This window comes from Mauremys reevesii, linkage group 4 (assembly GCF_016161935.1).
Source record: "Mauremys reevesii isolate NIE-2019 linkage group 4, ASM1616193v1, whole genome shotgun sequence".
NCBI lineage: Eukaryota > Metazoa > Chordata > Testudines > Geoemydidae > Mauremys > Mauremys reevesii.
In genome coordinates, this window is record NC_052626.1 from 47,012,756 (window position 1) to 47,084,844 (window position 72,089).

Genomic DNA, 72,089 nt, shown 5'->3' on the forward strand with positions numbered 1-72,089 from the left:
CAAGAATGAAGAGCTGAAAACTCAAGTATGTGTACACTAGCACTTTGTCAGCAAAACTTTTGTCGGTCAGGGGTGTGACCCTGCATGCCTGCCTACGCATTGCCCCTGCACTGGGGTGTGCAGCTAGCTCTTCCATTGGGCTAGCTCAGTGGTTTTCAAAGTTCTTTTCCAGGGACCCAGTTGAAGAAAATTGTTGATACCAGCAACCCAATGGAGCTGGGGATAAGGAGTTTGGGGTGTGGAAGAGGTCAGGACTGGGGCAGAAGGTTGAGGTACAGGGGTGAGGGCTGTGGGGTGGAGCCGGGGATGAGGGGTTCAGGGTGTGGGAGGGGGCTCTGAGCTGGGGCAGGGGGTTGGAGTGCATGAGGAGGTCAGGGCTCTGGGCTGGGGGTGCAGGCTCTGGAGTGGGACCAGGAATGATGGGTTAGGGGTGCAGGAGTGGCGCCAGGGTGGGGCTCAGGCTGGGGCAGGAGGTTAGGATGTGGGAGGAGGGTCAGGGCTCTGGGCTGGGGGTGAAGGCTCTGGGGTGGGGCCGGAGATGAGGGGTTTGGAGTGCAGGAAGGCATTCCAGGTTTGGGAGGAGGCTCAGATGGGGGCGGGGATTGGAGCGTGGGGTTGAGGCTCGGACATAGCTCCGGCGGCTCCCAGTCAGTGGCGCAATGGGGTGCTAAGGCAGGCTTCCTGCCTGTCCTGGCACCGTGGAACGCACTGTGCCCAGAAGTGGCCAGAAGCAGGTCCGGCTCCTAGGCAAAGGCGTGCAAACACCACCACCCCAAGTTCCCGGCCAATGGGAGTGCGCAGCTGGTGCTCAGCGCAGGGAAAATGTGCGGAGCTCTAAGGCCCCCCCACTTAGAAGCCAGACCCACTTTTGGCAGCTTCCAGGGCACAGCGCAGTGTTGGAAAAGGTAGGCACTAGCCTGCCTTAGCTGGGCAGCACAGCCGGCGTGACTTTTAACGTTCCAGTCAGCGGTGCTGACCAGAGCAAGGCAACCCAGCGCCTTACATGCCAGTTTGAAAAACACTGATCTGGCTAATGCCTCTTGGGGAGGTGGATTACCTACACAGATGGGAGAAGTCCTCCCATCGGCATAGGTAGTGTCTACACTGACATGCTAAAGTGACATAGCTGCAGCAGTACAGCTATGCCACTGTAGCATTATGTGTAGACATACCCTAACAGCTAAATTCACATACTTGGAGTCTGTCAAGCAATTCTCCAGCAAAACTAGGTAAGGACAGAGTTAATATTTCTGACATTTCTAAGATTAAAAGACAAATAGACGCACACACAAAAAAGTTTTCTCTCATTTGATAAAAACTTTTCAGGCCTTTATGTACATCAAAAATGAGCAAAAAAAAGGGCATAAGTGCAGGTTTTTATAAAATCCTTTGCAGATCACCTATAGAACAGCTTTTTAAAAATTGTACAGTTATTGGAGTTTCAGCTGGACAATCATAATTGGGAGTCAAATGGAATTTCAATTTTAGTGCATAGCAGGAAAGCTCCCAGAGTCAAGTTAAAAGTGTACTAAAATAGTATGTATTCAGAACCTCACACTGGTGGCTTGAATGATAAAAATGCAGCTAATAAGCTGCTTCCTTTGACCAGCGAATAGAACTGGAAACGTGCAAACGTGATCTGCAAAGGCCAGGGGCGGCGTGGGGTGGGGAATTATTGGACTTATGCTCTTTACTTTTCTTTTGCTTCTTTATGATTTATAAAGAAGGCCTGAAAGAGTCTCTTTAAAGAAAAAAAAATCTTTTCCTGGTTGTTTTTTTTGTTTGTGTTTTAACATTAGAAATTCAGGTCAAATCTGTCTTGGAACATCAGTGATGACTGGAGAACTAGTGAAATGATGACATCATAAGAGCCAAAAGAGTGAAAGATGAGCCAACTGACAGTAGAAGAATAGTCAAATTGTTTTGTTGTTGTTGTTGTTGTTTTTGGTGTGTGTGTGTGAGAGAGAGAGAACACTTATATAATTTCATTGTCTAACTAGAATTTTGGAGAAAGAAAGCTGTAATGGTGTGTGCTCCCCAAACACCCTGAGAGAGTAGAATTAGGCCAGGAAGGCCCAATCAGCCAATTAAGCTGTAAATAGGGGAGATTTAGGCTGTGTGAAGGGCACTAACTAGAAGGTAGCTCACCTGTGAGGGAACAAGCAGTGATTCCATAAAACTAGGAGGCTAGCCACAGTGAAAGTCTACATGGAGGAAGCGTGCAGAAGTAGCCTCTCTCTCTGAGGAACCTCTGAGAAAGCATTTACCTATCAGGCCTGAGGGAGAAGGGTCTGAGTAGGAAGGCTAGAAAATGAAAAGCTTTGGGAAGCATGGGAGGAAGTATTCCAGGGAAGAGACAGAGTGGTAAGGTAGATGTAGCCATACACTTTAACTGCTTGCTGTAGGGCCCTGGACTGGAATCTAGAGTAGAGGGCAAGCCTGGATTCCCCTACCATCCACTGCAGAGTGGTATTGCTAGGGGCAGTGAATAGGAAGACTGAGGGCTTGTCTATACTACTTGCTGGATCGGCGGGCAGCGATCGATCCACCAGGGGTCGATCTATCATGTCTAGTATAGATGTGAGCAATTGACCGCTGAGTGCTCTCCTGTTGAGTCCGGTACTCCACCAGAACAAGAAGCGCAAGTGGAGTCAATGGGAGAGCGTCAGCTGTCGCCTTACCACAGTGAAGATACCGCAGTAAGTAGATCTAAGTATGTTGACTTCAGCTATGCTATTCACGTAGTTGAAGTTGTGTATCTTAGATTGACCCCGCGCAGTAGTGTAGACAAGCCCTGAGGGAGAAACATAAGGCATCAGGCATGAGGACATGCTGCTGGTGCAGAAAGACTTGAAAAGACTCCCCTGGTTCGGGAAATGACTGTGATCTGGCTGGAGGGCTATGAGTCATGAAGCAGCAGTACTGTGACTTTGTGAGTGGGAGGAGAGCTGTGTGTTGAAAGACCAGAAAGGGGGTGCTGAACTGGGTGAAGCTAATTGCCAAAAGGAGACTCCACCCAGTGGTGAGTAGAGCACACCCTGACAGAAGCCTTCGGTAGAGATTCCACGCCCACACCCCATCAATAAAGCTCACCTTTTAGATAACATGTGTGTCTGCTATTTGGCTCTGTAAGCTTTTCAAAGTTTGCTGATATATGACTCTGAGGGACCCATGAAATCCCTCCAGAATAGAAAAGGAAGAAGAGATCTGACACTACTATTATTTATAAGCTAAAAAGCAGGCAAATAGGCTATGAAACTTTCAGAATTTCTTTATATCTTCTAAAAAGGCAAAAAAGGGCATATCTGATTTTAAAAAAATCCTCTGCAGACTATGTTGAAGTGTAAACAAGAAACAATAAAATACTACTTCCACTAAACTCTGTTCATACCCCGATAGTGTCCCCCACCTATCCCTGACAGTTGCATATAAACTAGCTACAGTTTCTGATTCTTCATTGGTGACATATGTATCACAACAGGCTGAATCTGTAGTACAGAGCAGTGTTCTGTGCAGACCTGTACTTGTATCACTGGGATTTAGTGTTTAATTCTAGAAACACTGGAACATAATTTTGGGCGGGGGTGATGTCTTTTTAAAAATAATCCCATTTCTTAATAAAAAATGACTTATTGTAAACTTATATTTATTGCCTTTCAAATTTAAGTACTTGCACAGGGAAGCTGTTCTTTAAGTTGGCACTACAAGTCAAGAAAAACGAGTTTAAAAACAAGGAAATACATATATTGAATGCCTGTTCATCCAGATTCCTAAAAGGGCATTATTGATTTAAAAATTACTGGTACATTGTGAACAACTAGATTTCTCTACCTATTTTACCAATAACACTGTGTATTAAAATGTAAGAATTTTGTAATGCAATTTGTTTTTCACTATTTATGCTATAAACTTCTCTCATCTTAGACAATGAAAATCAATTGTCTGCCCCTTTTTCCTTATAGTCATTTTCACTTTCTGGTTACTAATATCTTTGACAGGAGACATCCATGTGATAAACTCTGTGATACATTGTCAAGCCATATAATACTAGCATTTATCAAGTGCCTTTGCCACCCTTGCATTCTGTTCATGCATTTATTTCAGCAGGACTACTTCTAACAGTCCAAATCTCTGAGATGCTTTGAACAGCCAACAACATGCCACGAAAATCCAGTCCTCTCAATGAGGTGCATGACAGGTAACATTTGGTCCTGAACATGCAGCAAGTTTAAGGTTCAATAGTTTATGGGCTATTGGAACAAGATATGGTTGCTTAATCCCATTAGACAACTAGGAATCTCACATGTCTACGGACATGTTTTCACAAGAACCAGTGTCAATTCTTAGAAATTTTCCCACTGTTGCTGACACTGGTTCAGCTCCATTGCCACTAGCAATATCAGGAGCCCTAGAGCAGATGAGATGACAAAGCCTTTAACATTGGCTTTGTCTAGAATAGGATTTGAAAGGTGTTTACAGGAGGCAGTTCACTAACCCATCTTCACATGGCAGTGTGCCTTTAACACTGTTAAACTGGTGGAGTTACAGCCTATACTAGGCTGTTAACATATTGGCTGACAAACACCTTCCAAAACATAGTCTGGACAAGGCCACTGTGTGTCAATTAGACCTGGGTTTAGCAGTGTTAGGAGATGTTAAAAACAGTGGTGGAAGCCAAGAAACTGTCTATACTAGGCCTCCTACTGTTCCTAGTACTTGATGAAGTGGTATTAACAATGGTGGGAGATGTTTAGAAACTTTTCCTAGTGCAGTCGGTGCTTAAGATTTTTAGGGTCCTTCTTTTTAGTCCAATTGGATCAAGAGGTAGCACACTTTAAAATCACATTATGATGTATTAAAAATTGCTTGCTTTCTAAGGCAATTGGACCCATGGAATTAAAATAGCTAGGCTTTATAGGAGGAGGATATGAAAAATAAGCTAGCAAAATCTTTAAAACTCTCTATTTTAAGATAGTGAATCCGTAAAACATGTGGCATTAAAAACTACACAATGGTATGTATAATGTAGTATAAAGGCTTTACTGGTTCTAATGAGTTATGCAAGTCATCCCAAACAAGAGCCATTAATACCATCCTGTCAACACACACTTTACTATATGTATTACAGAGAAACTACTGCAAAGGTAAATGTAAGCAATAAGTTTATAATATCCCCAGGGCTTCTAATGGAGAATTAAATAGAATCTTTCAAAAATGAAGATGCAGAATGGCAGAGGGGCAGTTCATATATCATTGAAAGACAAGTTTTCTTTTTAAAATGTGGCATCTGTCAAGCCTATGAAACACAACAATTATGAATAAGGCTTTTTGTACATCCAGATGTCGAGATGCCATTTATTAATAAGTCTAGCTTCACACACCTTTACTTGGCTACATTTGTAACATCATTATTGGCTATACTGTGATATTTTGCCATGGTAGGGGGTTGTGTGAAGCAGCTCCAGCAGGTGCTTGGTGAGGCAAGGTTCTTCAGGAAGCAAAATCTCGTTGGGTGCTCCCCATTCTGCAGGAGATAAACATGTGCTACATTGTTCCTTGGGTTGGTACAACTTGCTCCTCAATGGGCTGGGCTTGTTGTGTGGACTTGTGCAGATGGGTAATAGGGCCATGGTCCCAGTTTCTCTCCACTGTGGGGCAATTTACATCCCTTGGGGTGCTAAGATTATTCCTTGCACAGGGCTTGAACAGCAGGTGAAAATGTACATCCTCCCTGCACACATCTGCTAGTATTTGGTCCTATAGCTTAGCTGTAATGGAAATTTGTTTGCAACTTAAACTATGGTATTTGTTGTTGCAAATGCTACCTGTAAAATAAATAAGATAGAATGCAGCATGCTTTGGGGTCTGGATTGTTGTAGTGAAATTTTAGCAGGTGCACTTTTCTGTGTAGCTGATAGAATTCTTGGGTTTCAGATAAAAACTAATTGGACCTAGCAGAATCCAGATGTTGGATACATATTTTTATTGTCCTGCTGCACCATTTTGCAACAAGGTCTAGAATTTTTGATGTATAGGAGCTGCTGCATTTTTTTCTCTATGTAGATTATAAACTGGCATAAGCCAGGTTCTTCCACTCCTGTTGGACCAGACTGCATCAGATTTTTTTTTCAGTGAAAAGGGAATTTAGGGATTCAGAGGCAAAAATTACCAGGATCTGACTGGATCTAGGTGTTGAATCTGGGGTTGTTCACCTGTCATGTTCCAGCATGCATGGGAGCAGGATATCTTGGTGGAGCCTCAGGCAGCTACAGTTATCTATTTGGGCAGTTGGTGCCAAAAATTGGCAGGATCCCTCTGGAGCCAGGTGTGGATTGGGGGAGGGGGTTGGGGCAGTCCTGTGCCAGACTTGGGAAGGAATTTTCCTCCAGGGCAGATTGGCGGAGGCCCTGGAGGTCTTCCGCCTTCCTCTGCAGCATGGGGAACGGGTCACTTGCTGGAAGGTTCTCTGCACCTTGAGGTCTTTAAACCACGATTTGAGGACTTCAATAACTCAGACATAGGTTAGGGGTTTGTTACAAGAGTAGGTGGGTGAGATTCTGTGGCTTGCATTGTGCAGGAGGTCAGACTAGGTGATCATAATGGTCCCTTCTGACCTTAAAGTCTATGAGTCTAGAATTTTTTGGTGCAGGAGAGGCTAGACTTTTCTAAGGCCCTAAAATTGGGGGCTTTATGACCAACATTTTGCTGGGACCCAGCAAGCTCCAGTAACTAGATCCAGGTTTGTGCAGCCCTCCTACTTAAAGCTGCATTGAGGTCTCTGGATTGTTTCCCCTGTGTGTTTTTAATGGTCTAATTTGGGATCTTAGGGCCAAAAATGAACCGCACCCACCCAGCTTGTGCCCTGGGCAATCACTGGGAGGACACGCACCTTGCAGGCGGGGGCTCCTGCCGCGTTCTGCACGTTCAGCCTTCGTGCGCTTCGCAGGAACTGGCATGTTCCCAGCCCCTGTCCCCCAGGGATGGAGGCGGCGGCACGGCAGGGAGGAGGAGGCGGATGAGCCTGCGCGCTCCCGCCGGTACGTGTGCACGCTCCCGCCCGGCGGCTTGTCCTCTGTAGCATCCTGTTGGTGGAACATGGCATTTCCCATTCCCTCGCACGGCTCAAGGGCTAGCAGCAGCATGTGAGCAATGCATGGGGACGGGGAGGACCGCTCTGCAAATGGCAACGAGCTGGGGAGCCGAGCCGCCAATTGGCAATAGCAGTTGCGAATCGTTAGCCAGCATGAAAACGATTCTGATCAATGCAGATAACCCCGAGAGCAGCGAGAATGCCCAGGGCAGGAGTGAGGCGCAGCAAGTTGATCCGTCGAGATGCACAGGAGGAGGCACTTGCCCAGGGAAAGCAGGGGAGCCCAGTGCCAGAGCGCGCGCGCTGAATCTCACCTCCCGTAAGAGAGCTCCTCCTAAAGAACACAGAAGTGGCCAGAGACTAGTGGTACAGTACATAGTGCCCTGCATGAACTCCTACGGCTTGTGCATAGTAGACAATTTCCTGGGACACAAAATTGGAGACAAAGTCTTACAAGAAGTCAAAGCTCTGCACCTGAGTGACAAATTCCAGGATGGAGAGCTGGCAAGTCAGAAATCAGGCAGCACTAAGGCTATTCGCGGGGACAAGATATTGTGGGTGGAGGGCAATGAACAAGGATGTGAAAATATAGGCTATCTTCTGTCCAGAATGGATAAACTCATCATGTACGCAGATGGGAAACTTGGGAATTACAAAATTAGAGGAAGACATAAGGTTAGTAACTGCAGTGACGATGACTTGTTTTAAGGTACCCCCTTTTGCCCCCCGGTTTCTAGTCTGCGTTAAATGCACACAACATCTTACATTAAGATTTTTAGCAAAGCCTAGGCACGCTGAGTGGTAATGGACTTTGTTAAGCGAGTCTTTATTTGTCCCGCCTCATAAACTAATAACTTTTCATTAGAATACAATTTACAAACGAGTAGGGATTAAATACTTTCAGGTAACACATATGGTGGCATAGTTGATAACTGGAGGGGGATGTGAAAATCTTACAATGAAGTGGTCACCGTAGCTACAACATTGCTGGGTTGTTTCTTAAAAGTGAAAATTAAAGCTCTCCGTATCAGATTGACTTTATCACATGCTGTTACTTCCAGAAACTGTCAGAATCCCATGCACTTCATGCCACAACACACACACACACAAAAAAAAAAAAACCAAGGAAGCCTTTTCAGTAAATTGGGGAGAGTATAGACGAGGTTCTTAAACTTTTAACTTCCATTAAATTTTCCTACCCCCCAAAACTGAACTAGGTTGTTCCGATGTTGAAACTGGCATTTCTATTATTTCGGGGGACAATTTAAATGACAGTTTAAAGCAAGAAAAGAATGAGATCTTTAGTTTTAAACATCTCATTGAACCACATAAGAGCGTTTATCACAAGGAGTTACTTTTACAAACTGATTCGGGAATGAGGGAGTCTGTCTCCAGCTAAATAAGACTTGGGGCACGTTTGTTTTTTAAAGTAACTTTAAATCACCTAGTGGTAGTGTGTGTGTAAAGGTGTGTGGGTTGAGGGGCATCTCCCCCCTCCCGGAAAAATACTATAAACCCTTGCAAACTCTTCTGCCAGCCTGTATTATTAAGTTAAGATAATTGCCAGGAGCAGGTCGATTAGCACTTAATCTTTCAGCACCATTTGTTTACATTGCCTTGTAGTATGTGACTGTAGTAGCTGCGTACATGCTGAGGGAGAATTCCTCAATGGCGGAGACCACGCCCCCCCGGGGTTTGGGGTGGGGCCTGCTAAACCACAAAACACACCTCCTTTAGACTCGTGGAAATCCCCCCGCCCCCGTCATTCGATCCCCGCTGTGGAGCCTTTGAAGGGCTGAACTCCGCGTAACTCGTTGGGGGTTGGTCGTTCTGAAGGAGGCCACGCCCACTCCGCCCACTGATTGGCTAGGTAAGTCCTGAACCGGGTGGGAGTGGGGAGGGGGCGAGCGTGTCCCTGGGACTGGGCTCCACCCACGTGCCGATTGCTGCTGAGTAAGAACACATTCTGCACGTAGCAGACGTATTATCAGAAAGGGGCCATCTGCTGCTTTGGTAAATAAATCGAAAGGGGTTTGCACTTTGCAGGACTCATCAGCTCCAAAAAAGGGGGAGTGATTACGGCCGCTAAGGGGGAGTTCACACACGTGGATCACAGACAACCAGATACAAAAGAGCTCCAGAATCAGCAGCCTTCTGGTTAAGCACTTCTGTGTCGGCAAAGGTGCGGCTGGTAGGCGGGAAGAGGGGGAGTCAGTTCGAGGTAGTAAGTGCACTCACTGTGCATTTAATTGTCTAGTCTAGTAACCCAAAGGCTGGGTGGAACTGGAAATCTCCACCGAGGAGAGACGTTGCTGTAGCTAAACTTTCCCACGCTGTCCTCGTTACTAACCTTGCACTCGTTTGCTTCGTAAATTAAAAAGTTGTACCTGCTGGTTGACTCAAGTTACTAGCGCGATTGTTCATCTCCAGCTCTACTGAGCACCGGTTTGGTGCATATTTGACTTAACTCTGGGGGGAAAAAGACCTAATCAAGATGCCTCTGGGACCTATAATGAGATTAGATCTAGAGAAACTAGCTCTCGACTATATTGTGCCCTGTCTGCATGACATCGGCTTCTGCTACTTGGACAATTTCCTGGGCGAGGTGGTAGGGGACTGTGTGTTGGAGCGAGTGAAACAGATGCACTATAACGGGGAGCTGCAGGATGGTCAACTAGCCGGCCGCAGCAATGGCATCTCCAAAAGACATTTGAGAGGAGACCAGATTAAGTGGATCGGAGGCACCGAGGAAGGATGTGAGGCCATCAACTTTCTCTTGTCGTTGATAGACAGGCTGGTGATGTATTGTGGAAGTAGACTGGGCAAGTACTATGTCAAGGAAAGGTCCAAGGTAAGAGAGTGGTTAAATCGCTACTTGGGTTTGTAATTGACGCTGGCTTTGTGGTTGCTCCTAAATGTTCAGTTTAGTATTTGAGTGTTCTGGTTTTACCACTGAGTTATAAACTCCCGGCAATAGCACCTTAGCCTTCTAAACTCCCGAACTGTAGCTATTACTGCTCCCAGATTTTTCTTCCTACCCACCAATTTAAGCAACAAGTAGTTAACACTGTAGATTTGCCCTTTGGAGCACAATGTGTGCATTAGCTGCCAGATCTGAAAGTACAGTAAGTTGTTTATAAACCGTTTCTGTCATGCTTGATAAGGATCCATCCTGTACACCAGAGACGTAATACAGAACTGGCCAAGCTATAGAAGCATCTTCAAGTTTAGTTGTAAGGGGGGAGGGTGAATATGTATGTTAAACAAGAAAGTTTGTAAGTACACGACATACGCTGGTTTATCTGGTCAGATTTCTCTCTTACTTCTCCTGAGAGAGTCTGCTTGATCACTGTAGTATTAATGTTGATTGCTAGGCAGGCGCCTGGCGGCTCTTTATGTATAAAATGTAATAAATTTAATCCCTAATTTATGCACGTATGTACCAGTACAGGCCACAGCTGAGTAAATAAACAAATTTACAAAGCAATCATTTAGTCTAATTGTCCACTGAGGGGAGACCAGAGCCTGGGTCCCAGCATGGATGTTTTCTGCTACTTGACCCAAAGGAGAAGCTTTATTTGCTTACAACTCTGTCCACCAATGCCTGGCTTATAGTTATAAACACAACTGGAAGGGATGGTAAAGTGCAGCTGAACACTGACTAATTGATCACAACAGACTAGAGTACTCGAATATGGGCACTTTTTAACCCATCCCTGTTTGTCTCTAACTTTCAGAGGCGTTTTGAGGTAGATAGGGAAAAGCTATCTGAAGGCGGGGAGGGGGTGATCTACATTTACTTTGCACGTAGGCTGTTCAAATACATGTTTGATTTATTTGGCTGTTTAATACTATCAGATGGATGAAGTGTTTCACTCCAACTAGTTTCAATTCAGTGGTCACGTATCCACTGTTTCATAACTAAAGAGGGGATATTATGATTGATTGAACCATTAGTATCGTCATTATAGGTGTGAAGCATGAAAAGAAAGATCCAGTGCTTTAGTGTTAAGAGCAAGGAGGTATAGTCCCGTGAAAAGAAAGGCATAAACTGCCATTTCAAGTCTCAATTCCCAGTGGAGTTTGAACAGCGCACATGCAATTTAGTTCAGAGCGCGCTAACTTGGTTTCTCTTGAGTCTGTTTCACTATGGCAGTGATCCTGTATGGGATTACAATGCACAAAGTTGTTGTTAATTGTTGAAAACTTCCTTGCCTATTACCTGCAAATTATCTAAACTATACAACTCCTAATCGACTTTTTAAAAAACTTATTTCTTTTAGCATCTCTTTCTGTGGTAGGTGTATTGGAGGATTGATGATATGAAGTTGTAAGATTCTGAAAACATGAAGGAAGAGCTCAAAGTTTAGGACAGGTAGATATTCAGAGTTATCCCAGTCAGGATTTTCCCCAAGGTATTGGGTAAAGGAGGTTGGAGGATCGTAAGCAACTGATACCCACATATTTGTTAGGTATGCCGTGAAAAATTTTCAAAAATTCCCAGTAATTTCTCTCGGCATTATCTTAAACTAAATTAAAGGGGATGTATGTAAATAGGAGTGCTAAGGTTTCTCAGCAGGGGATGCTCAGTGGGAATAATTCATGAAGGCTACCCCCCTTTTGGGGTTTTAATCTGCAAAAATAGTTGAAACGCATCTTTTTTTGCTTAGTTTTATTAAATTGTCCCATCAAGTTGAAGAGTTAGATTTAGAGGGGACTTGGGGCTCTAAACAAGAGTAGACCCAAGTTAACTGAAGGGGGGGGGGCGAATGCTTGCTGAGAGAGAGGGGATGAGTGATGGAGCTCAGTGTCGGTTACTAATGCTGAAAGTGAGGCACTGCGTTGTTTGGCCTCTAGGGGGAAGAAAGGGGATTTTGTGCTAAAGCTAGAGCCAAGCCAAGCACGAAGGATAATTTTTACCCAATTGCACACAGCGAGACCCACACTGGATGTAACTTGTAGGGTCGGGGCAAGTTCTTCTGGGACTCACCTTCAGTAGTGGAAATTTTTTATAACCAATCTGTGGTGTTCCCACAGCCCTCAGTGTTTGTGAATCATAGTCGTTATTACTCTTTATGTAATAACTGACTTTCATATAGTATCCTCCAGAGAACTCAACCCACTTTACAAATAGATGCCAAAATATTTATATACATAGATCTTTTCAGCCATGAACATTTTTGAGTGGAAGGTGGCAGACTTTAAACAGTGCATAGAAAAACTACATAACTGTTCAGGACTGAAAGGGAGTAATGTTGTATCTGATTTAAAATGCAGGGAGAATTTCAATAGGAAATTAACAAGAACATGCAGGCTAACATCCCTGTTCTCAAAAAAAGGTGCTGTGGGATTTTTGAGGCTCACGGGTAGCCCTTGTTCAACATCTCCACTGAAATATGGTAGCTTCAGTAAGACGGTGCCCGCTTGCACTATACAGGGTTGTTGACTCAGAGGGAAAGATTTCCCCCTTTTGAATCACCATAATAACTATCACGGCTTCGTGCACTACATAGCTGTTTCTTGGAAGTGTCCCATCCAAAATCAGGCCCATCTTGCTTTGTCTTGTGAGATTTGGTGAACTCACCAACAATTTGGTGACAACAATTATTTTAAATCTAGATATATTTTGACTATGTACTATATTGCATCCTTATTAAAAGATGCTTTGAGTTTTTGGATGCTCAAAAATCTTTAGTAGACTGGGCATGAGTTTTTTGTTTTATATTTTTTATCAACAGTCTCAGCATTTTTCAGTTTGACATGTTATAATTACTCTTTTTTTAGGCAAACTGGCATTTTGTGGGAGTGGTAAGTCATGGGGGTGATGAGGGGAGGGGAGGAAGGGAGGGTCACAGAAGGTGTTTAACAATCCAGAACAATTTGTGGTGTTTTGTTTTGTTCCCCCTCATGTAAACCTTTAGCTATGGGATAAGTATTCTGATTGTGGAAAGACTGATAATTATTTAGAAATCTACTCCTTAAACTTTACGTTGGGAAAGTTATAGCATATTCAATTAAACATGAGCCTTGAGTATTGATGGAAAGGAATTGCTTAGACTATGAGTATGTGTACACTTAAACTGTTTCAACAGCACAGATCCTGTAGTGCTTCAGTGTAGATCGAGTGTAAGTCCTTCCATCAGCATAGGTAGGCCATTTCCCCAAGAGGTGGGTGACCTAGCATTGTCTACATCAGGGATTAGGCTGGTATAGCTATGTCTCTCGGGGTACAGATTTTTCACATCAGCTGATATAACTTCCATCAGTGCAGGAACGCCACCTCTCTGAATGAAGTTAACTATGCCAATGGAAGCCCTCTTGGTTTACACTTGGAACAACCCGTTCTTTTAGGGCTTGTCTACACTGGCACTTTACAGCACTCCAACTTTCTTGCTTGGGGTGTGAAAAAACACACCCCTGAGCACAGCAAGTTTTAGCACTGTAAAGTGCCAGTATAGACAGTGCACCAGCACTGGGAGCTACGCCCCTCATTGAGGTGGTGGGGTTTTTTTTTTGTTTAGTCCCAGCGCTGTGCTGCGACTACACAAGCCACGTTAAAGTGCTGCCGCGGCTATTCTGGTGTAATGTGCATAGTGTAGACGTACTTGTAGGGCCTGGTCAACACTTAAAACTTAGGTTGAGATTTTTTTAGATGAAAGATGTATTACTGCCGTTGCTTTTTTTGTTTCGGTTTTGTACAGGGAGCATTTTAAAACTGCAAAGCGATAGGTCTGTTGGGCATATCCTTTCACAATGAGCAGGTGTGCTGTTTGAACATTCCTTTGTGTACTCCCAAGCTCCATTCACCAACCAGTGCTAGTATAGAGAGATGCAACCTGCATTCCCTGTGCTGCAAGGGCAGTTATGCTCTTTGGTTCATCTGTTGGTGAAGAGCATGTGGTGATTCCACCTTGCCCTCTGGTTTTGCCAGGGAATGGCAGCTTTACAGTACAGCTGTGGCCCCATAAGAGTCCCACCAACAATGGCTCTCCAAGGAAGGCACTGAATCAGACCATCACCTGGCTGATCTGGCTATGACCCCTCCTCAGTTAGTTTCTGGCACTCTGCCAGAAGATTGCATACACCCCAAGAGAACAGGGGCTCTGGGCACCTTGCACCCATGCAATTATGGTGGAAGTTTTCATATCCCACTGAGAAGCACTTCATCAGAGACACCACCATTACTTGGTGTGAGTGTTGGAGGCTGTGACTGTCTCTGGAGGCCTGAACTCGCAGAGGCAAGTGAGTTCCACTGACTGTAGGAAATTTTGCAACCAGAAGTAATCACAAGGACTCAATTGTATTTCAGAAACCCAATGACGTTGTTTTATACAGAGAGCTCAGAACCCAACCACTTCCAGACAGGCCCCTGGATAAATGAAAGTGCACGGAAACATCTTTCGAAAATCTGGGCAGTTCATTTAGGTGTCTTAATGAGGTCATATTCTTTATAAAGGGTGGCAGTCACTGGGAAGCATATAGCAGAGAGGAGAGAACCACTAGCATTTTTGTCTGTGTCTGAGTAGACTCTCTTCCCACCCCTTCCAAACCTCTCCATCCATGTCGTCATCCAAGGGGGAATTCAAGGTACTAAAAGAACTTCAGTCAGTCCAAGTAGGCACCTTCATCCTCTCCAGCACCAACCTACGTGAGCCCATGCTACCTTTGCCCTACAGATGGGAAAGTATTTATTTAATCTCCAAGATTGGGTGGTGTGGCCACAGCTAGCAGGTGTTGGCTGCAAATCTGGGAGGATCGCTTCCAGAGCTCCCTGCCTGGCAGAGGCCCGAGAGTCCTAAGGGTAGGTTTACACTTACCTTCCGGGTCGACGCGGTGAGTTCGACTTCTCGGAGTTCGAACTATCGCGTCTGATCTAGATGCGCTAGTTCGAACTCCGGAAGCGCTGAGGTCGACTCCGGTACTCCACCACTGCAAACGGCGGTGGCGGAGTCGACGGGGGAGCTGCGGAGTTCGACCCCCGCCGCGTCTGGACAGGTGAGTAGGTCGAACTAGGGTACTTCGAATTCAACTACGCTATTCACGTAGCTGAATTTGCATACCCTAGTTCGACCCCCCTTCTTAGTATAGACCAGTCCTAAGGTGGCTTCTGAAACATGGCCTCCAATGTAATGATTTCTTGCTGAGATGCCTGCTGAACTCCCCCATCCCACTCCCCGCCCATCACAGGGATTTAAGGAATGCATGAATCTTCAGAAGCCCAGGTGGAGGATTTTCATCAATAGTCTTGTAATTCTGGGGGAGGAAATATAGTTTTTGTGTGTGTCCTTATATTAAAAAAAACAAACCTCCCAGCAATTTTCTTGTTTAACATTAAAATGCAAAGTGAAACCCCTCAGATTCTGGTTCTGGTTACAAACCTAAGGAGCAGTGTAACAGTAGGTTGATGATCAAATTGCAGAGGAACACAGGATGTAGAAATATAATCGTTTATTATATGTTACAAAGGATTTTTATGATAGTTGCGCAGGAGCATGCCTTGCAATTAGCTTACAATGGAAAGTCTGATGAATACTGCCATCCAGAAGAACTATGCATAATTTTTCTTTTTTTTTCCCTAATCAAATGCACATGTTCTGGCATAATGGTCAGGTTCAAATCTGCTCTTCTGGATGAGTGCCAGAATGCCCAGTGTTCAACAGAGTCCAGAGCCATTGGAATTGTAAATACAACAGACAAGTCATTTTATGATATCAGACTGAGGAATTCAGCTTTGGCAGAGATCCTAGAGCAGTTGCCTTGGATCACTGTCAGATGTGCTCTTTATATCTGTGTTTGTCAAGCAAGATTAGTTAGCCAGGTTAATTATACACAGGAATGGGGATATTTTTCTTGACAATCAAGCATTAAAACAATATAAACTTCGGTATATTTACTCTTATTTTTGTTCTGACTCATTCTGGTCAGTGACTTTTTTTTTAAAAACACTTCTTCATTGAAATGAGTATGCAAACAGTATCTCAGATTCCTGCTCCACCTAGCAGGACTTTGATGTTACCGAGAGAGGGCCTGATCCTACAAATAATTATGCATTTGAGTAACTTTACAACTTAGAGTTCCTTTGAATGCCCTTTAAATCTGCATTTAGGCATCTAAACAGTGGATCTTAGGGCTTGTCTACACTGCCACTTACAGTGCTGAAACTTTCCTCACTCGGGTGTGAAAAAACACCCCCCTGAGCAATGCAAGTTTCAGCGCTGTAAAGCACCAGTGTAGACAGTGCTGCCGCGCTCTCAACTCTGGTAGCTATTCCCCTCACAGAGGTGGTTTTTATAGTGCTGGGAAAGCTCTCGCCCAGCACTAGCGCCACGACTATACAGCTGACATTTAACATCTGCTGTGTAGACATACCCTCAGTGTCTAAAAGCCCAAGACTGAAAATGTGGCATACTATCAGATTCTAAATGTATGTACTATCCTAGTACAGACAGGACGATAGATGACAAGCTAATCCATTCAGGAATGGGAAATAGGGTGAACACTTGAAGTGTAAAGAACAGAGTTGTCAATATATCCTGAGGGGAACTCAGTGAGAGTGCACATGCATTAGAGTTTGCAGAATTGGGGCCAGAGGAAATACAATGTAAGAATTAGTTTATTTTATCCCATTGTAGCCTGGAATTCAACAATTTTGAAAAGCTGTATTACTCACTTTTCATTGATGGCAGATGGTGAGACATCTGAAATCCAGTCATGGGCCACTGGGCCACTTTCTGACTTTTCCATTGCCATGTTTCAAGCTAGGATTAGTCACATCAGTACAAGCCGTCCTGTATAGTGGTGCACTGATGTTCTGCTGGGCTGGGATAGTGGTGCACTGATGTTCTGCTGGGATGGAGTTTCAGGCATGGATACTTCAGGCTTGTGTAGTATCCATGCCTGAAACTCTATCGAAGAGTTGCTTTTTTGTGAAGGTGCATATAGCCTGCTAGCTGGCAGCATAGCTCCTGTGGAACCAGAGCAGTAGAGCTGTCGGCCTGAACGGCTACAGAAGTGAGAGGAATCTTTCCTGTGGATTTACGGGGTCTGTGGGATTGCATGGCAGCATGCCTCACCTCTTCTGCATCCCCAGATGCATCCATAATTTTCTGGAAACTCTGCAAGATTCGCCTTGTGGACTTTCCTGACCTCACACCATTCCACAGCTGTACATTTCTCCATGCAATGAGATAATTTTCCCTTAGCTGTTAATATTTTGAAGCAATACGTTTAATAACTCTCATATATGAATCTCCTTAGCATTCAGCTGCAATGAACTGAAAATGCATGGATGTTCATTACATTGAGGTAGGAGAGCACATATACTGCAAGGTAAACCTGTTTGCTGGCATAAGGAATTCCTTGTGCCTAATTAAGTTAACAATTTACTCTGGTGACATTTACTAAAGGAGTTGATTCCACAAGGTAATAAAGACATTTCCCTTCCCCACCCCCTTCAAATTTCATATGCATGGTGGTTTGCTGGTGCAGAGATTTTTATGCATGACATTATCACATCAACTCATCATAAGGGTTCACATTTTACATCACGCACAAGTGAAAATAATGATGGGGATTTCATCCTAAATTCTGGCAGAGGTTGAGGCCCTGATCCGGCAATCCTCCTGGGTGGATCAGTGTGCCTGTTCAGAGCCCCATTGATGCTAAGGGTTGCTCTTATGAATCCAGTTGCAGGATTGAGCTCTTACCCTGGTATAATCAGACATGATTACCAGTCTCTGGTTTGGTCTATACTTAAAAATTATGTTGGTATAGCTGTGTCAGTCAGGGATATGAAAAAACCATCCCCCTGACCGACATAGCTATTCTGACAAAACCCCCAGAGTAGGCGCAGCTATGCCGATGAAAGAGTGCTTCTGTCAACATAGCTAATGTCATTTAGGAAGTTGGTTTTCCTACACTGACAGGAAGAACTCCTGTCAATGTAGGCTGCATCTACACTTGGGGCGGGGGGGGGGGGAAGGGTGCTATGCTGGCATGGCTATGCAAACATGACTATGCAAGTATAGGTTCTGTAGTGTAGACATACCCTCGGCTGAGCAGCCAGAGCAGGGGTGTTGCAGGTCAGGGCTCTGGCAGAGCAATGGAGAAGTTCTGATGGGCAAAAATGGTGACTTTTTTCAGTTGTGTTAACTGAGCTACCTAACGTGACTGAAAAGCTTTGTTAGGATGCCAGTTATAACACTTGAGGCTGTGTTAGCTGGCGCTGCTGTAGCCTACATTCCCCCTTAGAACACAAGATGGCCAGCTGAACGTGGCTTCAAACATGCTAGCCTGCAGCCTCCCTTCTCAACCATGTTAAGCTAACTTGACTGAGTTGACACAATTGAAGAAAACACTTTTTACCCATCAAGAGAGGGCCTTTGTGGGGACTCTTCATAATGCCTGAGCACACAGACAAATTCTAGCCATAGTCATTCTTCACTTTGCTGTGAAATAAATTCCCCTTCAAATTGGGGGGGGGGGGGGGGGAGAGTGAGGAAGGAGAACGCCACACAATCCAAACATGGATACAGTGGTGATTATATTAAGTCAGTTTGCTAAGCAGATAAGGACATAATTGGTAGGCACTGATTTGTTACACACTTTTATAGGGGTTTTCTGAACAACAGACAGTAGACACTTTTTTTTAAGTATGTGTCCATGCTTTTTACTTGATTGAGTTTCCCTTCCCCACGCCATAATAGGCAGTGGTAAGTTGCCAGTTGAATGCTGCCTGGTGTGCTGTGACACTCACATTACAATAGGCAGCCTGTGAGAATAAACAACTTAGGCTATGGCTACACTTAAACTTCAAAGCGCTGCCGCGGCAGCGCGCTGGCGCGCCGCAGCGCTTAAGCGTGTAGTCCAGCGCCAGAGCAAAAAAAGCCCCCCCCGTCCCAGCGCCTCCAGCCCTGTGGGGAATAGGACAGCAGCGGCGGGCAGCGCTGGGGCTGCTACACTGGCGATTACACTGGCGCCGCGGCTTTGCCGCTTTGCAGCGCCAGAGGCACTCCACACACCCAGCGCGCTGCTGCGCTGCAGCGCTGTAGTAGCCTCAGTAAGGGAACTCTGCAAGTAACAGTTACCAGCTTTAGATTCCTGGAGAGAGGTGTATATACCAACAAGAGTGAGTGTCACAGACCTGGCTCGTATTTAGCATGACCATAATCCTTCTGTGATCAAGTGTAAGACTAAAACAGCAATGTTAGCAAGTCATTAGCAGGACAAGACTCTCTCTAAGCTTCAGTGAAAAAGTTTTAATGGATCAAAAGAGGAGCCTTGTTTTTAGAAAAGTATTGAAACTGCTTTCAGTACCTGTGCGCTCTAGGTGGTGGATGGCTCATTGCAAGCACATGCCTTAACAGGTTTCAGGGTGAATAATTGCTCTGTTACTACAGGATATGTTGTTGTATGATACCTTGGAAATGGTTTTGGTTGACACATAACATTGCTATGTGACTTTTAAATAAATGTGGAAGGGAGTAGGCCAGAAGTAGCTCATCTTTTCTATTAGACAGAAAAACAATGAAGGAAGGGAAAAGACGAAGGCAGCTCATGCAAACCAGACTACATCCTTCTGTCTAAATGAATCACAGCCATGGCATTTTGTCACCAAACCATCTCTGACTGTGTTCCCTCAAGCTATTTGGCAGAGCCCTAAGTCCCATTTCTCCTGCCTCCGTTCCCCCACTGTGTGTGTATTTTGGGGGGGAGGGAAGCTTTTCTTTGTAATAGTTTTCTCTCTCACTGTATTCTGATAAGATTATTAAACAAAGAAATGATGCCAGGCAAAACAATTATTAGAAGCTAATTAATGGCAAGCGATTTTGTCACTATGATTCAAAACCAAAATCTGAAACAGATTATACTGGACACCAAAGTGTCCCCATAAACCAGGTAAATGTTAAGCATTGTGAATGCTAGAGATGCCACCAAATCAGCGTCTAACTACGCTGTCCTCTTTAACTTTTACTTGGCCCAAATTACAGAAATATTGGCCTAATATATGCAAAGACCTTGCCACAGTTGTGAAAATAAAGATCTGCTCTGATACAAAACTCTGCATGCTTGAATTAGGAGTTTAATTAAGTCTTACAGTGAGCACAGAAATAGTTTTGCATGCTTCTTAGTAGCAAAAGGACCAAATTACATTTGTAACTTAGGGTGCGTCCATACTACCCGCCCGGGTCGGCGGGTAGCGATCGATTTCTCGGAGTTCGATATATCGCGTCTCATCTAGACGCGAAATATCGAACTCCGAACGCGCTCCCGTCGACTCCGGAACTCCACCACCGCGAGTCGACGGGGGAGCCGCGGACTTCGATCCCGCGCCGTCAGGACGGGTAAGTAGTTCGAAATAAGGTAGTTCGAGTTCAGCTACGCTATTCGCGTAGCTGAACTTGCATACCTTAGTTCGACCCCCCACCCCCCAAGTGTAGACCAGGCCTTATATACTGATTTGAAGGTCGTGTACTAGCCCTTTTCTGGGTTTTGTTTTAAAAACAGTCTGTTTTCATTCCTCTGTCCTGGAGTCAATAATGATTGTTGTATCAATTTTAAAATCTTGCTTATTGGATTGGATTGGTTTTGTTCGGATTTGAATGTTTCTGGGGAAAAAAATCAATAAAGAAATATTTTTAAAAGGTTCAGCCTAATTCAGCAAAGCACTTAAGCATATGCTCAAAGACTCTCTTTTTAAAATCAGTGGGACTGAAGCATGTTCTTAAGTACCTTGCTGAATAAGGATGGTTTTCTGGATTGGGGGCCTTAAATAAGTTATGAGGAAAATCTTGCACTGTTTCCCCAGCGCTCCCCCCAGTGTGTTTGTATCCACGACTTGTCCTGCTTAGGTTTTAAGCAGGGACCATCTGAGAGGGTGGGTGGGTGGGTGGATTTTTGTTTTGTACCTATGGACAGTGAGCCCTAATTTCTTCTGGGTGCCACTGCAATCCAAATAATTTCTCACTGTCTTTGCGTCAGGATGTGTACTTGACAGTGCCTTGTAGCATGCACATCTCACATTAAAATTAGTAATAGCATTTATTCCCCAGTAGTGCCCACAGTACGCTAGGCGCTGTCCAAACACAGCAGAAGATAGTCCCTCATCTGAATAGTTCACAATCTAAGGCTCTGAATGAGCTCCATGCGGGTGGACCCTTGCACCCACATACAGCCCCATTGACTTCATGTGGGAGCAGGGGTCTGCCCGAACAGACCACATTGCAGGACTGGAGCCAAGAAAACAAGCAGCTCATAGAGGTGAGGGGCTGGCAGGCGAGGGAGGGAACAATCAGAACACACACACTCACTCACTCACTCAATGGCTGCTCAACCTGGCTGGTGGTGTCTAATTTGTTGTAGGCATCCTGGTAGAAGTGGGTTTTGAGAAGGGATTTGAAGGAAGAGGAGGCAGTGGCTGCAGTTGAAGTGCTATAATGTGTCCTCACGCTAAGGCATGTAAATCACTTTCTGCCAGCTGGTGGATATAAATAGAACAGGCTCCCCTAGGCTATATTGAATTCTGTTCTTTCCAGTATTCACCAATATTTCCCTTTCCTTAATGGATTAACTTTTCATCTGTCTTCCTCTGTCTGCACCATGCCTGTGAAGCATATACATGGCTGCTGAACCAGGCCAACAGGAAAGGTCACTGAGTGGTTAAATATTTTACAGACTGTTTTTTCACAGGAGGAGGAAGAAGAGAATTAGCAATGCCAGTCCTGCTGGCCAGGTATATGAATATGAATGTCAAGGTTACACATTTAACATACTCTAAATTCATATTTAGGCTCCTGAGTTAAACAGGCAGTGTCAACTTAAGCCACACTTCTGATTTTTAAAAATCTACTAATTTAACACAAGAACTAGGACGACTGTAAATGATTAGAGCAATGGTTTTCAAACTTTTTTTGTATTGGTGATCCCTTTCACACAGTGACCTCCTCCCTTTTAAATTAAGAATGGGAGGGATTTAATTTAATGGGGGCTCAGGGCTGTCAGCCTTATGGGGCCATGAGCTCGTGACCCCCATGTAACCACTTTGTGATCCCCTGAGAGGTCACGACCCCCAGTTTGAGAACTCCTGGATTAGAGAAACATTTGTTCTGCTCTTTTTCTCAGTTTTTGTGCATTTGCTGACCCGTAGTTATTTGTCTGTTTCATTCTGAAAACCTCCCATAACCATAGTTACAGAAAGGTGTATTTGGAACCATTGTGTAAGAATCCAGAAGACAGTGCAATGGAGCAGAAACAGTTTGGCTAGCATGGGTGTCATGCCGCATTGGTACTTACCCTGCTGCTGTCCCACCTAGTAAATTACCAAGGCTTTTATTTTCTAGTGTAGATATGCAGCCAGAATTCATGGAGTAGCAGTCCTTGCTGTCGTATGGGAATCGGGCAACCTATGTTCAATTCTGGACTCTGAAGCTGGCTTGCAGTGTGAATTTGGGCAGCTGCTTAACTTTTCTGGGCCCTGGTTTCCCCACCTGTAAAATGAAAATGATAATGGGTTAACAGCCTTTATGAATCATGTTGATCTCCAGATACAAAATGCAAAACTACAAAGTATAGTTAATGTAGTGCTGCATGCTGAGGGTTTGTTTTTGCACTGGATTTTTTTTTTTTTTAAAGTCCTTGTACTTGTATAAAAATGTGTAGACAGGTGTTCATTGCAGGGTGGTGGTGGTTTGTTCGGTGGGGTTTTTTTGGTCTAGTCTAACCCTAGTGTGGAGGCAGTTATGCCAGTACAGTAGAACTTCAGAGTTACGAACTGACCAGTCAACCACACACCTTATTTGGAACCGGAAGTATACAATCAGGCAGCAGCAGAGACCAAAAAAAGAAGCAAATACAGTACAGTACTTAAATGGAAACTACTGAAGGAAAAAAAAGGGAAAACAGCATTTTTCCTCTTCATAGTGAAGTTTCAAAGCTATATTAAGTCAATGTTCAATTGTAAGAACAACCATAATGTTTTGTTCAGAGTTATGAGCATTTCAGAATTACAAAAAACCTCCATTCCTGAGGTGTTTAATTCAGAATTCTACTGCATAACAGTGCCTTATACTGAAATAGCTTATTTCCTGTACCATATGGGCATAAGCTGTACTGGTACAAGTGCATTTATACTGGTATAACTGTGTTTACGCTAGGAGGGATTGTACTGCTTTAACTCTAATAGTATCTACAGAAAAGGTCTTAGAGATGAAAGACTAAAATTCGTCCATTATTTAGAGCACAACATAAATTATTTCTGAGGGTAATTTATCACTGGTAACTTTAATGGGTTGTACCCATAAATGTCTGTTTATGCACAAATCAGTGTAGGCATGAATGTACTCTTAGCTAGTCGACTTTCAAAAATGTAGAATTAGCTTTATTCCAAATTTACAGCAGGGATAACTGGTCTCATCAATTAGCTTTAATTTAGTGGTACTGCTGTGATAAACATTTGTGTGCCATTCATCTGTGTTCATGCTGCTCAGTAGTGTTTGCATAGCTTCAGAAGCCAAGCTGGCCCTGAGAATTTTGGGATGAAACGCAGATGAGTTTTGGGGTTCCCTCCACATTTAATTGTATGATTTTAAATTCCACCAACTGCTCTGGCCCCATATACAGGGATCGTAACTGTGCTGCCAGAGACAGGGAAAATTCCACAGGTGCAGAAGCAGCATAGGATCAGTGCAAGTAGCCCTACATTGCCTTCACTCGGAAGCCCTGTCATAGGAGGCATGGTGGGGGCAAGAAAGAGGGGTGTCTGGGCAGAAAGGTCAGTAGCCATAGACTCAGTATTGTGAGGGTCTGGTCTGCAATATGACGCTGGGGCAGCTGTTGTAAGTTGGAGTAGCCGGAGCCCAGGGTCCCCTCTGCAGCACTGAATTGGGGTAATGCAAAGTTGGCTTATTTATGCATACAGTACACCACACTGAAAATCCTCCAGGCAGTATTACCATTTCCCACAGCGTCCATAAGTCAAAAAAGGATACAGGCTTGATCTTGCAGTCCTAACACAGGCAAAATTCCCATTTAAGTTTTGCTTCCATTAAATCTATGATGAAGCCCTATATTGATGTTCTCGAACAGAGACTAAAATATATGCAATTACTTTAATTGTTTTTGGGGAAGGCATTACTTAGTATATCAAAGTCTCTGTCAATATTTCTCTGGGTGATTAAAAACAAAATGGTAAAGATCTAAGTGGTGACAGGGAATTTAAGGATCTATGACATTATCCCCCATGATATATAAAACCACTTGATTAAAAACTTTAAGGAGATTTATTTTCTGCTTTCCATGTCTTTATTCCCCATTGACAACTGAACTTAAGGGGAGACTCTTTACAGTTTTCCTTAATGAGCTTGCATTTATGAACTTGTTTTTCTACAAGGTTGAGCTCTTGGTCATGGTCTCTCTTGTGGCTCATTACAGAGTAGTCTGTATTGAATGTTTGATGCTTTCTAGTTAGAATAGTTCATCCCAGCTTTTGTTTCTGGACAATAAAAAATGTAATAGTATGGGGGGTTGGATGATGGGCTGGGGGGGGTGGGGGAGGAGAGGAAGATAGAGGTTTAAAGTACAAGTAGAAATGTTCTAAAAATCTATTTAGACCGTAGTCTCTCTTTTGGTATCTAGCATTAAAAGAATATATATATATATATATATATATATAGGAAATGAAAGTGCGGGAAGGAAGGAGGGCTTTCAATAAGAATCAGAAATGAGAAGTGCGTTGACTGTATGTACTGTAAGTGTGTGTTTCCTTTCTTCAGCAGTCTCTCTGTGAAGTGTACTCGGGAGTAAAGTTTGTGTTTGATTGCCGATACCCTCACGCTCTGCACGTAGCACTGCCATTAAGCCATCATCTAGCTGGCCAGGAGCCAGAACTCAGTAGTTAAGGGGCGGGCTTCCTAAACCGAAACAGCTTTTATTGGTACAATGATGCACCAAGCCTGTTTACATCTGCTAATTGGAGACTAAATCTGAATATCCTGACTGAAAGTAATTAATTGGCTATAGCCTCATAAATTTCAGGTTTTATGGTGATAGCATGGTTGCTCTCAACATGCAGTAAGTTAATCCATTCTCAAACTGTACTGCCTGTGGGCACATAAAAAGAACACCAACTGAATAAAATTTCAGTATAAAGAGAAGTTAATTTAAAAAAAAAGCCACTTTTCAGTATTGTAGAACACAATGAGCGAGGGAGTCCATGAGCAGTGGGAAATCAGAGAAATGTTAATCATAGCAAATATAAACATATGTGGGTTAAGGAGCATGACAATGCCCTTCTTACATAAGTGAAGATTAATTCTTTTGATAATTAGAAGAGACAAGGGTGTTACTGTAAGCAGCATTATGACCTATTGTCATAATAATCCATACAACTTTGGTTTTATTTTTTTAGCTTTCAGCATTTTGCTTTCTCCTGAAAACGCAGAGTTGACAAATGGTACCTATCCTTTGCAGTTGGAGAGGACCACCAATATTAAGAGATGCCTCTTGGCCTCTATTCCACACCTCATCCTGATAACCAGCCAGAGCCTGAAAGGCATCCAGATTATTCTTATCTGGACAGTCTGCTTCCAAAAGCTCAATCATGTGAAGAACAGATTGTTCGCACTATAGGTCCTGGGGAACCATGATTTTGTTATGAGGTATTAAGAGCTCCCTAAGCCCCATCATAAGCTCATCCACCAAGGAGCTCTTTCTGTTTAAGGCAACATCAAGCTATGATGCAGCTTCCTGAAAAAGGATTCCACATGTCTTGAAAGTTCACCATGGACTTCTTGAGAAACCATCAGCACACCAGTCATTACAATTATTCAGCATGATGGTAGCCTACAAGTAGATGGTGCCTTGGGCAACACTTCATCTCTGCCCTTTGTCAAATTTTCTTCATCAACCACCAGAACTACCAGGAATAGTTTTTGGATCATCAGCTGATCCTTCTTTGGAGACCTTCTCTTCTTCTGTTCAGACCCTTAACTAACCCTGTGGCCATCAGAATAATGACAGATAGTAGTATATTGGGTTAGGGAGCACAGATCGGATACCATATAGTTCAGGGAAATGGGATTCTCTAAGAATCCCAACACGGTATCAGTTTCCTGGAACTGAGCAAACTAAAGAACCCAACACGCTGCCTGCTCCTGAACATTTTCTCATAAATGCATCTCTGTACATGTGGAAGCAACAACAAAGCTACAATGGTACAGCTGAACCATCAAGACAGAACACAAAGCAGAGGCAAGCAAAGCAAGAATTTTTTTTTTTTTTGTTTTGTTCCTGGAACATCCAGATCTGTTCCATAAGTATCCAAGGGAAAAGCAACTACCAGGCCAACTGGCTAAGCTGATGTGTCCTGGGAACAAAGGAAAGGGAGCTAAATCAATGGATTTTTGCACACTTAATTGAGAGATAGTTCCTGCCTAACAGGAAAGTAGTAAAATATTGCTACTGACACTGGCAATCCTAAACTTGGAGAATAGATTCATGGCCATTCCTCTGGATGGTCTAGCACAGTGGTTCTCGAACTTTTGTACTGGTGACTCCTTTCACCTAGCAAGCCTCTGAATGCGACCCCCCCCCCCCATAAATTAAAAACTCATTTTTATATATTTAACACCATTATAAATGCTGGAGGCAAAGCAGGGTTTAGGGTGGAGGCTGACAGCTCCTGACTCCCCATGTAATAGCCTTGTGATCCCCTTAGGGACCCCGACCCCCAGTTTGAGAACCCCTGGTCTAGAATATGCCTTCTCTTGTTCCTCAAGCTTACGCTTAATTTTGCAAGTAGTCAAAGTCTCCCTTTGAGCTAGTAGGTACCCTCGTAGTTTTGTCTTCCCCCTGTAGGTGAGAGAACTTGCTTTCTCATTCAGCACTGCCATTGAAAAGAATGGAGATTTTTGGGAGAGAAAAGTGAGCAGAATGTAACCTATTGAAACTGGCGGTTACCTTTCAAATGGACATGAGACAATTTGTTTAGGTTTTTAACATCATTCTTCTCTCCCTTCTGTTCCCTCCCATTTATTCTCCTGTAGATACCATTATGTTAGGCCAATATGGCTAGTCTATTCCTTGGTGTGCTGGTTTCATAAATTCAAACAAACTAATATTTAATAGCCATGTAAACCTTATACCGGACCATTATAAATTACACAATGGAAAACATTTCGGCACAATTGGGTACAAAAATAAAGTGCTTAAGAAATGTCCTATTGTGCCTACGTATCATACAAGACTTGATTGAGAATCAGTTTGCTTTGAGCATGAGATATCAGACTATTAATGCTCTTTTAATGTAGTGCATGCTTTGTATCATCTGTTTTTCTCCTTGATGCACAGAGTATTTGCAGACTACAAACTGTACTCAACCTGTTTTTTCAATGTGCACACAGACCTGGGCCTCTGATGTGAATCCTGGTGGTCCTTATTCTCCAAATGTGTGTTGTCCAATCCTTTTTAGTTAAGGATTGCAAACCACATATTAGACTCCACTTTTAGGCAACTTGGAAGTCATTTAAAAATATATCCTAAAGCTTGTGTGTCAGTAGAAGTAATGCAATTAATTATTAGTATTTTGGCCTTCCATCTCATGACTTATAAATGAGGATGCAATTATCATAAACTATTATTGCTTTGTGTTTATGTAGCACCTTTCATTTCACAGAACCTCAGCGTTCTTTCTAAACTTAACTAGCTCAACTGTCTCAAGGTTTAGACTGACCTCCTTCTGACAACAAAGATTTCTACACGATGCCAAGAGAGGATACTGAAGTGTAAGCTCCCCTGAGCCCCACCACCCCAGGCAAGGGGGGCAGAGCCCAAAGGCAGGGAGCCTGTAACCTGAGCCCCACCACCCAGGGCTGAAGCCCTCAGGCTGTGGCTTCGGCCCCGGGTGATGGGGCTTGGGCTGTGGCTTCAGCCCCAGGCCCCAGCAAGTCTAACACCAAACCTGGTGACCCCATTTTGGGGTCCCAACCCACAGTTTGAGAACCGCAGAGAGGGATCACCGTGCCCTCTCCTGGGATCAAGTATAGCATCTGTTTAATGACAAATAGCAACACTATACAATAGTCTGGTACAGGAAATGGAAAAAATACTGGAACCAGCAGATACCTATAGAAGTAATTTATGTAAGCAGATGGTAATTATCCAAGGCAGAATTTTATTGGGTCACTGGAAATAACAGCTGGCAAAAGGTTTGGGACCTATAGTGGTCCCAAATGTCAATACCTTGCATTTACATCTTATCTTAAAATATCACCTTTATAGTCCCTACCAGCATGACACTGAGGCATTGGCTCAATGCTAACATAGAGGGGAAAAATGCCACCTTCTAACCCACCATGACCACCCAGGAATTCCTTGAAGAACTTCTCTGCAAGTAGTGACTAACCCAACTCTACTTAGCTTGTGAAATCTGATAATTCCACAGTGTATTGTGAGGTGGCTGCAGGCCAGTAGTAAGAAAAATTAACCCGGGCTTTTCCCTGGTGGAAGCATTGAGGAGAGAGAGAATGAGGTGAGGGGGAATGGGGACTCTTTATACATCTCTAGCTTTTTGTTTACTTCCAGTCTTCATTTATATTTCCTTGCAGTCTTCTATGACTTGCAGAGTTCTTTCCCTGGTAAAGGCAAATCATATATTACAAATTGATTTATCATTATTTCCTTTTGTAAATATTGTTGTGCAACATATAATTGCTACGGATAATATTACTTCTCATTTAACTGGTGGTTAGGTATCCCAAGTGGGTTTAAACAAACATCTCAGATAATGACAGTGCAGAAACTAGGATTCTTGATTCCTTCATGGTTTCCAGGTTCCCTAGGTTTGCTACATAGAAGACTTGAGACAGACAGACAACCAATCACAAGCCCCCCTCTATGATCTAATTACAAACAGGTAGTAAATAACACTCCAGGATTTTAGGGCTTTAATTTGTAATTGTCAGCTAGTCAGCCTTTAACCAGCTAAGTAGTTTGTATGTACACTGATGTGAGGTTTTTAATCTGGAGTATTAGACCATAGTGTATTTTTGGCATCAACAAATTGCAGACTAATGAAAGCAAATTCAGCTGCTGATTCACTTTTATTAAAAGGAGGATATCAGCTGAGATTTACTGTTGAGTATTTGCAGTGGGAAGTTAAGCCTATTCGCACTGGTTGCAGCTGATTTCACTGCTATAAAATAACAGAACAGGGCACATTCATACTTCCTACTGCCTGATTGATTTATATTAAATCAGAATTGGCTGTTGGGGATAGACTTTCCCCCAGAGGAAAGTATTCTTAACACACCAACACAAATCCATAGGGAATAATTGTTGTTGCACTAGCTGCTCCCCTAAATAGGGAATAGTGATTTCGTTGATCAGATCCAGTCTCCATTTTTTGCAGCAAGCCCAAGTGCTAAACTGGCAAATACCAATGTTCACCAATTACCTAAATTAGGGCTAGGTCACTCAGCTCATCTCCTGTTTCTTGTTTGCTTTCCAATGAATCCAAAAGCAGTACTAACAGCTGGAAGCCCTGCTGAGGCCAGCTTGATCTATACTGGAGCTGCTCCAGCCAGTGCTCTGATAAAACTTGATATCATTTCAACAGGCTCTAGGAGGGCCGCAATGATTTCCCTTCATTGTTTAAGGCTTCATTCAAATATTACTAGTGCCAGGAAAAAGGATATTTCACTTCTGCTCTTCTGCCCCTGAGTCTGCTGCTGCTGGAAAGCTCCTATTTAACCTTTTATATAAACACGTTTAGTGCTTTTGGATGCTATGGTAATTGTTCTACTCATTCATCCCCAGGGACTCTATAAGTTGCAGCTGCAGACAATACAAAATAATAATAATTAATACCTCGAGACTTCTCTCTGAGTAAAAGCACATGTTTCTTATTAGAATGTAGTACGTGGGGAGGCCTGGGGAGGCCTGGGGAGATTCTGGCCTCAGTGTTACGATTAGATCCATATCCTCAAAGATATTTAGGCACCACTGATACTTTCAAAACCAACACTCAACTGCTGCCTAACCCTGCCTTCTCCTGCTGTCTAATTTGCCACCAGATGGCACTTGCAAAGCCACCTATGTTCTGACATTGCCCCACAGCTAATGAGCTTCCTGGAGCACTAGCTCAAGCAGAGGCCTTGAAGTGGGATTCTCAAACAGACATTCCTTTGTTTAATCTCACCAGTGGGGCTTGATCCTATTGGCCTGCTCAAAGACTAACTAAGACCTGATACCCATCAGCCCCTGCAGCAGGAGGGCTGACTGCAGACCACCAAGAGGTGTGGGCAGCATAGCTGCCACACAAGACTGCCCGCTGCACAGGTAACTGTAGGACAAGCATAGGGTGACCAGACAGCAAATGTGAGAAATCGAGAGGGGGGGGGTGAGGGGTAATAGGAGCCTATATAAGAAAGACCCAAAAATCAGGACTGTCCCTATAAAATCAGGATATCTGGTCACCCTAGAGGAGCATGAGAGAGGTCTCACGTGTGAGCATGTGAGAGACAGAGGGCTTGCTGAGATGGCAAGTTAGTATTCGGCATGCTGGAGTGTAAATCTACAGTGTGCGGGCCATGCACTAACTGTCCGTGTGGGCCCTCCTGCTGTGCACTAAAAGTTCCCTCATGCACATTGACCTATGTTAGAGGGCTTTCCCTCAACCCTCCCACTTCCCTAGTTCTTGTCACGCAGGCAGCAAAAGACCAGAAGTCTGAAGCGCAGACAATGCAATGTTTATTGGGGTTAGTTTCCAAGCAAGCATATTCCAAAGCCCTTCTTGCTAGACAGGATGCTGTCAAACTAAGTTTTCTTTAACCATCTTAGGATCTGTTTCTTTATCTGGTGGGAGGATTTGAGGACTGGCACTGGCACTAAGGTAAATTGAGTTTGAGACCCCTGGTATAGGGAGTCTGGGTACCTAGCTGTGGGCTGAGGATTCCACTAGGTAGCAGGGCACCTAGGGATTTTGCATTGAAACACTGAGCCGATCAGCCCCTAAGTAGACTCTGGGCCTTAGGCTGTCTACACACAGCAGCTGGGAGGTGTAGTTCACAACTCAGGAAGATGTGTACACATGCTAGCTCTGATTGAGTTAGCACACTAAACATAGCAGGGTGGTTGCGGCGGCCTGGGCAGCAGCTCTGGCTATCCACCCAAGTACAACTCTGTCTGAGATCCTGGAATGTTCATGCCATGATGGGGACATGCTCTTTTGGGGCACTAGGTTGAGCAGAGCTAGCGCATATATGTCTACCAGTGCTGGGGATACACCTCTCAGCTGCTGTGTAGATGTACCCTTAGTGACAACCTTTGACTTATTACACCACAAGAGCTCACTTTTTTCAAACCTCAATCACTCTGAATTTTTATTTGAACAATTCACTGCTATTCAAATGATGTCTGCCCATTGAAGAAAGCCTTCCTTGGCCACCCAGCACCACGATAATGTTGTGTAAACACCTTGTTTTCAAGCCAGGCATCTCAATCAGCCAAAGAGTATTGTTCCTGTGGTACAAAGGATTAGTATTGTCTTTCCTCTACTGCCAGAGCTCACAGTTATGGGTTCCCTCTACATTGCAAATACAACTGTCAGGGAAGCTGGTTCCAACCAGGTTTGTCCCTTAGCCTATTTCCAGTACTGCAGTGCAGAATGGACCTCAGTGGTGTTCCTCAGTCTGGTAATGAAATATCATTGAGGTTCAGCCTACATTGCAAGTTGGGTGCCAATTTGTAGCCAGGTTCCCTGAAATGACTATCGTATGAATAGAGCCTTAGAGACCTATCCTGCAAGGTGCTAGCACGTCCTAAGAGTGCCCATTGATATTCATGGGAATTAAGAGCATGCATCACCTCCTTGAGATTCTTACCTTACCTTGTAGGATTGGGCCTTAAAATTGCTATGTCCATAGGGGCTTGAACAGCAGAGCAGATTATAAATTGCATACCATAATGACTTGATATTGCCATTCTGGCAACCTTTACAGGAAAGGATAGGCAATGTGAAGGAAAGTAAATTATAGTAGCATTAAAAATAGAGAACGGTATGTGTGCAACTGTGTGTACAGTCATTTCTGCAGTTGGCACACCCTTGAGGGAACAGAGTCTAAGCTTAATGAACAGAGGTTCAGAGGGATCCATTGTGCTGGCTGGCTGATTGCCGCCATTGCTATTACCTATTCCATGCCTCCAGTGTTAACAATAGAGGAAAAGTTGTGGGCGGGGAAAGGCTAGTATGGCCATATCTTACTAGAGTTTAGTGCACTTAGGTTGTCACTATCAATTCAGACCAATAACTTAGACAAGTGAGGCGTGGTAACCTATTGATAATCCCTTGAGCATCCAGTCCCCTGTCTGCTAATATCATTCTGCTGGGATGAATTCATGTTCAGTGTGTACGTGCTGCAAAGACCAATCTTTTTTTAAAGTGCTAAATACATACTCCCCCTAGTCATCTTTAGTTCTGTCTTGTGGTTCAAAATGATTCATGTTTGTCTTTCTGTTGATTCTTCTCACCATTAAATGTGAAATTAACCAAACCGTGACTTAAATGGCCACATCAGCAAGTTTGAGGATGATCAAAGGAAGAATTGTGATTCTGAAAAATTTTGGTTACTTCTGTGGCTCAGCCCGTGTCAGCAAACATGTTCAAGCACAGCCTAAAGATTTGCATATCTCTGCACACTTCACTCCTGGGGAACCTGAATTTGCAATTGCAAGTGGTGGTTTTGGACATGAGATATGTGTGCAGGAAACTTGGATTGGAGGATGGGGACGCAGCAAAATTCAGCATAGTAGGATTGATGTCTGCTTTCACTATGACCAAGAACTTCTGATTAACAGTGACGATGCAACCTTAGAAACCCTAGCAAACCTTTATTGAGATACTCTCCCTTCCAACAAGCTGCTGTCGAAAGTTATGTAGCTTTTAAATAATAGTAACTTGGTTCCTTTATGTTTTAGCATATTACTCAAAATAAACTATTTCCCTCTCCAGTGTACTTGCTCTTATACACCAAAGGCATTACATGTATGGAATTGCCCATAGGCAGGATAATATGGGGAAAGAAATTTATGTGACCGGTCCTATTGTTAGTATCCACCGGAATCTTTGGATTGATGCTCTGAATAATTTAGTATTTAGAGTCAAATCAACTATCCAGGAAGGTTTTAAAAAACAAAGTGAGGGGGAATTTAGTTGATGGATATTTTTCTTTCATTTAGGCAATGGTAGCTTGCTACCCTGGGAACGGAACTGGGTATGTTCGTCACGTAGACAATCCAAATGGCGATGGGCGCTGTATCACCTGTATTTATTACCTGAATAAGGACTGGGACTCAAAGGTATGTGCGCCAAGGGTTCCAAAAGCAACCCCATATTTCTAGGCAAGGGAAGGCTGGCCCAGAAACAGTTTGTTGCTATCAGTTGTTGATTTGCATTTCATATTTTCATGAACTCTTGAACAGCTGATTTAAAAACTGCACTTTTCAGTTACATTTTGGGTTTTCTTGCTGTTTTTAGTAACCCCTTTGGAAGCTTGAAACTGAAATCGTTTCCTTGTCAGGTTTTTTTTCTTCCAGTTTGTTATAGAACAGCTCATGTGCTGGGCTGCTGGCATTTTAGTTTCTTTTGGAGAAAAAGGTAATGAAGCATTTAGAAAGAAACCACATCCACTCAAGATTAAGTGGAATCTGGGAGCAGTCTTAACAAAAAAAAAATGCCAGGTCAGTTTTGGGGTCTGTCCCTTTAAGTTGACCTGCAAAGGATCTATAAAAATTGGGTATGTGTCCTTTTTTGCTTCTTATGATTCATGAAGAGGGCGTGAAAGACATTTATTAATTTATGCTTGTTTTTCACCTTAGGGATATCAGGAATGTGAAGTCTGATCTTTCCTGGCTTTGCTAGAAAATTTCTTGCCAGAAATGTTCATGATCTCTCTCACCTTAATTTAAAGACCTGAGTATTGTGACTGCTTCCTGGTTAAACAAAGGCTGCTTTATGCCTCTCTGGAAACCTAAAAGTGCTATAAAGTGGATGTAAAAGCCCCATGGGAATATTCTTGTTCAGGGATTTTCCCTCCTCCCCATGCCCCCTGGCTAAAGGAGAACTGATGTAAATGCTCTACATGAGCCCTTCTCAACATAGGGGGCACATTGAATGTGTGTTGAGGACCAAGCCCCAGTGCTGCTCTGCCTTCAGTCAGGGCCTTGCATGGTCCTAGAATACTGAGAACACAAAGGTGGTTTAAAGCTATCTTTTGTCCCCAGCCCCAAGCACAGGAACGGATTAACTGAAGATTGGGTCCAGAAAGACTGCCTGCCTGCCTTCCTGTCAGTCAGGCATGCAGAACGTTTGGAGACTAGAAGTCTCATGGTAGCCCATCTTCCTTTTACTCTAGATTCCTGATCTGTTTTATTTTCCTGGCTGCCTTTGGCACTAGTAGAATCTGTCAAAGGTGAACTTTCCATGATGGTTTAGTATTTTAGGGGTGATCTGTTCAGGCTTATGGGCCTGCAGCTTCAGACTCCGTTTTGTGTGGCCTCTAGGAGTTACCCCAGTGGATTGGGGCCGTTTGTCATGTTTTCTGGCTCCAACTGTCTCATTAGAAGCCTGACCCTTTAATACATTAAAGTTGCAAGTTTTTGCTCAACTGGTCTGACCATGCTCCCATTGAATCCTATGGAAAAACTTTCATTGACTTCAGCTGAAAGCAAGATCAGACCCAGCAAAGGAAGCACTACCTGAGTGAGAGAAGTAGCTTTGTTTCTTTATGACTGTACCTCCAGGATCAGAGCCAAAATTGAAGCTCTTCTGCAGCACTGTCCCACCCTCTCTGTACTCCTGTCCTGTGGAAACCCCTCTGGAGAAGATGCTCGTGTGGTTTGCAGTGGGGCTAGTAGCAGGAAGGCAGGGAGCTTGGCTTTATTTTGTGACACTGTCCCCCGCTTAACCTCATGGATATCTGAGCATGCATTTCCTTCTACAGCCACTGTTAAGCCAATGGCAGCAGGGCTGGGGGAGGGCTAATGGGGCAGCACTGAGGCAGGGGGTGTCAAGGCAGATCATTTTCCCACAAATTTCCTAGATTCATGAGATTGGGAGGCCTTGCCCCCTGTGTAATCCCCTGGTCTTTAAATCCCTTCCATTTAAGGGGTCACAGCACACTTCATAAGGGGAGTCGGAGAGAGTTTTCCTGCCTCTTTGGCCACATCCCATGAGTTTCTTTGCCAAATGGGGTGAGCTGTCTCTCATTTCTGTTTCCGTGCACATTGTATCATTACAAGGCAATTAATTCAGCCCTGAGCAAGGGATTTATCAGACCTTAAATAATAAACAAGATAAGGGCTTGTAAAATCAAAGAATGTTTCTTCAGATTTCTGTTGTTAAAATGCTTTCAAACCTGTTCCCAGGTTATTTCCTGGTCAGATAATACTAAGGTCACCTTCTTAACATGCATTGGTCATGTAAAGCAGCTATCCCTTTAAGTGCCAACACATGCTTCCTCTACTAAATCCCAACAAGTGATTTAATATTAGAGAGATGCTGCCACTGAAAAATCCTGCATTATAGAAAAACACAATCCTGAACCTACAGCATGTTCTGAATAATACCCCCACATATTGAAAGGGAAAAAAAGTTAACCATCTACTTGACCTGTTGCACTTCCCTTAGTCTTGTATCCTGTGCACTTCCACTGATGCAGGTAAATTAGCGCAAACTTTGTCCCATAAGATCATCGGAAACCAGAGTGACAGAAGCCACACTACAAAGACCAGAAGGAGTGAGAAGAGTGGAGGATGTATATACAATTTTATATATAAAATGCAACTTTAGATTGCAGGATACACCTGCATATTAATGTCCAGTGCAGCATTCCACTGTCAGACCCAAAAGAGAACGCCTATGTGACTGCAATACCAGGGTTTTGAAATGCCATTTGACAGTCATGGAGTGAAGTCTGATCTCAAACCAGGAAGAATGAACAAACAATCTTTTTATGAGTCTTAATTAATTTTAGAAATGAGACTGTGAGCTCAAGTGGTTTCCATATGTTTGTGACAGAGCCTCTGAAGGGGGAAGTCCTGTCTCAAAAAAGCAGTTGCTGTTTCATCGTGGCTGACTTTCTTTAAACAGATGTTTGTGCTCAATCAATCTGAATTGTTTGCTAAAATCAAAGTGACTAACGTGAGGCAACACTTTCCAGTACTGCAATGTGCTGCTATTGCATTGCCCTCAACTTTTACTTCACATTTGTTGTGTGTTAGAGGAAAAAATTATCATTTTAAAATGTGTGTGGGGGGGGTGTATGTGAGGAAAAATAACCCTTCACTTTACTTTCAGCTGCATGGTGGAATTCTTCGAATATTCCCGGAAGGAAAGTCCTATGTAGCAGATGTTGAGCCCATTTTTGACAGGTTACTTTTTTTCTGGTCAGACCGAAGGAACCCACATGAAGTGCAACCTTCCTATGCAACCAGGTAAATAAGATGTTCAGCACTGACATGTAGCCAAAGATTAAAGAGCTTTGCTCTTTTCCAACACATATATAGTATATAAAAATATATAACCTTTATGTACGGGGGTATATCTGTATATATGCACACATGCATATGTACAGTATAACTACCTAATGTGAATGGAGTTTATCTGAGACTATTGAAGTTAATGTAAATTTCCTCACAAAAATGAGCAGCAGGATCAAGCCATATACGTGCATCACATATAGGGTGAAATTCCCCACTCCCTCTACCCCATTTGCTGCGGCCCATGTATGCTGTTGTGACAGCATACTGGGACTGTAAGCCCTTCAGCTGGTGAGGAGAGAATTCCTCAGTGGCAGGCTCTGCATAAAACAGCCATAGTGAATATGAGTGTGGGGGTCCTTGGAGTAGGCCTATATCATCTAGCATTACAGGAATTGTGGGTCCTGGTGCTAAGCATAGGCAGGCCAGGCCAGGCCAGGCCACCATAAGTTAGAGCAACCCCCAAGCTGGCTAAGTCATCCCAGGGATTGTTTCAGCACCTGGAGTACCTAGAATGGGAAGATCTTAGTGATTTCTGCCCTCCCTCTGCCAGATCTGTGCTAAGCTTCCCAGAGGTATAGCACAAATTATCCCCTGGACTTTACAGACACAGAGACACACAGAGATTCCCTGGTTTGTTTTATCGCCCAAAAGTCAAATTAGTTCTTTATTCGTCTGCCTCCAATTTTGCAATAGACAAACTAGTGTTTTGAGTTCTCTGTATGAGAATAAAAACCCAGTGTTCTTAGGTGTTTCAGTGTCTTCTTGGGAATCTAAGAAATAAATCATTTCCTTTTGTTCACAGATATGCCATGACTGTGTGGTATTTTGATGCTGAAGAAAGAGCAGAAGCCAAAAAAAAGTTTAGGAATTTAACTGGTATGACTTTTTTCATAAATCTTTACTGAAAATAATTCAAGGCATTTCTGTTTCACTATGGCTACCCAGCATGCACCATGCTGTGATGTCACAGCCACTACAGAACTACATGGGCCCACACAGCTGGCTTAACTCTGTAGTGTAGACAGGCCTATATCTCTGACGGCCAAAACGAGAAGTCAAGGATAGATCATTCCAACTGTCCTGTTCCATATACTCTCCCTGAACCTCAGATACTGGACACTGTAGGAGACGGGATACTACGCTAGATGGACCATTGGTCTGATCTAGTATGGCAGTTCTTATACAGATATATTACTTTCCCCAACTGAGTCTTCTGATTACTGCCATCACATTAGATGTTCAAAACACTTACTTACTATAACTTAACTGCATTTTCAATTGTTCATTGTAGATGCCGGGAAGACAGAAGCTGTTCTCCATGAAGACTGAACAGTGATCTGCTGGCATAGTGCTTTTATCACAACCGTTTCTGAACTCTTTGCAAATGATGAGATCCAAAGGCGACATGTCCATTTCCAGTGAAACATTAGACATTCTTCTTACCCACAGGAATGTGCTGATTTGTCTAACACCTGCATATTACATTGATGGTACTCTCAGTAGCCTCCTATCATGTCTGCATCTGGCAGAAGGAACCCTTGTTTTCTATTTGCCTTTAACTGAAGAAAGTAACCAAGATTTTAGTAAAAGAAGAATGTTACCAAAGCCTAATGCAAGTGGCTAAGCCAGCTGGCTTTTAGTAATGGTGGTAATAAAGATAACAAGTATTGGAACCAGTGGGGAAAAAACCTGAGTCTTATTTGCACTTTATGTAAATTTCTTAGCTCAATGGGAAGGAGATTTACAAATTAAAATCTGTTGCAGATGCCGATGGGCAATGCATGATATTGGAAATGTGAAATTAAACTAGGTATTTGTAGAGGTTCATCTTCTGTTATGCTTAACGTGGGGCCATTGATGAGCTGCTAATCACTTTTGTTGCACAGAGCATTGGCTTAACTCTCCTGTATTATTACTTTCTAAAAGGATAATCTTCCACGTTGCCATCAAACTGCCTGGATTTTGTTCACATTTCAATGGTCAAGTGGTAGCAATTCAGTTGCTTAGCTCTTTTACAGCCCCCGGACAGAGGGTGGGGAGGCAGATGCGCATCTGTTCACAATTTTGTGATTTTTTTTTTTGTTTTGATTTGAGATGGATCAATGTTCACTTCCATTTTCCATTTGTTTTTTTAAGCAGCTGGTTTCTCTGAAAGATTGGTAAGCTGGGAAGGTTGATGGCACACAAAAGGCTTTAGCCCTTAGAGCCAAGAATTTTTAATTCAGTCTCTATATAGCAACTTGTGTATGGTAGAAGTGTGAATTTGGAAGGTAAAGATATGTTTGGCAGCCTGACAAATGTATGATGAATAGCTGTCTCTAATTTAGCGTTTTGATTTCTCTCTCTGATGCCCATCGTGAGCTCGGACATTTGGTTAATTTTGTATGTTTGTGCACTTTGAATGAAAAAGTGATGCTGTCCCAATTGTTCCAAATTATTTTCCCTCCTGCATTTGAGCCACAAGATATACCAAAAAAAAAAAAAAAAAAAAAGATTAGGCTCAGATGAACAGGAACACATTTTCTTCACTTTTTTTTTTAATTTAAAAGCTAGATGAATAACTTTCAAGGTGTCCCCAAGCAGCTTAATCTTCCAAAACCAGTACGTAGTCAGCAGCTCAGTATAGATCTCACTGATGTTGAGACAATTGTCATGGTCACATTGAGTACGGAAATAAATCGTTCTTGTTTTAACAATTGTACACCTAATGTATAAACTTTCCCTCTTCATTAATATAGTTATACCAGGCTTGTTAATGTATGTCAGTACCTACTAACGTCTTCCAAGTGTATGCTTTCCTCTCTTTCCCATACTCCCATGCGTTAGGGGACCACAATGGTTTTGGGGGACCCTGCCACTTATGATTTTTCTTCCCCATTTTAACCAACCCATACTTGACTCAGTTTGTCACATGCCTGGCCAGAAGGGGAGCAATTGGCAGGACATCCATCATGGTGAAGCACATGGCTTCCACAGAACTTGACCCAGAGAATGAGTGATGATGCGAGTGCTAGGCACTGCCAAATTAGGAACTTTTGACATTGTCCCTAGCTAGGAGGCTTGAATAAAAGTGCAACAGCAACACAAGATGTACAAGCAGCAGCTTTTCTGGATGAGAAATGGCAAAAAGAATTGAGTATTTTGAGCCAATTGTGTTCTTTAAGAAAACAGAAGGACATCCTTATGCCCATTTTTTTGAAGTCTGACTTTAAGTAAACCAGTATTGGCCAACCCCTCTTCCTCTCAGATTTCTACTGGGGATCCAGGTGTGATCATGTGGTTTTAACTCCACTTGGCTCGACTTGTGTGTGTCTTCAGGGCACATATCCTGCTGTGAATGAGAGATCTGCATTTGAGGAGGGGAGATGAGACAATCATCCCTGATCCCTATAAATCCTACTAGGTTCCCTCACATAAGGCATGTAATTTGATACATTTCTTTTGTAAAGTAAAATTCTTCCACTACAGATGCATCTAAGTAGCACAGAATGGGCTTGAAGGAAACTTAATCAACTTGCAATTCTAATTCCAAAAGAGTCAAAAGTCTTAACTGAAAGCAATAGGTGACTCCTTGAAAGACGAATTTATGTAAATAGTTAAATGTTGAACTCTCTGAAAGACTGGCTGCAGGGGAATATGCTTTAATAGTTTGAGTGTCTGTGTGTAAAGTTGACACTTTCTACATTTTTAAAAACTTCTTTAAAGGAGTTTTTGAATTATTTGAGGGGCCAAGCATACTAAAAACTCATTAGAATCAGCAAAGAATCCTGTGGCACCTTATAGACTAACAGACGTTTTGCAGCATGAGCTTTCGTGGGTGAATACCCACTTCTTCGGATGCAAGAATACCCACTTCTTCGGATGTATTCACCCACGAAAGCTCATGCTGCAAAACGTCTGTTAGTCTATAAGGTGCCACAGGATACTTTGCTGATTCTACAGAACCAGACTAACACGGCTAACCCTCTGATACTTAAACTCATTGCTTCTGATAGATTTCAGAAACCCTAAACTTAATCAATGTAGCCCATTAGATAGTAATGTTAGTGCAAATCATATCAGCTGCCTACAACGAAGTAGTGTGTACAATTTTTTTTAAAGGGTCTGGATATTAAAGGTACTTTTGTTATCTCTGTTGCATAAGGCACCAGAAGTGTGCTTGTGGTGTGTGGAGAAATCGGTGCATTTATTATAAAGAAAATGTTTGCTAAATGTTTTCAGTTCAGCCTATATTCTCTTGGTCTAGGTAAGAGTGTTGATGGATTGATTTTTATTTATTTATTTTTTTAACCTGGAAGAGACAGGTCTTTCATCTCTCAATATGTAAAATTTAAACATCAAGAAACTGAGTATACAGAATTATAAAGTATTCTCCCTTTCCCTTGCCACAGATCAGATATCAGTGGAAAGATCTCTGTGGACGTTTCACACACTAATTTTAACAAGTCATTAATGAAGCCTTATTCTTGAAGCCTCTCTCGCTTTTTCTTGAGGGGGATGCTTGCAAACTGCTGCACAAGAACGAAGTTTTCTTTTAGCAGCTGTACCAATAATAAAATGCATGAATTGCTTCTCTAGATACGAACTAAAGGAGTTTCTTTCCAGCTTTGGGTTTCATGGCAAAGTGTTTAAAACATAGATAGCTAAGCAGCGTGTGCCATCTGGCTGTGAAAACAGACTTATTTCTCCAGTGTATTTAATTTTCAGTCTTCCCAAAGGCACCAACAGCTTGTTTACACACACAGGTAAATGTGTGCCTTCGTCACTCACATCTGCAGAACTGCTGTACACCAAATGCAAGCAATGTGAAAGGTTCTCTCCCCCGCCCCAAAGATTCCGAGGCTAGAAGGACCATTTTGATCTAGTCTGACCTCCTGTAGAACACACACCATGGAACTTCCCCAAAATATTTCCTAGAGAAGAGCTTCTAGGGGAAAAAAAATCCAATCTGGATTTTAAAATTGCCAGTGATGGAGAATCCATGGCTTTAAATAAATAAATAAAAATAATAAAATCAGTTGCCTTTCCCAATGTGACTTCATTTCATATTAGGCAGTGTTGGAAGATATGCAAGCTCCACTAAGCTATCGTTCCCAACAGGGCCTGCTGGTTGTGAAAGAGAGCTGGGAGAGGACAAACAACTTCTTTAAAAACAAAAACAGAAGGCCTTGATAATATAGAGGCTATTTGTATTCTTAAGCCTATACCTGACTTGTTAGCCTCTTGAGCAAAGTGGCCTCTCATTACTCTTTTTTTCCCTTCTAGGTTACCCTTGCTCCTGTGAGTAAATGACTTCTGCAGAAGTAGAGTTTGAAAAGATCATGAGCTTTTCATTTTTTAACCCCTTGTTTCTGTAAAGTATTTTATTCCATTTCTGTTGAATTTAAAATGTTTGAATATTTTTTGCAAATAGTTGGCTCGAACACCATTCGCATCTAAAGGAAAATGTATCTATTTGCAGGCAAATTAATTATTTTTACTTCAACTGTGATGTACTACCAGCTGGTCTCTTTGAGAGTGAGTTATGGGTAAACCTTCTCTTGTCAGGTTGTATGCTGGTCAACAATGCTGGCACTTTGGAGTCAATAGATACTGATTCATGTGGTGATATTTTACAATCCAGCACATTTTGTGTTCATGTTTATTAAAAAAAAATGTGGACTGAAACAAATAAAATGTTGCAGGAGTCAATAAACACTGGGTCATGTTAAACTCTGTGCTGAGCAAGTCTCTTCGGTCTTGTTTCTTATTGAGGAGGTATGAGATGTTGCATAGCTGAATCTATAGAGTTGAGAAACGTGATGACAGTGAACATATAATCAATAATCAGCACTTTTTCATAGATGGTGGCAGTAGTCCTTTGGGGCACTGCACATTTCTGGAAAGCTGTCAGTGAAGAAATCAGTTTTATTTCCAGCAGCTTGGCCTGTTTCCTTGGTCACTTCCTGCTATTTTAAGGTTAGTCACCTAGCTAACCTACACTCTCTTCTTGAAGTGCCTATTTGTTTTCACACTCCTGTTGGGCCAGATAACATTGTAAGCTGATGTGTTTTATTTTTTAACAAAGTTCACATCCTTTCTCTGCTGCTTTTCCCAATTGAGTCGCAGTTTTCTCTTCCACAAGTATGGGAGACTGCTCCACACTTGCACTAACATTTTGTAAATTGAACAACCAGGACGTGTTCACTGTGCAGTGCTGTGAACTCCACTTGACTTTTCTTTTTCCTTTGGCAGTATTTTTATTGTGGGAATTTTTTTCCTATGCAAAACCAGCCTGTGCTGGAGGAGTTGGTGTCCTTTTTTTAAGGGGGAACTCTACAGAATTCCCTCCTCCCACTTGAAGTGTTCTGTATAGCCCAGGTTAATGGTCTGATTCTGTGACATTGAGGATTCCTCACTGTACAGATGGGAGAGAATCCATTGAAGTCAGTGGGGATGCATGCTCTTTAGTGTGAACAAGGGGTGGCACATCGGGGCTCAAGTGAAATTGTCCATCTAAATGCCTAAAGTTTAGTTATTTGCTGTGTTGTAGTTATGCTGATCCCACCATATTAGAGAGACAAGATAGGTGAGGTAATATCTTTTTATTGGATCAATTTCTTTTGGTGAAAGAGACAAGCTTTTGAGTTTACACAGAGTTCTCCTTCAGTTTTTCTTTGGCCAGAGTTTCCCAAAGAAACATTCATAGTACATTTATCTTGCAGCTATTTAGTGGTGTCTGCCCCCCGCCCCGAAGGAATAGGGCTAAATATATTGCACTGAGAATTCCCATGACCACTAAAACTGTTACTAATATCAGAGCTTGAAGTCCAAATTAAAAAGCAGAGGGATTAGTAAAAATGAGCCCCTTTTCCCACAGTTTCATATGGGAACATTCCCGCTTAGGTAACCCCCTTCACCAATCATGGTTAGAAGCACACATTCTTATCTATCCACTGGAAAGATGGAATGAGATTTAAAAAAAAAAGCACTAGAGACTAAAACTAGCAGCTGAACCAAAGCTCTTGTTAGTAATTCTCACATGCTGATAACCCTAGTTACTGCCAACAAGTTATTCTGTTCCTTAGCTGGAGACCCACAGAGGTAAATCTTCCTGGAGCAGGAAAGAGATTATAGATTTTGGTCCCTGATCTTAGCCTAGGCATCTTTACACACTGGAGTCTGATTTCTCAGGAGAGGAGTCAGAAGAGAGAACCACTTTGGTAATGTGTAGCAGCTGGATGGATCTGAGAGTGTAATATGTGTAGATTACGATTAAGCATGGAGAGAATTAACCTGTGGAGTAGATTACTCCAAGATCAAGGAGCAATTGACTATCACTGTGGCCGCATAGTGCTATTCTTGGTTTCCTTAGCTCTGAAACTTCTTTAGTTCCTAACTACTGAGAGTCTCATAGTAAGACATCTAGGAAGTAGCAGAATCAGAATTAATCTTTACAGTTGAGTGTATTTTGGAATCCCTCTAACACTGGGTTGCTAGGTGTCTGATGTTCAACCAGACAGTCAGGTCAAAAAAGGAACCTGGCAATGTGCGGTCACCACTGATAGAGGGAGGTACTCGATTATTAACCCATGCCACCCATGGGCATAGTTTGGGGGAGAATTGCCTCCCCACCCCCCCATTTCTGAGAGTGCCAAGTAGGGCTTGATTTGCTCAGCTTTTTGGGGGCTGAGGGCCGCATCTCTGGGATGCTACCTCCCGGGTCCTAGTGCCTGTCGTCACCCTTTCTGTATAAAGCTGAGTGCCCATGTGGGGGGCAGGGCAAGAGAGGTGGAGTGGGGGAAGAGGCAGTGGGGAAGGAATGGGGATGGGATAAGGCAGGGGAAGAGAAAGGGCTTGGGATAGGAGTAGGGAACAGGGAAGAGGAAAGGGGATGGGGCAGGGGAAGGAAGTTGCCAGGGGGATGGGGAAGAGAAAAGGATAGGGTAGGGGTGCCATCTGTCTGGTTTTTGGCATCTCTGTCCGGGTGCCATTTAGGGCTGCCAGGTAACCAGTTTTTGGGACCTGACAACCCTAAATGGCACCTGAACCAAAAGTCTGGTTACCGCAGGGTGGGGGAAGGCATTGGGTCATTAATCCGGCTAGCGTGAGAGGCTGGAGACCTGGATTCTGTTTCCAAGCTCTGCCTCCACCTGTCATGAAACCCTGAGCAAATCACATCACCTTTCTGTGCCTCAATTTTCCCAGCTGTAAAATAAGGACAATGGCATTTTATTTCTCCTCCTCCTACTCCTCCCTGAGTGCTATGGCAGAAAATTGCTCTACAGGAGCTCGGTATCAGCTTTTCACTTCAAGGGCATATTAGGCTTTGCAGTGAAAAATATCTTTCTCAAACCTCCTATGCCCTGATGAGATCTTTTGCCTTCCTGGGTAAATTAAGACCTAGTTCCAAGCTAAAACTCTAGCTGTCTTGTGAAGACAAATACATGCTGGCCCTGAGCCTGCCTTTCCAAGAAGAGGAAGAGAGTTCATACTGCTAAATATGTATACTTTTGCCAATGTGGAGGCTGTTGAAATGGGAGAACTGGAGGCCTCTCTCTTGCGCTCTCTCTCTAAGCTGAGGAAGTTGAGCTATTAAAATTTGTGAAAGATGACATTACTATCACCATTCTCTCGCTCTTCCTCTAATACCTCTCCAAGAAATCTGCTACATCTCTACCAGGCTGTAATAGAGTCTCTATTGCTTTAGCTTGTGAACAGTTGTCAGGCACCAAGAAGATTAAAGGTGTCCAAGGATATGACAGCCTCACAGCGTGTATGTCGGTTTCCCTGTGTAGCAGAGAGAGGGTGATTTCTAATGGGAATTAATTTTAGGAAGCTGCAATCTTGTTTCCAGCAAGCGATACTGATAATATAAAAGAGCTCCCTTTTTAAAGTGAGTGCAAAAATCCTAGAAGGCTAAATTCTTCAGGGGTTCGTAGGCATCTAATGTCATAACTAAGTCCAAAATTTAGATCCTCACAACCTCCACTCCCTGCTGCCTAAACCTGATAGGTGCCTACATTCCTGACATGCCCAAGTTTGTGCTGGTAAAGTCCACACCTCAGGCCTGACAGCCGTGAGCAGCTCTGTGCGTGTGTTCCATATGCAATGACCAACTAAGCATTACCACCCCTATCCTGCGTGTGGGGCCTGAGCTGGTACACATGATCAGAGGGTGGCTAAGAACAAGGCTGCCACACTGGGTCTTTCCCGCCACACAGCTCAAAGAAGAGGCACCCCACACACACACACCTTCCCTTTACACCAGTGATTAGAGCACTCAGCCTGTGAGGAAGAGCAGGGGTCACCTCGCCTCACTGCATAATGTGGAGCAGGGAGTTGAATCCAGGTCTTGCCTCCCAGCAGCATTTAACCATCAGGCTACTGTGTATTCTGGTGCGTGGCACTCTCTATCTCCTAGGGAAGCTGCTGTAGTTTGTATAAAATCATCACCACACTGTCATATTTAATATTTATTCCACCAGCTAAGGGAGCTGTTAAAAAGTTGCAGAGCTTCCTAATAGTTCCCTCCCCCATGCTCTCTTGATTCTGGAATGAAGAGGAGATGGCACAATAAAAGACGGGAAGGGCTGGGAACTTCTAGTCTTGCTAGCTCATAACAAGGGACAGTCAATAAAATTAAGAAGTAGCTAATTAAACTGCAGCTCTCAGGGTGGTATCCACAGAGGTACTGCAGCTCACAGGGTGGTATCCACAAAGGCACCTAGGGACCCATTTTTCAGGCATCACTGCTCTCCACAAAACTCCCCCATGGCTCTTGCTTAACACTGTAGGTGCCTAAATTCACTCAGCACCTAAGTTTGTCCTCTGGGCATGCACCCAACAGCCTCATTATAGGCTCCAGTATCCTGCCTGCACATGAACACTGCTGCCCCAGGCTCGGTGGCCAGCCACTTATCACTCATCTAACTCACTCTCCCCTGAGCAAGTCACAGACCAGGATAGGTAGGTATGCAACTGCCCAATCCAGTAGGTGGCCTCTGAGCACATATAGGATAAGACTCCTCCAGGTGAGCTCACCTAAAAGAGCCAGGGGAAGAAGGAGGCTCTCCCTGATAAACCAAGGATGTGGAGGACCATCCCTTCCCCAATTCAAGTCCCTTCCACCTCTTCCTGAGAGAGTGGGGGAGAGGGGCTTTGAACAGGGATTTGGCACCTCTCAGGTGAGTGCCTGCACCCTTCTCGACTGTGGAATAGTGTGATTTAGGTTTCCCTCCATCTCTCGTCTCGAAGTTCCACTTTTATTAAACAATTGACTAACTCAATATCAAGTGGGCTAAAACCAGCATTGGACTGACTCTCTAGCTCAGCGGTTAGAGCAGTTATCTGAGAACTAGTAGAGCCTTGGTCTAATCTCTTCACTGTAGGAGGAAGGGGACTTTGAACAGGGAGTTCCCATAGCCTACATGAGTAAATTAAGCCAATGATCAGAGAGAAGAACCCTCCCCCAAATGTTTTGTTTCCCGCCCTGCCCATCATTTAAGCAGCTGAACACCTGGATCTTGGTTCACTAGCAGAGACAGGCATCTTCCAGCAACGTGAACTTAGAAGCTCATCAAGAGAGGAGTGGGGCTTAGCGAACACTCCTCTTGCCAATGTTCCCATTGGCTAGCTTAGGCTGGGCGCCATCTACTGTGCTGGCTTTGTGGCTCCCAGGCTAAGGCACCTATGTTTCCTGATGCACCTAACTTGGGTTTGTGGATCATAGTGTTTTTTCCTCAGTGTCACAACACTCAGCTTTGCAAGTCCTGTCCTGGCTCCCACCTCACTGCTACAGGACATCTCTGAGGAAAAAAAATCTTAGCAAGATTCCAAAAAGGGGTTGGGCTCTGAAGCACATGGAGCTGACCTTTGTATCAGTGACAGGATATAGAACACAATGGCCCTTATGGCCAATTAATTACAGAACATCTTAAAGACCCTTTTAGAATGGAGATGCTTGTGGAACCTTGAAAGACAAGTGTTACTGTAACTATAAGGTGCACTCTGTTATAATTGGTCACTCCATGTACGTTATACCATGTGAGAAGTAAAATGTTCACTTTTAAAAGGTACTGGTAGTTTCTATTATATGTAAAAAAAAAAACCCAACCATTTAATAGGTGAAGAAAAAGGCTTAACAGACTTGAGTTTATCTGTGCTTAGAGAGTTTTCAAAGCTCCCTGCAAACACTTCTGTTTCAAAGCATGTGTTTCTTTATCTATGAGAAGCTAAATACTAGATAATTCTTTAATTGGTTCCCTCCCAAGATGGCATCTCTGTAGCCCAGGCTTGCAACAGGATAATTATAGCGTCCATTTCAAAAGAAAATGTCAATACAAAATGGTTATTTTGATCTCTCTTTTTCCCCTTTGATTTACCTGCAGATGATGGTCAGTAAGGTGGGAGAAACTCTCCTCAACTCTGTGAGAAATGGCTTGTTTCATATGAATTAAATTTAAAAGGCACCCAGCCCAAGCTGTAGATGTGCCATAGTGAGCAGTTGGTTTAGTGCCAGGAACTCAGGCCACATGCTTGTTCTGCTAGACAGAACAGTGTCAGTGCAAAACACCTTGGAGAAAGAGCTGGCTCTGATAAATTCATACCTCAGGCAGGGAAAATTTCTTATTCTTAGAGCTGACAGTACAACCTGCTTTCACTACCACTCAGGCCAGCAGGACAGCTGGCTAATCAGTTTACTAGGAAATGTTGGGTTTTAGGGATGTTGAGCATTCATCATAAATGGAAATAATATCGGGAAAAAGCAGGAATGCTGATTACTCTAGTCCCTTTAAAAACATTCCAAGGAAGAAATGTACAGGGTTTTAGCAGAATGTACAATCATATTAATTAACAAATCTTAACTCATGATTCAAAATTCCTATGTGGATACATCTTGTGTAGCAGCTATTGGCAAATGCTGACTTTTAATGATGACCACTCCATGGTCCCAGTCCTGCAAACACAGTCACTGTGATTAATCCCAGGGCCATCACTGAAACCATTCCCATGAGTAAAGTTACTCACATACATAAACATTAGCAGAACCGGAGCCCTAAGTGCTTGTATGTACTGTGAATATGTACATGACCTATGGTATGTCTACACTAGGATAAAAGCTAACTCATTTGAAAATATAACACCTACCATATTCTAACAAACATTTTCAAGTGCTAGTGTATGCACGGCAAGCTGTATGTTACATGTGCTAACTGACTCAGGTCACTGAGCCATAAGCTGTCCCATAGGGTTCCCCTCAACTAGCTAATATGCTAAAATACAACTCACCTTATCTACACTAGGTCTTTGAAATGTATCAGTTAATTGGAAACCCACAGCTCACCACACTTACCTTCACACCAAGAAATCTGCTAGCTGCAGCCAGTCACTCACACACCACAGAATATACTCAAAGGAGAAAGTCCATGCTATGCAGCTTAACTGCCTTCACCAAACAAGGACATTCCACATGGAATGGAGCACCCAACTACTCCAAGAGAATCTGCTTCAATATTGGAAGGGGGAGGGGCACAGCAAAGGCAAACAAAACCAAAAAAAAAAAAAAAACCCCAACAAAAACCCTCTGGCTGCAAAGCCCATGTTGTCACAGGTTCCAGTGGGGGATCATTGAACAGTTACAACCCATACTCAATGGAGACCACTTTCTAATAGAAATCTTTCCCAGCCACCTTCTTCTGGCCTTCAAACAACTCAACAAGTGCATCATCACAAGCAAACTCCCCACAGACAAGAACACACCAACTCAAAGCCGTGCCCAACCCTGCCAGAACAACAAATACAAAACCTGTAGGCATATCTCCACTGAGAAGAGGATCAATACCCACTCCTGCAAACACACCTTTCACAATCCATGGGGCCTATCCATGCCTATCACATGATCCCATGCACTAAATGCTCCAATAACTATTATGTGGGTGAAATGAGACACTCACTATGCTTTGAGTGAACTCACACAGAAAAATGATAAAAGACAAAAACACCACATTATCCATGCATGAGCACTGTTCACAAAGTGATCCCGCCATATCTGACCTCTTAGTCCTCATCCTGCACAACACCTACAAGAGACAAGCCAGGAAGCATTAAATTAATAACTTTGCTAGACACTAAAAATCATGCACTCAGTAAAGACACTGGGGCTTATTACAACAATCTGAAACCCATTAACACCCCTCAGCTCCCCTCATGCCGGCTTTTTTTTTTCTTTTGATCCTATGATTGCAGAGGTGTTGACAAAGAGTCCTGTGGCACCTTATAGGCTAACAGACATTTTTTAGCATAAGCCTTCGTGGGTGCATACTCACTTCGTCAGAGTGAGTATTTACCCACAAAAGCTTATGCTCCAAAATGTCTGTTAGTTAGCCTATAAGGTGCCACAGGACTCTTTGTTGCTTTTTACAGATCCAGACTGACACAGCTACCCCTCCGATACTTGAGGTGTTAACTGGCCACTTCAGCTTGAATGGGTGCTTACAGTATCTGTTAACTACACCCAGGGGTGGCTCTATGTTTTTTGCCACCCCAAGCACGGCAGTCAGGCGGTCTTCGGCAGCACGCCTGTGGGTGGTCCGCTGGTCATGTGGATTCGGCGGTGTTTCTGCAGGTGATCTGCCGGTCCCGCGCCTTTGGCCTACTCGCCACCAAATTGCCGCCGAAGCTGCAGGACCGGTGGACCTCCCGCAGCTGTGCCGCCGAAGGCCGCCTGACTGCCGCCCTCACACCGAACAGCAGGCTGCCCCCTGCGGCTTGCTGCCCCAGGCACGTGCTTGCTGCGCTGGTGCCTGGAGCAGCCCCTGACTACACCCAACGTCTGCTCTATAACATCACACTGTAGGATGTCAGCATTATGGTGGCTAAGAGCAGTAATTTCTAGGTAGTGCGATAGATGTGGTCAAAGGTTTTTAAAAACAGAACCAAAGTAAAAGAGGGAGTCATTGCCAGTGCCACCTTCTAACAGATGAGTGCAAAGTAGAACGACTCGATTGATAATATCCATCCATTCTCCTCTTCCACCCTGTTGCATAATATAAGAACATTCACAACTATGGGCCTTTACCATTTAGAATAAAAGCAATTATTTCTTTATGCACTTTATAAACCACCTGTGGAATTAGCTGTCCCAGGAGGGCCTTGAGACAAAGACATTTGGCAGCATTTTAAAAAGTAACTACATCCATTTACAGGCCTAACACTATTTCTAGCTATGCTAAAAAAGGCCTAGAAACAATCAAAATCCATGTTACAGGAAGTAAAACAGTCACCCCTGGGGAATCATGCACACTGTCTGCCCCTCACTAACTACATTGTGGATAGGGTTGCCAGGCATCCAGTTTTCAACCGGAATGCCTGACCGAAAAAGGACCCTGGCAGCTTCAGTCAGCACCGCTGACCGGGCTGTTCAAACTCCGGTCAGTGGCACAGCAGGGCTATGGCACACTCCCTGCCTGCCCTGGCTCTACGCAGCTCCCCAGACGTGGTCAGCATGTCCGGCCCCTAGGTGCAGGGACAATCAGGGAAGCTCGGTGTGCTGCCCCCACCCCGAGCGTCGGCTCTGCAGCTCCCATTGGCTGGGAACCATGGCCAATGGGAGTGGTGCCTTGAGGGTGTGTGGTCACGCACAGAGCCCTCTGGCCCCTCCGCCTAGGAGCCAGAGGGAAATGCCGGCCACTTCTGGGAGCTGCCACCGACCCCCTGCCCCGGTTCGGAACCCCCACCCATAACCTAACCCTGCACCCTCTCCCACACTGCTACCCCAGCCCTGAGCCCCTCCTGCACCCAAACGCCCTCCCGGAGCCCACACCCTGCACCCCCTCCTGCACTGAATCCTCTGCCCTGCCCCTCCTGCACACCTAACCCCTCGGCCCCAGCTCGGTGCCCCCCTCCTCCACCCCAACCCCCTCATCCCCAGCCCCACCCTAGAGCCTGCACACCCAGCTGGAGCCCTCAGTACCGCCTATACCCCAACCCCCTGCCACAGCTCAGTGAAAGAGAGTGACAGTGGGGGAGAGCAAGTGATGGCGGGAGAGGGGAAGGAGTGAGTGAGGGGGAGTGGGGTGGCAGAGAAGGGGTGGGGCAAGGGTATTCGGTTTTGAACAATTAGAAAGTTGGCAACCCTAACTGTGGACCTAGAGTAGGTGATTTTAAGTTTTTCTTTCACCATCTTTTGAAGCATCAGCTACAGAATCTTGATGGCTGCATAACACCCTAATAGATGATGGATTAATCATTAATGGAATGATCTGGCAAAGAAAGCCCTTTGGCCCTGTTTTTCGACGATAGTGCTCTACCCCCAGTGTTGCAAGGCCTAAGTGACTTAGGAGCCTAAAATCTCATTTTTCAAAATTATTTAGGCCAAGATCTTCAAAGGTATTTGGGTGTCTAACTCCCACTGATTTCAATGACACATCAGTTTTAAAATTTCTTAGGTTTTTGCAATGCTGAATGTAGCAATGCCTAGATATCTTTAAAAATGTGGACCTTTACTCTTCTGAGACCCTACTATCAATCGGAATGTAAAAATTACATTTATTATGTCAACCACTTTAAAATATAGAAGTTTAATTCGCCAAACACTTAAATCTTTAGGAAGTGCTGTGCTGTACTGTATAGAACCAACTACCAACCTTGCTTAGGCGCAATGGTAGATATCAAATTCACAGGGGACATCACTGAGGGGACTGAGCAGCTAGGGCTTAGAACATGAGCTTTAGGGAAAGGAGACACCTCTGCCCAGCTCCTCTGAGATATTTAGACACCTCACTCCCATTCAGACCAGCAGGCGTGAGGTGCCTTTAAGGATCTGGGCCCTGGTATCAGTATCTGGGACACAGGCAGTCAGGCGCCGTGATCAGAGCAGAGTCCATACCAAAGCACTCAGAGCCAGAAGCCAGCAGACAGAGCCAAAGGTCAGAGTAGAAATTGGCATCAAGGGTCTAAATTAGGGTTGCCAACTGTCTAATCACACAAAGCCAAACAACCCTGCCCTGAGGCCCTGCCTCTTTGTCAAGGCCTTGCCCCATTCATTCCATTTCCCCTCCTTCTCCCACCCTCACTCACTTTCACCCGGCTGCTGCAGAGGATTGGGGTGCGGGCTCCGGGCTGGAGCCTAGGGGTTTAGAGTGTGTGGGAGGAAGTGCCAGGCTGAGCCTGGGGCAGGGGGTTGGGGTGCAGGGTGTGAGATCTGGTTGGGATTTGGGGTGCAGGCTCTGGGCTGGGGCAGGGGGTTGGGGTGGGGTGTGAGATCTGGGAGAGGAGAGGGTGCAGGATGCAAATTCAGGGAGGGATTTTGGGTGGTGAAGGGGGCTCAAGGCTGTGGGAGAGGTTGGAGTGCAGGAAGGGGTGCAGGATCCAGGAGGGGCTATTTCTAAAGGCTGGCTAGTGCTCACACTGCCATTTTTAGCATACTAGCTTGAGCTGAGCTAGAATGAGCCTGTTTACTGAGGCTGGGACTCACACCTTGCAGTTGCTGTGTAACCATACCCCAAGTTACCTAGGTCACTAGGGCTGCCTTTAGAAATAACCAGCAGAATTCACCACTCTTAAACCAAATGTGCCTCTGTCCCATCAAAACTTCCTTTACATAACACTGGCACCTATATTTTACTTTTCTTGTTCTGCTAGAACAATGCTAGTATCAAAATCAAAATATTTTCCCTTTACTGTTAAACATTTCCTTTGCTTAGGGGCTGAGCATTTACACAGAGAACTCACAAGAGGATTATTGAGGTCTCAACATCCTTATATCCTCTTCTGAGGAGGAGCCTTGCAAACCCTGGTAAGAAAGTTTTTAACCACAGTTCAGACTATTTTGCAAGAGAGGCATTTTCCTGTATTTCCCTAGCAGATGGCACTTCCTCTCATAGGTGAGTTAGCATTTTGAAAGCTATGTATTCCTCTATTTGTTGGCTTCTCTACGGTAGGCCCCCTAGTCAATACACTCTCACTTCCATTGCTCACTGCGGTGGATATAATTGGATAAAGAAATCTAGGAGACTTTTGTTAAAAGCTCTGAAGAACTAAACAATTCTTTCACAGGTCATGAGAATTGTTGCTCTCAAGAAATTGCTGGGATAGTTTCTGTCCTGTGAAGTACAGCACCGAAGGCACAGCACAACAGACAGGTGGCCTTATACCACTTTTGCACTGCCCATGCTACCTGTGCCAGCCGTGGCAGATTAGGCACTGGGCAAATGGGGCCCATATCCAGGGGGCCCAGCCAATTGGGAGGCCCTGGAAAAATGGGTGCCCCTGTGCCCCGACCCTGCTCCCCTTTTTGTTAAAAGTTTATTTTCTACACTCAGACTCTGTGCTTGCGAGAGGGGAAGTAGTGATTGGTGTGTAATTGTCCCAAGTTACTGGTGGGGGCTCAAGCTCATTCTGCATTGTATAGTTGAAAAGGAACCCCTACATATTGAACCTTGCTCTTGTTGCTGCCGCCTCCAGCTGGCAGAAGGGTTAAACTAACGTCAGCCCTACACTGCTCCTATTCCTAATTTCAGCCGTATACTGTCACCTTAGATATAGGGAGTCCTTTACAATACTGGAGCCAGGGCTGGATTTAGGGGCAGGTGACCCAGATGACCAGCTTGGGGGGGCATCAGGCTTGGGGTGCTGTTTTGTGGTTAGCGACAAAAAGGAAAATAGAATGTTTAAAGTAAATGTTTCAAGTATTCCATACATGGATTCATTTTTCACTAACCTCCTAGAATGTTCTGGACCTTTGTAGACAGCGGCAGCTCCAGGCACCAGCACTCCAAGTGCATGCCTGGGGCAGCAAGCAGTGGGGGGCACCCTGCCAGTCCCTGCGAGGGCGGCAGTCAGGCAGCCTTCAGTGGCTTGCCTGCGGGAGATCCGCCAGTCCCGCGGATTTGGTGGCAATTCGGCGGTGGGTACGCCGAAGCTGCAGGAACGGCAGACCTCCTGCAGGCATGCCGCCGAATCCGCGGGACTGAAGGCAGTCTGACTGCCATGCTTGGGGCAGCAAAAAAAGCTAGAGCTGCCCGTTTGTAGAATCTTGTGGAACCTTCTGGACTTTCTGAGAACTACATTTTCCTTGAACCCCTAGAACAGGGGTTATCAGATTTTTTTACTGGTGACCCCTTTCACAGACCAAGTCTCTGAGTGTGACCCCCTCTACATTAAAAAAACTTTTTTATATATTTAACACCATTATAAATGCTGGAGGCAAAGCGGGGTTTGGGGTGGAGGCTGACAGCTCGCGACCCCCCCCACATGTAATAATCTCGTGACCCCCTGAGGGGTCCAGACCCCCAGTTTGAGAACCCCTGTCCTAGAATGTTGTCAGCCATGCCCTCCCAGGTATATAAGGGGCAGGGGGCGCCAGTCAGTCAGTGAGCTAAAAGAACGAAGTGAGAGCCCAGCTGTAATATTGGAAACCTTGTGTAACTGTGAAAGTGTATTTGTGTTTTAAGACTTAGGAGTGTAAGTAGCGACTAATAAAGGACGTATTTAATGAGATGCCAGAGATATCTATCAAACTTCTATCTATGCAACAATGTAAAAGAAATACTGTTACTTTTTTGTCATGCTCAACTTGTAATGTTTGGTGACTTTCTAAGACTGCGGAACATAGACTTTTGTTCTCCCTAATACTGTCTGTTTTCCCCCATAGAAAATAAAGATGCTCCCAAAGAAGCCTTCAGGAGCTCAGTGTAGGAAGTGAAAAGCTCAGTTACAATCTAGTTTGCAGCAGGGGGCAAATCTGATGGGACGATATCTGAAACAGAACAGCATAGACTGGGCTTTAGGCAATAGCGATCGTCCCAGTACAGAAGAATTTGAGGAGTGAAGCGGAAATGATGGAGGGCCTATTACAAAGGAATTAGCAGATTTACTTGAAGATAATGTGAGGAAAGTGATGGAGAATCGTCCAGTTTTCCTGGTGGCATAAAGGAGAGTGATGAGAAAGAAGAACGTGGCTAACATGGAAAGGAGAGTAATGACAAAGAAAAATCTGGTTTACATAAAAAGGAGAGAAACGGTAAAGAAAAATCAGGCTTGCATGAGGACAGAAACAGCAGTGAGAAAAACTGCATACCACAAATCGATACATCAGACCCTGCTTTATGGCCGGCAATCCTAAATTCTGCCAATATTGATCACATAAGGTGCCAACTCACTGGCAGCCCCACGGGTCAGGGCCTCCCCCATAGCGCCTCCCACCCACCGTGACCAGCTATTCTGCAGCGTGCAGGAGGCACTGGGGGAGGAGGAGCGGGGGCAGGAAGAGACGAGGGAAGGGGTAGAAAGAGGCAGGGCGGGGGCAGGGATTGGAAGAAGCGGTGGAGTGGGGGCAGAACCTGGGGCCTAGCAGAGGTCAAGCACCCCTGGGAACAGATGAAGTTGGCGCCTATGATTGATCATACAATTTTGAAAGGCTGGGCAAAATCAAGGATATGATGTTTCCAGTAGCGACACAGCTCAAAGTCACACAGTGAAAGAGTGCTTGAGAATGGTGAGAAACTGAATCAGCATTGAATAGTTTATTTGAAATCAACTGACAAAGTGGTCTGTTATTGTTGCAAAATATTTGACAAGGATGCCAAATTGTTGCTTGTGTTTTCCAAGTACAATTACTGGCATAACTGAGCTGATTCTCTGAAATAACATGAAAAGTCATGCGACCATTTTACGGCCTACTCCAAATGAATGGAGGTTGAATCCAGGCTCAAGCTGAATAAATGCATAGCTGCAGAAACTCAGCACATTATTAATGTAGAAATCCAATATAGGTGCTCATATATGACATCATCGTATTTCTCAAGGAACACCACCAAACCAGGGAAATGACCATTATGTTCAGTGAACAACTTAGCCAACGTACACGAACGTCTGATCTCAATTACCCTCTTCCTTGCAAAGAATAATTTGGGTTTCTGGCACTTGTTGGATAAGTTGTTCACTGAACATAATGGTCATTTCCCTGGTTTGGTGGTGTTCCTTGAGACATACGATGGTGTCATATATGAGCACCTATACTGAGTAGTTCATAAAGAAGCTATGCCATTCCCTCAACCTGGTTGTGTCAGATGCAGCATCATCGTCTTTAGATTCAGTATCTCTCTTCAGAGTACTGCGAAGAATATATGTCCTGTTTTCAGCATCAACTATCAGGTGGAAGATCCTCATGGACAATGTTACAAAACTGACCATGAAGCCACTAAGTGACACTCAATGGGAGAGCTGCATTGACAGTGTAGGACAAATGACTGAGGTTTATGATGTCCTGATGGAACTGGTGCAGTCGAATAAAGCAGAAGCCAGAATCCAACATGAGGTGCAAAGCCTGGCAAACCAGATCACTGACTTAAAATTTCTGGTCTCAATTGTGGTTTGGCATGATATCCTGTTCCAAGTGAATGCGGTAAGCAAGTGTAGCGGAGTGGACCCCCCCGCTCCTGCCCTGAAGGGTTAAAAACAGCCCTGGGAGGGGGCTGTGGCTGGAGAAAGCAGCTTTTAGGCTGGGCTGATTGAGGGAAGTGGCTGCAGCTGGGGCCATGCCCCAAACAGACTCAGCTGGCCCTATAAAGGGACCGCTGGGCTGAAGCACTTTCTGTCTGGTTTGGCCTAGGGTTGGCATACAGGGGTTGTGGCAGGAGCCAGAATCAACCCACAAAGTTATGTGTTATCATGTATGCCTAGCGCAAGCAAAATAAGCTTGGTGGTCTCAGTCAAATTCCTAGTAAAGAAGGGTTCCCCTGAAATAGTGACCATCCCCATACCACAGCTTGCATTACTTGACAGTTTTGACAGAAAGCCGAAGAGATTAAGGGGCTGGGAGACTGAATGATCCTTCTTAACCCTAGAAACAGTCCCTGCAGAGCAGGATTAAGCTATATGGGGAGGGCAATGTGAGGAAGTTTGTACAGCTGTTCTGTAGCTACATAAAAGACTTCAGTCTTCGGGGCTGACAATTTGGCCATTTTGGCACCATTAAAATTCACCGCAAATCTTAAAACTAAGCTGAAAAACACAAATGAAAGTCCTGCTCAATTATCACTCTATTCTCTAAAGTTTCCAAAGCAGCAAATTTGTTGCATGCAATGTGTTCTGTGTATACAGTCAGTTTTTAGGCTCCAGTCACATATATGATAAGGAGGAAATTATTTGGTATCAATATTCATGATGAGATTGAAGCATAACAAGACTTTTAATGATGCCTCTATGGCATCTAAGAAAATTCTGATTAAAAATATTCAGGACTCCAGGCAACATGTAGTTGCAGTTTAGTCCGAATGGTGAATTGACAAGGCCTAATAGTTAGAAAAAGGCATTTGAAAGCTTTATTTTTTTCTCTCTGTAGTAATTAGTTGTACAAAAGTTTTGTATAGGATCCCTACTTGTTTTATCAATTATCAGAAGAAAAACAATTAAGAGTAGAATCTATAAATCAAGCATGGAAGTGTTGCCACCAAGTGGTAAAAGATAGGTTAGGCACTAGCTCTTAATTTATGGATTAAAAAAAATTAAGTCTCTAAAACATGCCAGGATATTTGGATTCCTTTTTTTATAGTTAGATGTTTTCTCTTTATATTTTTCTTTATTAACGTGGTGGAAGTGACTATACCAGCATCAATTCTGTGATGGCCACTTTAAACTGCTCTTTAGGCTTCAAGCAGCGAGCCTGTGATCCATGTGGGAAGGGGACCGTTTGCATCTGGGTGTGTACAGAAAGGGGTTGGGGCATTGTCCCTCTCTCTGCCAGGGCCATTGCAGCGAGTCCTCCAGAATGTAACAGCTCCATGCATGGTGTTTGGATGGGGAGAGGATGGGCACCATTTCCTCCCCAACATGGAGGGTATGTCTAAGCAAAAGTCATACAGCTGTGTGACTTTTTCCACATATGAGGAAAGAAGAGATTCTGAAGTAGGTACTGGCTCAGAGGCTCCTGGAAGGATGGCTTTGCAGGGATCTAGACGAACAGTCTGAGTACGTTTGACTATTTCACAGGCCCTGATTCAGCAAAGCACTTAAGCATCTCCTTAACTTTAAGCATGTGCTTAAGGGTGAAATTTTCAAAAGCATTGATGGGTACTGCAATAAAAGACCTGCGACACTGCTGTGGCTGGCCTGGGTCAGCTGACTTGGGCTCATGGGGCTCATGCTGCAGGGCTATAAAATTGCAGAGGAGATGATCGGGCTCAGGCTGGAGACTGGGGTCTAAGACCCTGCCCCCTCATGGGATCTCAGAACCTGGTCTTCAGTCAGAGCCCAAACCTCTACCTTGCTATTTTTAACGCTGTAAGCCCGAGCATGAGAGTCCAAGTCAACGGACCCAGGCTCTGCGACTTGGTGCTGTGGTGGGTTTTTTTTTTAAATCGCAGTGTAGACATATCCAACATGACATTTAGGATCCTAAGTTCTTAAATAACTTTTGAAAGTAGAACTTAGGTTTCTAAGTGACTTAGGTCCAGATCCTCGAAGGTATTAAGGCTCCTAACTTCCACTGAAATTAGGACCCTAAATAGCTTTGAGGATCTGGGCCTTCGGCTCTTTTCCCTAAGTCCAGGGCCTGAGGCAAATATACACTTCTGGGCCCCCCACTTTCTAATTTGGAGGATAGATGGAAGGAAAGAAATGAAAAGAAGGAGAGAAAAAAGCCACACACACTTCAGTGATGTTTCCTCCCATACATGCCACTGCATTAAACCCCATCCTAGCCCATTCACTTACTGCTGTTGGAGAAGAAAGCAGTTTCTTTACCCAGTGCTTCCCTCACTGCTGGGCTCTGCTGGCAAAGGCAAAGTGAGTTTCATTTGCGTGAGAGGCTTAGCTCTGCCCACTCATCCACTGGTGTGGATTTGCACATGAACGGAAAGAACTTCACTCACCTGAGTGAGTGGTGTTGCAACCTGGTGGCTGGGGTCACCATATCACTCAAATTCAGTCCAATCACCCCTCTGTCATAACAGAGGAGCAGCCAGGGCAAATTTAAGTGGTGTCACAAGTGCGACCCCGTGCAGCAGGTCACAAAGCCACTCACTCAAGTGAGTGAAATTCTTTCTTGCATCAGTTAAAAAAACATTTTGCCTTCCCCTCCCCCATGAATTTGGGCCCCAGGCACTTGCCTAGTTTCAATAAGCATGAATCCAATCCTGCCTAAGTCTCATTTTCAATGGGGCTTAAGCACATGCTTAAGCATTTTGCTGAATCTGGTCTTCATGCTCTGTGCTGCCAGCAGCATAAGTTATGCATCAGCCACAGGCTTTTGTTCACCATGGAGAATTTGATTAATATCATTTGCCTAAAGTAATAAAGTACTGATCTCAGTAATATAAGGTAAGTCATTGAGATCAGGGATAACGTCTTTTATTCACATTTCTCGTTTTTCTACAGCACTGGTTCAGCAGTGCAAGCTTCCCCACACTCCCTTATCAATGTGCTTCACTCCTGATCTGGAAAGCCCCCCCACTCTAAGAATACATATGTAAGTAATCAAGTCTCTCTTCTGAGACTGCCAACAAAGGTATCAGCCACATTGATTTATGTGCAGTGGACACCTGTCCATCTGGAACCAGCTTCTGAGTCAGCAAACGCATTTCATAGATGACACCAAGGAGCAGTAAGCAAAGTAGATTGAAGCCGGAGTGAGAGCTCGCACCACATCAGTGGTGGAGGAGGAGCAGGGTCACTGCTTGTCCATGCCAAGGAAAGATGGGGAGTTGTGCAGGAACATTGCTTATCCATGCTTGGGAGAATAGGGAGGAGGTCTCCCTCTTCTTTTAGCAGAGGAGTGGGAAGCTTTACTCTCCATGGTTACCTTTACTTTAGCCTGTGTCAAGCAGCCTAGATGCTGTATAGCCCATTTAATAATTCTCATACTGTTCAGGGGGAAAAAAAATGCTCCAAAAGCACTCAAATTCCATCTCAGAGAAAGAGAATCTAAGTCCATAAACTTTAAGGGGGCTTGAATAGCTTTCAGCTTTTGGATGTTGTAGATGGCTTTTACCCATCCAGTTTGAACAAGTCCCTTCCCTCTCACCAGCTCTGCGCCTTTCCCCGGTTATCTTTCTATGGCCTTGTCTACACAGAAAGTTATTCTGGACTAGCTAGTGGACTTCAAATTCACACTCTAGCTTAATCTGAATTAACTTTCAAGTGTAGACAAGGTCTAAGCCTCCTGAAATAGTTGGCTCTGCTCCAACAATTTTAGAAATGTGGAAACAGTGCAGTTGCATGTGGCACCATTCAGTGGCAAAAGCAGTGGGATTAGGAGCAATGGCAATAACAAACATTTTCCTTTGTTAGCTAGAAAGAAGGTAGGGGAACACCAGGAACCTTGTGTTCAGAGGGAATGGAATTGAAGAAACTGGGATCTTCTTACAGCTAAAAGTGATTCTTACTCATCTTGTAAGTATAAGTCCAGCACTCGATCCTCTGCATAAATAAGATGTAGAACAATGGGAATAAAAGCCAAACAGTAAAGAATTAGGTCAAAATGATGCTTTTACAAAACTGACATCTTTTCTCAGCAGTACATCACGTCTTAGGTTTCTTTCAGCAGCCTCTCTCCATATCTTTGTATAATTGCCTTTTATTTCTTAGCGTAAAAGTCTGAAGTGCTCTCCCTATCTTATTCATTTGTTTATTTTTCTAGCATTGTCAGTGTTGCCACCGTTATCTTCAGACCAAGAAAATGATGGCAAAAGGCAGAAGCATTTGCCAAGTTCCTTTTAGCCCAGGTTTAGTCTCTGTAAACTGCAAATCACAGCTGAGGAGTTAAATTCATGCAGCTGACATTATGAAAGGTACAAACTAGGAAGAAACTGGAAAGTGTATGTGCTAGTGAAAGCTGACAGGAGAAGAGTTCTCCAAAAAGCACACCGCATAACTTCTTCGACTCTTACAAGTGCATCTGTGAATAAATTCCAATTTTATTTCTCCATATTATGAGAAGGAAGATGAAAGAGAATGTTAACCTGAGTAACACCCAGCAGTGTTACGTGGGTGGGGTGGGGTGTGAATATTATAATTAGGTATATCAGATCGATTTAGTATGACTTAGCGGATAAAAGGCACCTTGCTTGAAATGCTCTATATTCCACGTAACCATTTAGGCAAAACAAATTCTTTTCTAATGTGGTGGATATTTTTTAACTATCACATGTATATGGATGACAATTTTTTATTAATTATTATTATTATGACTACTATGTTGGGCACAGTTGCATGTGCCTGTAATCCCAGCTACTTGGGAGGCTGAGGCTAGAAGATTGCTCAGGGGTTCTGGGCTACAGTGCGCTATGCTGATTGGGTGTCCGGTGCCACTGACAGCCAGTGGTGGCTGAATGACGGGTTAGAACAACACAAATGATGTGTTGTGATCAGTGCTCTCTCTGTGAGCAGCCCACTCGATGAAGGTGATTATGACTACTACTTTAAAAACAATCAAACAAAATTAAATCTAGCAGATATTCTAACGACAAATTCAGGACCAGATGAAGCAATTAGGGAATTAATTTTGCAAACAGGTGAGGTTTTATTCATTTTAATGGGTTTTTGTACATGCAAAAGACCAAATTTGTATAAGAAAGAGGACTAATTTTGCATAAAAAGTGCCCATTTACTTGCATTTGTATACACATCTACTGCAAGTGCACTCACAATTATTGAAACTATGTGTCTATGCAGTTCCATGTGCAAAGACCTCATTTATGTGTATAATTCTGGTATTTGTACATGCGTCTGCAGGAACATATACATCTGGACCTTTGACTCCATTTTACAACAAAATACATGACCCCCGAATGTTTCAGATTAAATATTTTTCTTTCTTGTCAATTATTTTTCTTTAAAAAAGTGGGAAAAATAATGACTGAATAAATGAAGGAATAGTAATGAATAGTAATGAAGTATAGAAATGTAATAAAAACACACAAAAAAGTGATGGGAATTTGTAGGGCTAAAAACTGGACACCATTCATACTCTATGAATGCTGCTGAAAATTTTTTATTAACAAACCCCCCCACAATTTGCTACAGAGTTCAAGCAAATCAGATTACTCCCAAGGGAATTCTGTTCCACTGCACATGTGCAGAATTCATGTCCCCTGCAGAATTTTTTTTCTCTGCAGAAAATACATTCTGCCGGAAAGGCACTGCAGTTATGCCTTTTGCCCACCAGTGGCTGCTGTGGCATGTTCGGAGGGCAGATGTTGCCAGTCAGGAGCAGCCAGCCATATACAGGGGAGATGAGAAGAGGCTGCTTTCCTCACAGCATCCTGCCCATGGGGCCAGGTGAGGAAGCATGGGAAATGGTGTGGGGGGGGAATGGACAGCACAAGGCACATGGGGCTGCTGGGGGTCACTGGGGTTCAGAAGGGCTACTGGGGGACAGATTGGGACAGGGGCTGACTGGGAGTAGGCTGCAGGGACACTTGGGGGGAGGGCAGCTGAGTGAGGGTGCAGGGTCACATAGTGATAGAGGGTGGGGGATGCAGGAACACATGGAGACAGGGGCAGATATGCCTGACTGACAGAGAGGCTAGAGGTCAGCCAGGTCTGCATGGGGGAGGCTCCCCAACTCCCTAATAATCCCTCTCCTCTCCCCCCAAAAAATCTGTTCCATATGTCACCCACCCACGACCAGCAACCCTCCATGGTTCACTCCCAACAATTACTTTGTCTCCCTCAGTTCCTTCATTACACCTGACTCCCCCAAGCCTTTGCACTGCTTCTGAGGGGGTGGGGGAAATACAGTTCTCTACCGTAGTTTCAATTAATTATTACTCAAAGTTCTGTATTAATATGCGTAATAAGGAATCAATTTGTCAAAAAAACATTTCCTGAATCTTTTTTGTTTTCTGTATTGTTACAGACATACTTGCTTACAGGTATTTTAAATAAATTACCAAAATAATTGAAACAAATAGGCATGATTATTTTGTGTTATTTTGACAAAATATGCAGAATTTTGCAATATTGTGGGCAGAATTCTTAATTTTCATCACAGAACTTTTAATTTTTTTGGTACAGAATTCCCCCAGGAATAAAATCATTAATACAGTGCAGGTCATGGTCATGAAAGCCAGACAATTTTCTGGCTGGTGCATATTTTTGCAACTATACCATTTGGTTGCCATGATAAATATGCCAGGCTTCAAAGAGTAAATGCTGCAGTATATCTTGCACTTTGTTTCTTTGACAAAAAGCATTCTTTAAATAGTTTTGTAAAATGATTAGTTGTATTAGCCTAGTGCCTGGGAGCCTCAGTCATGGACCAGGACCATAGGCGCTGACGCCATGGGTGCTCCGGGGCTGGAGCACCCGTGGGGAAAAGTTAGTGGGTGCTCTGAACCCACCAGCAGCCAAGCTCCTCTCACCCCACCCCACCTCCTCCTCCCCGGAGCACGCCGTGTCCGAGCACCTACAGGAAAGAGGGAAAGACAGCGCCTATGACCAGGACTCCATTGTGCTAGGCGCTGGTACAAACACAGAACAAAACTACAGTCCTTTCCCCAAATGTGCCCTCTGGTGGCCAAAATACTGGGCCAAATTCAGGGGTTGCACTAGTGTAACAGAGCATATTCTGGCCCAGGACCTTTAAATTCCAATGAATGTTGTATAGCACAGGAGTGGAAAATGTGGCTGCTTGTTTTCTCCAAGACAGGCTACTCCTGCTTAAGGCCACAGTCCTACAATGAGCTCTATGTTGATAAACTCCAGTAGCCACATGGAGCCCCATTGACTGAAGTTGGGCTCATGGATCCACCAATGCGGAGCTTATTACAGGAATCTAAGGTTTTGGGTTGTTTTTTTAAATTCCTCTCTGATTTTCTTCAAGACTGATTAGTAGTTAATTATGAAAAACAGAACAGAGAAAGGATCACTGATCTCAAACATTTCATATTAAAAAAAGCCATGTTTTTTGGTGTGGGGTGGGGAGGGAGGATGCAGTAATCAAAGCTGACATATCTAAGGGTACGTCTTCACTACCTGCCGGATCGGCGGGTAGCAATCGATTTCTCGGAGTTCGATATATCGTGTCTCATCTAGATGCGATATATCAAACCCCGAACGCGCTCCCGTCGACTTCGGAACTCCACCGGAGTGAGTGGCGGTAGCGGAGTCAACGGGGGAGCCGCGGACGTCGATCCCGCGCCGTGAGGACGGGTAAGTAATTCGAGCTAAGGTACTTCGACTTCAGCTACGCTAGTCACGTAGCTGAAGTTGCATACCTTAGATCGACCCCCCCCAGTGTAGACAAGGCCTAAGAAACCCTGCTATGCTAGCAAAGTCTTAAGTATTTAAATAATCGAGCAAAACAATTACTCTATTGTCAATCTGGAACTTTAGTTAAAATATATTAATGGATTATAAAATAATCATCATATTAGAACTATAGAGCATGACCATCAGCGCAAAGGATAGAGGTTCTGTCATTAGAGCAGAGAGCAGCAGCTGTTCCACCCACCACCAGTCCACCCTATTCATGTGTAAGTGCCTGAGGAGGGAGGAGACAGCGGGAAATGGATGTGGGCCTTTACTCTTCCTATCTGGAGTCCGCATAGCATGGGAAAGGAGGCACTGGGCGATCCAGGCATAGAGATGTGGGGTGGGTCACAAGGACACAGGGAAATCGGAGGTCACAGAGACAGGGTGGTAAATGCCCCTGGAACACAGGCGGGGCGGATGGGGGGAATGTTGATGTGCCAAAGGGACACAAGAGAATGATGGGGAAAGGGGTCACAGAACTAAAGGAAGCCCCAAGCCTCTATTATTCCGAGAGAGAGAGAGAGACTGAAATAAAAAGCCCTGAAGCTTCTTCCCGGTGAAAAGAGGAGAAACCCAGACACCCATCTTCCTGGAAGAAGAGGGTAGAGATGATCCCTGAAGATGCCAGTAGGTTGGTGAATAAGCCAGCTGTCTTCCCATGGGGGCTGAGACCAGGGCCCCTGGAGAGCCTTTATACCTCCCTGTGAGGCCTTGAGCCAGATGCTTTGTTTCTGTTCACATTGTGTAGGAATGTACACTAGTGCTAAGTCAGCATCTATAGTTACCAGTCTGAGCTGATAGTGTGTTTACAACCAAATTGCACTGGTGTAAATGATTACATAACAGTATTGCCAACGCTCGTGATTTTATCATAAATCTCATGCTATTTGAGGGTTTCAAATGGATCTCACATATATCTGATTCCTGGCTTCAGTCTTGTCAAGATTTGCCCTTATCTAACATGCCCATTTTCTCCCATTACTATAAATTGGCCCCAAAGGCACAGGCTGCCCTCAACAAGATGGCACCATACCCTTTTAACAGTAAGTAAACATGAGGCAGCAATGTTATGTACCTTCTCCTATCATTTCCAGGGGGGACTAAAGCCAGATTGCCCTCAGTGAAGCTTGTGGCCCTTTAGTCACCTTTGTGAGGTTCAGGCAAGGGACCGGAGACAGCATGGAGGTGCCAGGAATGGGACTGTGGGGACAGCAGGGAATGGGAATCTGTTAGGAAACAGGACAGGAAACTATGTGGAGTCAGAGTAATGTGGAGAGCAGGCAGAGATTGAGGGGTGGGCTCAGAGGAGACTGAAAGGATGCAGAAGAATGTGGGAGGCATAAGGCAAACTGAGGGGGGCAGGGGAATGTGGTGTGAAAGAGAAGGAAAATATGATTCGGGGGAGACTGTGAGGTGAAGGAGAAATATGAGGAGCGAATTAATGTAGGGGGCAGATGGAGGACCAGAGGCACTGTGGGAGATTGGGGCAGCTGCCTATCCTGTCTAGCTGGGGGAGGGGAAAGGATAGCGAGGGATAGAATGCAGTATTGCCAACCCCGAGCATTCAGAAATCATGAGTCAGACCTCTAAAACAATGAGATTGGCTTAAAAAGAATGAGATTTTAAAAATATATTTGGGGCTCTTTTCCTTTGTTGGCGCATTTACAGGGCACATTTTCAAGCTTTCCTCTGCAACTATGAGGGCTAGAAACTTACTTTTTAAAAAACAAAAGAATTGATTCGCTGTTGATAATAAGATTCCTCCATTTGAGCTTTATTGAAAACAACAATTATCGCAAACCAGGTAACAAAATCGTGAGAGCTGGCAACACTGAGAACGGCAGCTGCCCACACCCCAGGGGATAGGATGAGGGAAGCAGAGTTCCTTCTGAGGAGTGAACAAGGATGCCTATCTTTTTGTGTATGTGTTGAAGGTTGAATTTTGAGCCTGAGATGATCACAGATTTGTTGGCAATAGGTGGCTTTGCTCTAAAGAGTCAGAACACTGGTGAAAAGCAACATGTTTTATTAATATGTATATATTTAAATTCTAATGATTTTTTGGGGGATTAACTCATGATTTTGGAATGATTAGAATTGGCAATACTGACACAAGGTGCAGAACCAGGGAACCTGGCTCCATTTAGGGAAGCATTTTCTCAGAAGGCCTTTTTTTAACTACTTTATAGCACTTTTTTCCTCCCTGCCAGAACAGGATAAAAGGGCCTTAGTATAAATGAGAATCAGGTCCTATAGGTTCAGAATAGCATCCGGATTCTGGATACCCTAAGCCTTTAAAGGCCTAAATAATTAATATACACATATAGAAAATAAACTAAAATTCCATCTGAACACACCTCCCCATCTTTTTCCAGCCTCCCCCATTTATTTGGAGAATTGTCCCTGGAAAAGTTTTTTTAAAATGTCAGCAATTTTGCATTATGGTATTAATCAGCAGCTAGATTCTAATTGGCCTCTATGCAGCCATACAAGGTTCTATCATAGAGAGCTACTTTCCCGCCTTGCTCAGCCCATATATGGACCAGTCCGAATTTTAGTAACTGAGCTCAGGGGATTGCAGGGCTGCTTCAGCGATGTTGCCCTGGCAGCGCCTGGTACCCCAAAGAAGTGATGGAGAACAATAGGTGAAACCATGGCTACTTTGCCTCATATGTGTTAGTCATCAGTGCCTTAAAGGGTTGTAGCAGTTTTCACATTCCCTGGCATTCCAGAAGGTATTTTGCCTTCTTGAGACACGACATGCCATGACTCCCTCAGGACTGTTACAGCTCTGCACTGCGTCCAGTGCAGACAATGATTTACAGGCATAGTTTGGCCCAAAGTAAATACATATTGTGATTATGTCCATATAAACACACACAAACTCTTACCAAAGAAGCATATTGAACATGCTGCAAAAGAACACAGATATTGTACAAAAGCAGAGCTCTTCTCTATCATGATAAATGTGAGACACTGATTCCCTATGGACTTTTAGGGTTTGTTCATAAAAAGTGGTCCGTGCATCGTGCCATGTGCACATATTTTATTGTTTCTCATTCCATGAGATGTTTGTACTGCACATTGGAAATACATATAACACATCTTAGTCCCTGAGGTCACACCCTGTTTATTTAGTTCTTGCTCAGGTACTTCTTTGCCTATACCCAAAAAGTCTGCTCAGCTCTCCTGTGGTAATGCACTGAGTTCTAATTTTAGGAGATACTAATCTCAAATATTTATTTTTATGGGAAGAGAGCTACCTGATTTCATAGCAATTCACTATTCTAGCTGACCTCCTTTCTAGTTTTATATTCATTGTCATAATTCCTTTAGAACATTTCCTATGTCTACTTTAAAGAAATCTTGTAGACCATTTGCAAAGGCATTTTTGTAAGTCCTCTTACCAGAAATCCCTCTTTTTTCCTTCTTCTACTATCTTGCTATATGGAGTAATCTATTAGAAATGTCTTCAGGCTTTGGTACTAATCAGCTTTGCAGATGATCTTGCTAAGCATGCCACAAGGGTGCTTCTTGTATAAGGAATAGCTACTGGCACAAATTGACCTTGATCAGGAGTCTTTCAGATGTAGTCTTTCTCTAACTTTATATGAAAAAAACCCACAATTAAGGAGACTAAGTATAATCAGAATTTACTCTAGCCTTTCAGTATAACTTTCTGTAGGAAACATATTGCTACTTTCTTCCTTCACTTTACTTTTGTTGCTCATCACATGCTTTTCTTCTGTGCACTGCATTATTCTCCTGCATCTGTTAAGGGTAGACACTGTAGCTGTACTGTCTGCTTTACTCTACATTTCTTCAGTACTTTTACTGTGTGAAGAGTGCACCTTTTGGTTGCCTCTAGCTTTACTGTATGAACTAGGGCTAGATTATAAACTCCTACTCACATTGCTGAGCAGTTACTGACAGGAATAGTTCTGTTGATTTCAATGGGGCTATTGCTGTGAATGACTGCTCATCAGTGAACAGAGTTCGTATTCTGGTCCTGAGAGAACATGGGCCAAATCTTTCTCCCATTAAATAGGAAGTTTTGGAGTCAGTCCTCAGCTGCACTGGATAGCTTGGTAAACTGGGTGCAAGCAAACAATATGCATCTTAATATGGCTAAATGTTAATGTATAAATATGGGACCAAAGCATGTAGGCCCTATTTAAAGGATGAGAGACTCTACCCAGGGAAGCAGTGACTCTGAAAAAGAGTTGGGTGTCAGGGTGGAGGAACTAAGGAACAGATGCCTGGATGCACAAAAGGAGTTAGATATTGGGTCACTGAGAATCACAATGCCTAACTTCCAGGTGCCTAGAAAATTTGGGATTTGTGAAGCTGGCCCAAAAGACTAATTATTTATCCACAGTGTGATGGCTTCAGCAGGAGAGATTTAGAGAGGCCCATATCAGAATATGCCTTACCTCAATGGTTAAAGCACTTACCTAAGTGGTGGTAGATCTCTGTTTAAATCCTTTCTCCTCCCTCCTAGGTAGATGAGGATTGGGGGTCTCCTATATCCTAGGTGATTACTCTAATCCCTGGGCTAAAAATTATCAGGGAGCTCCCCCTCTGCCTTTAGTTTTTTTATGTAAACTCGCCTGAGGGGCCCGATCCAGTAGGTGTGCTCAGAGGGCGCTTACAATATCAGGCCCTGCACATGTCTTAGGTGGCCAAATCATTCCAGCGCTTAGGTGGAAGCCAGGCCCCAGGCGCTTAGAGCGAGGCAGCAGTATGCATGCCCAGAGGTAGAAACATTGCCACCTAGGGAACTTTTACTGCAAAAATTTAGGCACCAAGCGAGTTTAAGCACCTAAGGGGCTCAGTGGAAGGTTTGTGCATCGCACAGGTAACAAAACTGGGTCTGAGGCACCTACTACAGGAACATAGGCACCCAACTCTTTTTGCGCATCCAGGCCAAGAGCGTGACTAGCCCAAGTTTATGCAGAAAGCCTGTGGCAACTTGGGGAACTGAAACTGGACCCCAGGCCAAGGCCTTAACTACAAGACCATCCTTCCTCTTTTTCTTACTATATAAACCTAGTAAATATTTAAAGAGAGAGAGAGAGAGATGTTCAAAATAAATTAACAAAAAGAAACGGGTAAGGATCATGCAGTTTTTACTTCAAATCTGAAGATGAATTAGTCTTCAAGATATCGTCTGTTTAAGGATTATATTGTTAATAACGTAAATTTGACACACATTTTTCTCCCCTTCAGTCACTACCTGGAAAGCCTCTCTGAAAATTATCTCTTATGAAGCTGTGTTATTAATGGCTCCCTGTGAGGTTTCTTTTGGAAGCCTCAGAAAGGTAAATAAAAATGAATTAATACAGCGTTTTGGTTTGTAGGCAAAATATGCAAATAGCAGGCTGACAAAGCTTTAGCAGCATTAAAGGCTTTCATAGTCTCTCCTCAGAGGCTTTGCTCATGGAATCAGAAGCCTTTAGGCAACCTTTAACTTCGTTTACATGTAATACACACACTCTTTTCCTAATGTCCTCCTGGCCCAATTCCCTCCAGTGCAGTTTTCATCTTCACACTTCATGAATTTTATTTGCTATCAATAAATAAACCTATTATCATCAGGTTTTTGTATTCTCATCATATATCATAATTTCTCATAAACCATTTATTGTATGGGTCAGGTTCACTGAGCACATCCCACTCATCTTTATTTCTCAGCAGATGTCTGAGAGATACATAAGCTGGAAGTATAGATGGAAAAAATGCATTTATTGTGCATTTAGTCAACCTGACTAAAGAGATGCATTTTTGCATTGCCTCTGAAAGGTTGTCAGGTTTGGGCAGTGGTGACTTACCAGGTGGAGTGAGTTTTAGAGTCAAGGACCCACCATGAAGAATCCCCTGCTGATGCCTTCTGCAAGTTTCTTTGAGGAGTGATAGTATGGGAATGGCTTGAAAGCACAGAAGGGCAGGTGGTCTTGCATAGTACCTGGATCTTTAGATAGATAGTAATCAGCACCTTGCATTTTATCTTGCATTGGATCAGCAACCAGGACAAAGTACTGAATAGTGGTGTAATGTGCTGTCATTGATCTGTATCACTTAGAAGATGGACAGACAGAGTCTTCACCAAATGAAGCCTCCAACTTGCCCACTTTGTCAACCCTTGGTATTACGTTAGTGTAGTCTTGTATATAGGCAACAAATGCATGTGACAGTGACTGAGATGGACAGATGCAAGTCCCTAGACCAGCAAAGTTGGAAGAAAGCATTCCTGGTTAATCAGGCATCCATAAGCATAGCTGAGTCCAGCAGGACCTAGAGACTGAGAACTATCTTGGCAATATCTCTAATATACATGATCATCTATGAGATAATTAAAAGAAGCTATTACAGCCTCAGACCCCTTTACTTGTCAAACTTACAAACATAGTGGTAGCATAGTTATAATGAGAGGGTCTGCCACAAAGAAAGGAGAAGGAAGCAAGTTTCCCACATCCATGGCTCCTTTTAGATAAGCACTGAAGATACAACTCTTAAGGATTTTTGTGGAACCTCACATCTGTCATGTCATTGGTAGCTTGATTAGTAAGACTTTAGTCTCACTGCATAATCATAAAGCCTGCATAATGTATGCCTTCAGAGAGACTGAGTGAGAGATATCACTCATCAGTTTCTTTATTTCTAAGGCTATGGAAAGGCTTATGTACTTTGCCCTCTTTTTCTTGCTCTTTGCAGAGGCCTGTTGGTAAAGTCATTAGTTTATTGTTCAGAGATTTTTAGTAAATTGTTTTCCTAGTGTGTTCTGTGGACATGTGAATTTTAGTATTCTGCTAATTGTTGAGCTCAATTTGGATGACCTAGGAATTTGTTAGCAATTTTAAGAGATGCCCAAATGGATCAGAATCAATGTGTCACAGACAGCACCATGAATTCTCAGAGGAAAGGTTGCAGAGTTTACTAGCTAACAATTAAACACTGTTTGGCCAGCATTGTAGTCTCACACTAGTATGCCAGAGTTGAAGCTTACCGCGCTGAGAGTAAGAACAATACTTAAAGTCTTCAATTTGAGTTGAATCCCGTAAATGAGCAGGAAGTCATTCAGAATGCAGAATGTCCCACCAGCATTTGCTTCTGACGTTGAAGAAGTATCTTATACCTCTGAAAGGGTTCAATAGCTGTCAGTAGAGCCCTGCACAGATACAAAAATGTGGTTCCGCATTCACCAGAATCAATGTGTATCTGACCCATGAGC

At 43.7% G+C, this 72,089-nt stretch overlaps 2 protein-coding genes across 2 annotated transcripts; both read left to right on the forward strand.

Annotated features, from left to right (window-relative positions):
• The first annotated feature begins 7,087 nt into the window (after window positions 1–7,087).
• On the forward strand, window positions 7,088–8,827 carry LOC120403289 (egl nine homolog 1-like). The gene is made up of 2 exons (XM_039534203.1): window positions 7,088–7,765; window positions 8,714–8,827. Exons 1-2 carry the CDS (start codon window positions 7,154–7,156, stop codon window positions 8,825–8,827), a joined length of 726 nt encoding a protein of 241 aa, XP_039390137.1. The 5' UTR covers window positions 7,088–7,153.
• A 451-nt stretch (window positions 8,828–9,278) lies between these two features.
• On the forward strand, window positions 9,279–38,299 carry LOC120402770 (prolyl hydroxylase EGLN3). The gene is made up of 5 exons (XM_039533115.1): window positions 9,279–9,941; window positions 33,320–33,439; window positions 36,438–36,574; window positions 37,425–37,498; window positions 37,914–38,299. Exons 1-5 carry the CDS (start codon window positions 9,585–9,587, stop codon window positions 37,949–37,951), a joined length of 726 nt encoding a protein of 241 aa, XP_039389049.1. The 5' UTR covers window positions 9,279–9,584; the 3' UTR covers window positions 37,952–38,299.
• Window positions 38,300–72,089: the final 33,790 nt, after the last annotated feature.

Bases quoted from the DNA above. Each gene is read 5' to 3' on its own strand.
- LOC120403289 (XM_039534203.1), top strand. From the start codon at position 7,154: ATGGGGACGGGGAGGACCGCTCTGCAAATGGCAACGAGCTGGGGAGCC. The intron at 7,766-8,713 runs GTTAGTAACTGC...ATTGCCTTGTAG, and splicing joins AAATTAGAGGAAGACATAAG to TATGTGACTGTAGTAGCTGC.
- LOC120402770 (XM_039533115.1), top strand. From the start codon at position 9,585: ATGCCTCTGGGACCTATAATGAGATTAGATCTAGAGAAACTAGCTCTC. The intron at 9,942-33,319 runs GTAAGAGAGTGG...TCTTTCATTTAG, and splicing joins ATGTCAAGGAAAGGTCCAAG to GCAATGGTAGCTTGCTACCC. The intron at 36,575-37,424 runs GTAAATAAGATG...TTTTGTTCACAG, and splicing joins CAACCTTCCTATGCAACCAG to ATATGCCATGACTGTGTGGT.